Source organism: Aquarana catesbeiana, linkage group LG05, assembly GCF_042186555.1.
Source record: "Aquarana catesbeiana isolate 2022-GZ linkage group LG05, ASM4218655v1, whole genome shotgun sequence".
NCBI lineage: Eukaryota > Metazoa > Chordata > Amphibia > Anura > Ranidae > Aquarana > Aquarana catesbeiana.
This window is the reverse complement of record NC_133328.1, coordinates 16,167,115-16,233,503: the sequence shown is the minus strand read 5'-3', so window position 1 is coordinate 16,233,503 and position 66,389 is coordinate 16,167,115. Positions and strand designations below refer to the sequence as shown.

At 48.2% G+C, this 66,389-nt stretch overlaps 1 protein-coding gene across 1 annotated transcript; it reads right to left on the bottom strand.

The window, feature by feature from the left end:
- Positions 1-8,658: 8,658 nt before the first annotated feature.
- Positions 8,659-34,630, bottom strand: LOC141145754 (HIG1 domain family member 1A, mitochondrial-like). The gene is made up of 5 exons (XM_073632636.1): positions 34,416-34,630; positions 30,176-30,212; positions 13,207-13,315; positions 11,697-11,831; positions 8,659-9,347 (listed from the first exon to the last, which is right to left on the bottom strand). The coding sequence occupies exons 1-5, from the start codon at positions 34,628-34,630 to the stop codon at positions 9,298-9,300; spliced, it is 546 nt and encodes a 181-aa protein (XP_073488737.1). The 3' UTR covers positions 8,659-9,297.
- Positions 34,631-66,389: the final 31,759 nt, after the last annotated feature.

Genomic DNA, 66,389 nt, shown 5'->3' with positions numbered 1-66,389 from the left:
ATGTACTGCGAATTTGTGTGAGGCGCGAATTCTCCTTGCGATTCGGGGTGGACAGGTGTCGAATTTACCGCAATTTTTTTACCGCGATTTTCAGGAGGCAGACAGTGAACAATTCGCAGAGATGTGATGTGAACTGCGTGCTGCGAGTTTACTGCAAGTTCAATTGAAGCCTATGAAGATAAAAATTCGCACTGCACCATAGGATCGCATCGCATCGCACCCGCAGTCAACACACACAGTACCCTTTTTTTTTTTTTTTTTCTCGCACCAAATTTGCAAGGCATAGATGTGAACCAAAGTCATGAAATACTGTGTTTTTTTACATGACTTTGCGAATCTGTGTGCTCCTAAACGCATCAAATCCGCTGTAAATTTGCATCACTGTGAACCCAGGCTTCCTTTGGTCCCACCAAAAGAGGACCCAACTCAGCCTGGAGATATCAATACGCTGATTAACCGCTTGCTGATGTACGTCGGCAGAATGGCACAGGCAGGCAAATGGGCGTACCTGTACGTCCCTTTAAATTTGCTACCTATCGAGCGCCCATCGCACGAGCGTGCCCGCTCGATGTTCGCCGGCGCCCCGCGATTGTGGTGTGGAGAGGCAGAACGGGGAGACGACTATGTAAACAAGGCATTTCCCCGTTCTGCCTTGTGACATAACAGGGATCTATTGCTCCCTGTCATCGGGAACAGCGATGTAGCCCATCCCCCCCCACAGTTAGAATCACTCCCTAGGACACACTTAACCTCTTGATCGCCCCCTAGTGTTTAACCCCTTCACTGCCAGTGTCATTTACATAGTACTCAGTGCGTTTTTATAGCACTGATCGCTGTATAAATGACAAAATTATGTCCCAAAATAGTGTCAAAAGTGTTCGATGTGTCCACCATAATGTCGCAGTCACAATAAAAAAAAAAAAAAAAAAAAAAATCGCAGATCGCCACCATTACTAGTGAAAAAAAAAATTAATAATAAAAATGCCATAAAACTATCCCCTATTTTGTAGACGCTATAACTTTTGCGCAAACCAATCAATATACGATTATTGCGATTTTATTTTTTATTTTTACCAAAAATATGTAGAATACATATCGGCATAAACTGAGAAAGAAATTTTTTTTTTTTATATATTTTTTGGGGGATATTTATTATAGCAAAAAGTAAAAAATATTGCTTTTTTTTCAAAATTTTCGGTCTTTTTTTGTTTATAGCGCAAAAAAAAAAAAAAAAAAAAAAAAAAAAAAAAAAAATCGCAGAGGTGATCAAATACCACCAAAAGAAAGCTCTGTTTGTGGGGAAAAAAAAGGACGTCAATTTTGTTTGGGTGCAACATCGCACGGCCGCGCAATTGGCAGTTAAAGCGACGCAGTGCCGTATCGCAAAAAATGCTTTGGTCAGGTAAAATCTTCTGGTTTTGTCAAGTATGGCAATAATGAGGAGGTTCTTGGTTGACATCTCACAGCTCTTGGAGGGGACCAATCAGAATGGTTGAATCTGTCAGATAATACAGAATTATTCTTCATTGAATACAAATATTCATGTCTGTTTTATTCACAAGTAAAGCTGGCCATACACTAGAGATGGGCCGAACCCCCCCCCGGTTCGGTTCGTTTCGTAGCAGAGTCCCCATTTTGAAGGCTTATATGCAAGTAATTGGCCATAAAAAGGGTATGGGGGGCCGGGTTCTGCCCTGGGGGACATGTATCAATGCAAATAATTTTTTTAAAAAACAATTGTTTTTAAAGGAGCAGTGAATGTAATGATGCTTAAAGTGAAACAATAAAAATGAAAAATCCTGCCTGGCTGCATGAACAGATAAGGGTCTGGTATGGATTTTGGGGGGGACCCCATACTGTTTTTTTTTTTTTTTTTTTTTTTAAATTGGAGTGGGGTTCCCCCTAAAACCCATATCAGACCCGAAGGGCCGGCTTCGGCGGGGGCGAACACCCGCCGAATGCCCTGCAAATTCGTGGTTGTTCGCCGAACAGGTGTACTGGCGATGTTCGGCCGTATTTTTGCTCGGCTCGAAACGTTCGCCCAACTCTACTATACACTAATAGACTTTCAAAGAGCGTTCTTATGAACTCAATTCATATGAAATTTTATAGTCTTGACAAATGTTATTTGCTTTTACCCCCCTTCCTGCAAAGCATACAAATCCTCAAGGAAGTGGGTCTTCGTCTGTAGGGTCACATACATGCGCTGCTGTGTTTGTGCTGGGAGCGCACTGCACACTGGGCACCACACAAAGGGAGACTGAGCTCCTGATCTCCTGCTAATGATTGGGAGCCCAGGTCCCAGTTCCTGATCACCTGATCATTGTGATAGCCTGTGATTGGCTATCATAGTGATCAGTCGCTGTACATGGAAAATGTCTGCTATTGTTATGAATGGGAAGAAAAAAAAACAGTTGGCTAAGTCTCCTTGTTGTGTTCCTCTAACCGTTCTTGAACCATTTTTGTAGTGTGGCAGGGCGCATTATCCTGTGGAAAGAGGCCACTGCCATCGGGGAACACTGTTTCCATGAAGGGGTGTACTTGGTTACCAACAATGTTTAGGTAGGTGGCGCGTGTCAAAGTAACATCCACATGAATTTTTTTTGCGGGCAATGGCTGGTGTTAGCGCTTCAATCATCACGGCACCACGCTTGATATGGTGTCAGGGTGATTGAAGCGCATTCTTTCTATTATTCCATTGTAGTGATAAATGAAATAGTTCAACTCCCCTTAATGCAGAATTAGTGGGAGCCCCGAGTGTGTCACTTGCCACCATCGCCTGCCACCCGATGTGGATTATCACTTGCCACGTTGCCTGCCACCAGCTGTGAAATGTCACTTGCCACGTCACCTGCCAAAAGATGTGGATTGTTACTTGCCACGTTGCCTGTCACCAGATGTGGAATGTCACCTGCCACGTTACCAGTCACCAGATGCAAAATGTCGCTTACCACACCACCTGCCACCAGATGCAGAATCTCACTTGCCACACTGCCTGCCACCACTGCATTGGTGGCAGCACTGGTCCGTTTAGCAGAGGCAGGCTTCTGTGCAGTGGTGAGTTCCGACTGAAGCCAGGAGAGCGGCGATGCGGGGCGGGCAGTGAGAGATGATGTTATCTCTCTGTTCCCCGCCGTACCTCTGACACTGAGGCTGACAGGACACCGGCTGTGAGGGCGGAAGAACAGTGATGCAGGTGGCAGAGAGATGATGTCATCTCTGCTTGCCCGCTCGCTTCTTCCATCCACCTCTCTCATATACCAGCCGCCCGGATCTTTCATACCCGCCCAGGTGTCTCATGCCAGCCGCCACTGCCTGGGGGTTGACGACCCCTGCTATAGAGTGATACAGGAAAATAATGGATTATGGCCACTAGATGGAGCTGGCCATCAAAGAAAGAATCATATTAGATATACTGGGATCAGGGGGTGTACCTACAGGGGTTACAATTGCGACCCAGACCCGTGGCCCCCTGAACACACGGAAAGGAAGGGTGGTGGAATATAGAGGAACCAGTCCCCTCCCTCCCTACAGCTGCTGAATGCCCGCTTCTCCTCCCCTCCCTCCTGCAGGTATCCAGCAGCTGCAGGACGGAGGGGATTGGTTCCTTCATATGCCGCCACCACCCCTGCTATCCAGCTTCTTAATGCTCCCCCCCGTCCCATGTCTTTTCTCCTGGCCTCCCTCATCCCCTGCAGCTCTGCCAGGTTCCCCCCTCCCCTCCACTCCACTGCTGCAGGGGATGTGTCAGGATAGAGAGCAGGGAAGGGGCCAGTAAATGTGTCATTTACCGACCCTTCCTTGTCTAAATGAATAATCAGTATTCTATACTGATCACTGACTGTGTTCATAACTAAAACATAGTAAACAAAGTTTGCTATGCTTCAGTTTGTTTCCTCAATCTCCTTTCTCTATCCCAAGGTGAAACATCAGAGGTCTGTTTAGACCCACAACGGGGCTCTTAAGGACCAGCCTCGTTTTGGATTGCAGGTGTTTACATGTTTAAAAGTTTTTTTGCTAGAAAATTACTTAGAACCCCCAAACATTATATATTGTTTTTTTTCTAACACACTAGAGAATAAAATGGCGGTCATTGCAATACTTAATATGTATTTGCGCAGCGGTCTTATAAGCGCACTTTTTTTTGGAAAAAATTCACTTTTTTGAATAAAAAAATAAGACAACAGTAAAGTTAGCCCAATTTTTTTTATATTGTGAAATATAATGTTACGCCAAGTAAATTTATACGCAACATGTCACGCTTCAAAATTGCACCCGCTCGTGGAATGGCGTCAAACTTTTACCTTTAAAAATCTCCATAGGCGACGTTTAAAAAATTCTACAGGTTGCATGTTTTGCGTTACAGAGGAGGTCTAGGGCTAGAATTATTGTTCTTGCTCTACCGGTCGCGGCGATACCTCACATGTGTGGTTTGACCACCGTTTTCATATGCGGGCGCTACTAACGTATGCGTTCGCTTCTGCGCGCGAGCTCGTCGGGACAGGGCGCTTAAATTTTTTTTTTTTTTTTTTTATTACTTTATTTTATTTATTTTTTCACTGTTTTAAGAAAAAAAAAAAAATTGGATCACTTTTATTCCTATTACAAGGAATGTAAACATCCCTTGTAATAGAAAAAAGCATGACAGGACCTCTTAAATATGAGATGTGGGGTCAAAAAGTCCTCAGATCTCATAGACTAAATAAAAGTCGTTTAAAAAAAAAAATGACACAAAATAAAATGTGCCTTTAAGAGAAGTGGGCGGAGCTGACGTAATGACGTCGCTCCGGCCGTCCTAGGGTATGGAGACGGGTGGGCGCCATCTTAGCCTCACTCGTCTCCATACTGAGGAAGGGAAAGGACCCGATCGCCTCCGCCGCTACCGACGGCTCCGGTAAGCGGCAGAGGGCGCGGGAGAGCGGCGGGAGGGGGGGTGGCACCTCTCCCGCCGCCGATAACGGTGATCTCGCGGCGAACCCGCACAATTATTGTGTACAGAACCACCGGCCCTAAAGATTGATACCTCGGTTGTGGCAGCAGCTGCTGCCGTTACTGGGATATCCATCTTTAAAGTAACGACGTATATATATATATATATATACAGTGGCCAGTCAGTAAGTGGTTAAAAACAAAAAACTGACACCAGTGGAGGAACCACCAGGGTCACAAATGTCGCACCTGCAACCGGGCACTGGCCTACTTGGAGGTCCTTGGTGCAGTATATGAGCCGGGGTCCCTGGGCCTTTTAGTTCCATCACTCCTCCCCCACATCCTGTAGACATTTCATCCCCCAAAAAAGAGAATATATTCAAACCATGAGATCCCTGGTTTCTTTCTACCCCCAAGAATTAAACACGGGATTTCTACAAGTTGGGTCTATTTTCATCCCGGAGTCTCATCTCTCCAGGTGCTATAAATAGTCTTCCTCCAGGCCCACCTGCCCCTCATCTATCCATTTAATGCATGTGCTTCCATTGTGGAGACTCTTATAAATTCAGTAGCGTTAGGACTGCAAGCACACACAGGGTGCCGTGAAGAGGCCTTGCAGCTTATGCATGCGTTTGCAAATGTGTGCTAACTAAACCCCTGTTTTTAACGCAGACTGTTGGACAGGTTCATTTGGTCAGTTGGCAGAATAGTTTGCGAGTTGAGCTATGGAATGTTCTGTTTTTGTCTTTCAGCTATAAATAGTCTGTCTAGAGCAGGGATATGCAATTAGTGGACCTCCAGCTGTTGCAGAACTACAAGTCCCATAAGGTAAATCAAGACTCCAAAAGCCACAAACATGACAAGCAGAGGCATGATGGGACTTGTAGTTCTGCAACAGCTGGAGGTCCGCTAATTGCATATCCCTGGTTTAGAGCAGGGGTCTCAAACTGATGGCCCTCCAGCTGTTGCGAAACTACAAGTCCCATGAGGCGTTGCAAGGCTAATGCCCTGTACACACGGTCGGATTTTCCGATGGAAAATGTCCGATCGGAGCGTGTTGTCGGAAATTCCGACCGTGTGTGGGCTCCATCGGACATTTTCCATCGGATTTTCCGACACACAAAGTTTGAGAGCAGGCTATAAAATTTTCTGACAACAAAATCCGTTGTCGGAATTTCCGATCGTGTGTACACAAATCCGACGGACAAAGTGCCACGCATGCTCAGAATAAATAAAGAGATGAAAGCTATTGGCTACTGCCCCGTTTATAGTCCCGACGTACGTGTTTTATGTCACCGCGTTCAGAACGATCGGATTTTCCGACAACTTTGTGTAATCGTGTGTATGCAAGACAAGTTTGAGCCAACATCCGTCAGAAAAAATCCTAGGATTTTGTTGTCGGAATGTCCGATCATGTGTACAGGGCATAACAGTTACAAGTATGACTCTCTCAGGCAGAGGCTGATGGGCCTTGTAGTTCCACAACAGCTTTAAAGGGCCACCAGTTTGAGACCCCTGGTCTAGAGGGTCCGTTCGTGGACTTACTGCAGCCATATTACTGGTATGTCTGCAAGTGGTTGTAAACCTCAGATATGAAATATGAACAAAGCATTTCCCTTTATTGCGTGTAAAGTGGTAGAACTTATGCAGGAGGATATAGGAGGCCAGTCACTGGAAGGGTTTAGAACCACTTTAAGCTAGAGACACACTTTACCACTGCCTGCATTTTAATAATTGTCCATGCGGCATGGAGCATCCTGGCAGTGTATTGAGGACAGCAGAAAGTGGTACTTCAGCAGTCCCTGCAAAGCAATCTGTGGTGGCTTGGATCTAAGAGGGTGGCTAAGCAGTGGCTTCCCGGCGTTGAGGAGGCGATCCGATGAGGCATGGCCTCATTGGACTTGACAGGGCGAGTTTGGCAACTTTGCATGCCATGCTGAATTTGCCACGGCCGCAAAGAAACACAGCATGTGGACAAGTCCCCTCCAGCTGTATGTTAGATTTTAGGTGGGTGGGCGGCTGGGTAATAAAACTGCAGCTCAATCATCTGTTTTTACCAAAAGTGAAAAAAGTGTCCCAAATAAGCACCTAAGTGTTGTGTAGGGACAGTAATTTGAAGGTTAAGGTAAAGCTTTATAGTTCACCCATGGGGGGGGGTTTGCTGAAAGCAAGTCTTGGGTTCAGTTTAGAGTGGACCTTTTATATGTGAGTATTGTGGATTTCCTTGGAAGGAAGGAATTTGTTGTCATCACCATGTCCAATGTTGGTGGCCGCTTTAATATATATATTCCAGATCATGCAACAAATTTTCCTAATTTCACTCCAGAAACACCAGACTGGCAGTATGATCATTGTCCCTGATGAATTCATTCTTTGTTTCCAGCAAATTGGCCACAAATCTGAGCAATTCAAACCAAGCATGTGATAGAGGATACCATTAGTAAAACCAGCATTCCATAGCAAATCGGCAGAGATAAAACTGCTGAAGTTACGTGCAAATCTCCACTTTTTCTATAAACATTTAAGCTAGGCCCTGCCTCATCTGCCTCCCTGTTGGTCCTTTAAGCTTGAAAGCCTTTAAAAAGTGGCCAGGCTATTGACATTCAAATGTTTAAATCTTCCTGACGAGTTGTGAATAAATTCTAACACAAGTTCTCACCGACCTCTGAAGCTGCAGGCACTGTGGAGTAATTTGCCCTCAAAGTTTGCAATAAGAGCAGTAAAGTCCTCAAGTCAGATCTCTGCATTCGTTGGGGGATAACGGGAGGGAAGCGAATGGCGCCCCGCCGTCGGGAGGTCAGCGGGGGAAGCGAATGGCGCCCCGCCGTCGGGAGGTCAGCGGGGGAAGCGAATGGCGCCCCGCCGTCGGGAGGTCAGCGGGGGAAGCGAATGGCGCCCCGCCGTCGGGAGGTCAGCGGGGGAAGCGAATGGCGCCCCGCCGTCGAGAGGTCAGCAGAGAGGGAATGGTGCCCCACCGTCGAGAGGTCAGCAGAGAGGGAATGGTGCCCCACCGTCGAGAGGTCAGCAGAGAGGGAATGGTGCCCCACCGTCGAGAGGTCAGCAGAGAGGGAATGGTGCCCCACCGTCGGGAGGTCAGCAGAGAGGGAATGGTGCCCCACCGTCGGGAGGTCAGCAGAGAGGGAATGGTGCCCCACCGTCGGGAGGTCAGCAGAGAGGGAATGGTGCCCCACCGTCGGGAGGTCAGCAGAGAGGGAATGGTGCCCCACCGTCGGGAGGTCAGCAGAGAGGGAATGGTGCCCCACCGTCGGGAGGTCAGCAGAGAGGGAATGGTGCCCCACCGTCGGGAGGTCAGCAGAGAGGGAATGGTGCCCCACCGTCGGGAGGTCAGCAGAGAGGGAATGGTGCCCCACCGTCGGGAGGTCAGCAGAGAGGGAATGGTGCCCCACCGTTGGGAGGTCAGCAGAGAGGGAATGGTGCCCCACCGTTGGGAGGTCAGCAGAGAGGGAATGGTGCCCCACCGTTGGGAGGTCAGCAGAGAGGGAATGGTGCCCCACCGTTGGGAGGTCAGCAGAGAGGGAATGGTGCCCCACCGTTGGGAGGTCAGCAGAGAGGGAATGGAGCCCCACCGTTGGGAGGTCAGCAGAGAGGGAATGGAGCCCGAAGGGCCGCAGTTTGGAGGAGATCACCGTTCTAAATAGATGAACATGTGTTGCAGTAAGGCCCTCATTTTGTACAGAGCTGATCAATTATATCAGAGACAGCAGTGGGTGAGACTGAGATGTCCGATTTATTGTCAACAAAAAACAGAAACACACAGAAGTGGAATGTAACAAAACAAATCCAATCGCCCTACAGAGCAGACGTCTGTAATGGTTTTTCTGTTTCACCGAATTCCGAGGGTTCCACGGGGTTAGGCGGAGAACACATTGTGCCTAGTGAGGTGGCATCAACTTTGGAAGAAACTTCCAGACCACCATTTTTTTTTTTTTATTTATAGAACAGGAAAATAAAAAAGGGCAAATTTAAATTAAAAAAATAGAATCTCTCGATGGGTTATCGTCAGATGCAGCAGCCCAAGGGCTAGAGAAAAAAAGCCCCATAACAGCACCGGTAACGTTTAAACTGCCCCTATTCAGGTTTTTAAGTTATAAAATAAGAAATAAATAGATTCTAAACATGCTCATTTACAGAAGTTGATTTAAGTGTCTTTTTTTTTTTAAAAAAAAGAAACAAAAAAAAAAAAAAAAAAAATGTTGAATCCCTAAACTGCTGGATTTGTCTGCAATGTATTTATTTGCAGGGTCATCCCTGCAGAGAATGTGCTGTATGCATGCAACTAAATAGAATGCCACCCCAATGTGAGGTCCATATCGTCACTCTGTGCCGAGGGAATTGCTCGGTGCTCGTCTACTCCTTGGGCTTGGCCAGATACTCCTTGTACATGGAGTACAGAACACCTGCAGAGGGACAATGATAAGACAATTATTCTGCTAAATTCATACTAAAAAACACAAACTTTACAGCAATTTAGGAGTACAAAAAACATTAACATCATCCCTCATCTTAGAGGAGCTAACAATCTAATTGCTCTACCATGACCACTGTGCACACATTACACTATATGGCCAAAGGATTGCGGACAGCCGACTATCATGCCTGTATGAGTTTGTTGGGATGTCCCATCCCAAAACCACAGCCATTAACCACTTGCCTACCGGGCACTTTCACCCCCTTCCTGCCCAGGCCGATTCATTTAACACTTTGCATGACAATTGCTCAGTCATGCAACACTGGACCCATATTTCATTTTTATCATTTTTTTTTTGAGACAAAGAGCTTTCTTTTGTTGGTATTTAATCACCACTGGGGTTTTTTCTTTTTTGCTTAACCACTTACCGACCCGTTGAACACCAATATACATCGGCACAATGGCAGAATTGAGCAAATGGGCGTACCTGTATGCCCCCTTCAATTGTTCTGCCTTGTGTCATGACAGAGATCACTGCTCCCTGTCATCAGGAGCAGTAGCCCATCCATCCACACCCCCCACACCCCCCCCCCCCCCCCCAGTTAGAATCACTCCCTAGGACACACTTAACCCCTTAATCGCCCCCTAGTGCTTAGCCCCTTCCCTGCCAGTGTCACTTACACAGTAATCAGTGCATTTTTAAAGCACTGATCGCTGTATAAATGACAATGGTCCCAAAATAGTGTCGCAGCCACAAAAAAAAAAAAAATAATCGCAGATTGCCACCATTATTAATAATAAAATGCCTAAAACTATCTCCTATTTTGTAGACGTTATAACTTTTTCGCAAACCAATCAATATACGCTTATTGCGATTTTTTTACCAAAAACATAAAGAATACAGATTGGCCTAAACTGAAGGAAAAAAAAATATTTTTTTTAATATATTTTTGGGGGATATTGATTATAGCAAAAAGTAAAAACTTACTTTCTTTTTCAAAATTGTCGCTTTTTTTTTTGTTTATAGCGCAAAAAATAAAAACCACAGAGATGATCAAATACCACCAAAAGAAAGCTCTATTTGTGGGAAAAAAAAAAAAAAAAGGGACGTCAATTTTGTTTAGATACAACGTCGCATGACCGCGCAATTGCAAGTTAAAAGCGACGCAGTGCCGAATCGCAAAAAGTGTACTGGTCAGAAAGGGGATAAAATCTTCCGGGGCTGAAGTGGTTAACTTAAAAAAAAAAAAAAAAAAAACAAACACTTTTCTTCTATTCGATAATAAAATTTTGCAAACAAGTACTTTTTCTTCATGGATGTGCACTGATAATCAATGCCCTGATTTCTGGTGAAAATACGTGCTGTCACAGGAATGCAGGTTATTGGCTTCCTTACAGTGACAGCATTGAGGAAAAGAAATGCCCATAACCGGCATTTGTTTATATGGGATCAGCTGTGATTGGACACAGCTGATCACACATGGTAAAGGGCCACTGTGATTGGCTCTTCACCTATAAAAGATATCCAATTTAAAAAAAAAAAAAAAAAAAAAATAATGGAATTTCTTCATCAGTTTAGGCCAATATGTATTCTGCTACATGTTTTTGTTGGGGAAAAAAAAAAAAAATCCCAATAAGCGTATATTGATTGGTTTTGCGCAAAAGTTATAGCGTCTACAAACTATAGGATATATTTATGAACTTTTCAGTTATTTTACTAGCAATGGCAGCGATCAGAGATTTTTAGCAGGACTGCGACATTGCGACAGGCAAATCTAACACTAAGGGACACCAATACAGTGCTAAAAAAATGCACTGTGACTGTACTGACACTGGCAGGGAAGGGGTTAACGTGTTCCCTGGGTGTGCTTTCTAATTGTGTGGGGGATGGTTGCACTCTAGGAAGACAGACCCGTGTTCCTGCTTAGGCCCCTTTCACACTTGAGACTTGACTTGGGACTGCAAAGTCACATGACAAGTCGTACCCCATTATTTCCAATGAGCGCTGTTCATATCTGTGAGTCTTCAAGTTGCAGCGACTTCAAAACAGCCCCTGCACTACTTTGGTCCGACTTTGATGCGACTTGAGGCCCAGAGACCTCAAGATTACACAGGCATCGCGTCGAAGTCGTGGCAAAAATTGCAGTAAAAATTGTGCAACATTCAAGTCTCAAAAGAAGCCTTAGCAGAAACACAGGACCTCCATCTTCCTTACTAATTTTAGATGAATTAAAATTTGTCTGTTTCAGCGGGGATCAATGCGAGTTGCCCTCTCTGTTCGTCAGAAGCCGATCACTCGAGCGTTCTAAAAAAGGTCTGATAAATCCACATTACTCACCACAAGTCATTGCACCGACAATGAACCCCTGAGCTCCTACACGCATGTGTATAAGGTGGACGGACATTTTGGTGTCCCCTCTGTGTCTCAGCTTATAGAGTCCATAGGCCACGACAGCAGCAAATCCAGCAATACCTAAGAGAAAAAAAAAAAAAAAAAAAGGGGGATACAAAAAAGCATTTGTTATACTATAACTGTTGATGTATCCAAAGAAGACGCACAGCGACTGCCAACGTCACCACAAAATAAATCAGAGCAGCACAAGCCCAAGTGCCCTCTGCATTCCGATCCACCCCCTATGGGACGTTTCTAGGCGCTTCCTGTGCCAGCGACAGCGGAAAGTAAAGAAGTTTGCCAACAATACCCCGAGACAAGCGCCAACATTTCCCTACTGAACTAGCAGAAGTGCTTTTATAGAGTCCTGTTCACCATTAAATAGATTTTATCAAGTCTTTCCCTGGAGACTCAACATAAAAACGGAGGAAATGGGCCAACAAAATACAAATAACAAAAACAACAAGACTGAGGTCCTTTAACTATCCCTTAGAAAAACGTTACTATTGCTGACCGCTTCTTAAATGCCATCTGCCTGGCTGAACCACAGGATACTTTGAGTCGTTGAATGAAAATATTAACCACTTCAGCTCAGAAAGCTTTTACCCCCTTCCTGACCAGGCCATTTTTTGCAATACGGCACTGCGTTGCTTTAACTGACAATTGCGTTGACAATGCAACGTCGTACCCAAATAAAATGGATGTCCCCCCACAAAAAAAAAAAAAAAAAAAAATTCAGGACATATTCTTTACAAAATTTACTAACATATGAAAGTCCAATTTTGTCTGGCATAGCGGGTGCTGCCGGGTAGAGGGGAGAGGACACACGTCCGCTCTCTTCCCTTTCTTGTTGCTGACCCGGAAGTGACATGTATGACATCACTTCCGGGTCCCCATTGACAGTTTCCCCAGCCAGTTAGAAAGCACCCCCTAGGGACACACTTAACCCCTTGATCGCCCCTGATGTTACCTCTTCCCCACCAGTGTCATTACTACAGTAATAGTGCATATTTTTTTTAGTACTGATCACTGTATTGGTGTCACTGTGTCCCCCCCCCCCCAAAAAATAAAAAGTGTCCTCCGCAATGTTGCAGTCCCAAGAAAACAAAAAAGCTGATCGCCGCCATTAGAGGTGGGGGGGAGACAGATGAGCGGAAGTTCCACTTTTGGGATAGAGATAGAGAGATAGAGAGATAGAGAGATAGAGAGAGACACACACACCTAGAGTCAAAGCAAAATTTGTCAAGCCCTGCACCAAGTAGTTGTGATGATTTGTAGTTTCACTAATACATGTCAAAGTTGCAAAACCGTGTTCAAGCGTTAACTCATTTGATTTACCTTTGTCACCTGAGGGCTACTTTTTAGGCGTTGTGTGCCAAGCATTTAGGGGAGCATCAGACCCAAGCAATGACAGGCTAACAAAATGTAATTTTTAAACCCGTTTAGAGTCACTCACCGATTGGTACAAATGGAGACTCCTTGGATTTTCTTATCAACTTGGACGTCTGAGTATCGCTCAGCTCGTAGGTCGGCAGGACATCTCCGGTGCTTTGAGGCCATATTGTCTCGCAAAAGGAACAGAAAAAACATTGTAAGAAAGATTTTAGGAATGAGAAAATCGTCATCTGAAATGATTAGCTGGCTGTATAGAGCGGGAGAAGGGACCAATAAACAAACACAAATAATACACACTTGAAGATGTAAACCTGAACTGGACAACATTTCGTTTTCTAAAGCAGTGCGTGTCAAAAATCAACTGAAATCCTTGTTTTCACCCCCTTTTTCATCCATTGATGCATCTCACGTTCTGCTGATCTCCTGCAGCCGCTTCCCATTTACAGCAGTCCAGCGATGAGCTTCTGGATGGTGACAACAGAGGACCCTGCCTGTGTTATATGGCGCACAGCATTAACCACTTCAGCTCCAGAAGATTAACACCCCCCCCCCCCCCCCCTTCATGATCAGGCCTTTTTTCACGATACGGCACTGTGTTACTCTGCCAATTGCGTGGTCGTGCGACTCTGTACCCAAAATAGCGATTCTCAGAATCGTGCAGCTCTAGTAAGAACCCCGAGCTCTGCCGATCCCCCGCTCAGGTAGGGGTAAACCCCGAGCTCTGCCGATCCCCCGCTCAGTGGTAGTACCCCGAGCTCTGCCGATCCCACCGCTCAGTAGTAACCCCGAGCTCTGCGATCCCCCCGCTCAGTAGTAACCCCGAGCTCTGCCGATCCCCCGCTCAGTAGTAACCCCGAGCTCTGCCGATCCCCCGCTCAGTAGTAACCCCGAGCTCTGCCGATCCCCCGCTCAGTGGTAACCCCGAGCTCTGCCGATCCCCCGCTCAGTGGTAACCCCGAGCTCTGCCGATCCCCGCTCAGTAGTAACCCGAGCTCTGCCGATCCCCCGCTCAGTAGTAACCACGAGCTCTGCCGATCCCCTCCGCTCAGTAGTAACCCCGAGCTCTGCCGATCCCCCGCTCAGTAGTAACCCCGAGCTCTGCCGATCCCCCGCTCAGTAGTAACCCCGAGCTCTGCCGATCCCCGCTCAGTAGTAACCCCGAGCTCTGCGATCCCCCGCTCAGTAGTAACCCCGAGCTCTGCCGATCCCCCGCTCAGTAGTAACCCCGAGCTCTGCCGATCCCCCGCTCAGTGGTAACCCCGAGCTCTGCCGATCCCTCCGCTCAGTAGTAACCCCGAGCTCTGCCGATCCCCCGCTCAGTAGTAACCCCGAGCTCTGCCGATTCCCCCCGCTCAGTAGTAACCCCGAGCTCTGCCGATCCCCCGCTCAGTAGTAACCCCGAGCTCTGCCGATCCCCCCGCCTCAGTAGTAACCCCGAGCTCTGCCGATCCCCCGCTCAGTAGTAACCCCGAGCTCTGCCGATCCCCCGCTCAGTAGTAACCCGAGCTCTGCCGATCCCCGCTCAGTAGTAACCCCGAGCTCTGCCGATCCCCCGCTCAGTAGTAACCCCGAGCTCTGCCGATCCCCCGCTCAGTAGTAACCCCGAGCTCTGCCGATCCCTCCGCTCAGTAGTAACCCCGAGCTCTGCCGATCCCCCGCTCAGTAGTAACCCCGAGCTCTGCCGATCCCCTAGCTCTGCTGATTCTCTAGCTTGCTAATCCTCCTCTCTCTCCAGTCTCTGCTCACCTCCCACTATATTGCTGCTGCACACCGCCTGTGACATTACTAGTTTCACCTTCTTCGGTCCCCCGGCTCTACTGAACCTCCCCCCTTTCAATCCTCTCTCGCCGGACTCCGCTCACCTTCCTGCTGCTCCACACTAGATGTGATGTCTGCACCAGACACTCCAGAATATATACACACACATGAACCCGAAGTGATTGCTCACGATGTCCTTCTGGATTCGCTTATTGGTTTCCCAGTGCATCCTGCGATATCTCATTACCTGCAATACCTCCAAAACAAAGTGAAGCTAAAGCTGAATAAAAGCCCCTCAAAAGCTTCAGATGCTGTTAGTGAGCATTGTCAAGACTTCCATGGGAGGCACTTAGAAGCACCAAGTGACATTGGGTATAATTTTTGAAGAGAAGTAAACACAACGTGTGAACAGGACGGCAAGGTCACCATTTTATTTAGTAAGAGGAACTTTGATTGGCATTCAGAGGGCTTATAAAAGCAGCGAGTCGAGGTCACATGTTGAAGTGTAACCGAGCCCTAAAAGTATACTGCCGTGGAGAACAATGCAACTACCACCATTGTGACCCACGTTGCAGTCTGGAGCTGGACCTGCCTTGGCCTTCTGGCATCCTCAGGTTTGGACATTTATCTCTTATGGGCCGGTATCACGTTATAGATTGTGGAATAGGCTTGTTATTAGCAGAAGTCTATAGGAGGACACCAAAGACCTTTCACTAAATCTGTGGCAGCCAAACAACACACTGGGGGGAGATTTACTAAAACTGCTGCATGCAGAATATGGTACAGCTGTGCACAGTAACCAATCAGCTTCCAGGTTTTATTATTAAAGCTTAATTGAACAAGCTGAAGTTAGAAACCATGCACAGCTGCACCAGATTCTGTGTGCTCCGGTTTTAGTAAATCCCCCCCCCCCCCCCCCAATATTCCTGTCCAAGGTTCTAATGTTGGAGCACCATATTATTTACACAGACCGATAAGTGGCCATCTGCATAACCCGTGTTCTACAAATACAGGTTGGACCGGAATTCTACAACCAGAAAATGTAAGATAATGATGACTGTACTGTCAGCTAGTGATTTATGGCAAGGGCATAAAATATAGGAGACTTCCTTATCGGAATCCACCATCACCATACATAATTATACAGGATTTATATGGCGCCAACAGTGCGCAGCGCTTTACAACATGAAGGCTGACAATACAACTCAATACAGGAAGAATTAGAGGGCCCTGCTCTTCAGAGCTTACAATCTAGGCCAGGGATATGCAATTAGTGGACCTCCAGCTGTTGCAGAACTACAAATCCCATGAGGCATAGCAAGACTCTGACAGTCACAAGTATGTCACCCAGAGACAGAGGCACGATGGGACTTGTAGTTTTGCAACACCTGGAGGGCCACTAATTGCATATCCCTGCTCTAGGACTTCAGTATGTGTGTATAATAGAGAGAAAGGAACAGTTTAGTCCAGGATCGGTCCTCCCGCCGACACCAATCAAGGGGGGGAGCAGGCTGCACTACAGACAAAATGAAACACACGGGGGTGCCGGACTAATGCCCTGTACACACGATCGGAAATTGATCGGTCATTCCGACAACAAAATCCATCGGATTTTTTTCTGACGGATGTTGGCTCAAACTTGTCTTGCATACACACGGCCGCACAAAGTTGTCAGTAAATCCGATCGTTCTGAACGCGGTGACGTAAGACACGTACGTCGGGACTATAAACGGGGCAGTAGCCAATAGCTTTCGTCTCTTTATTTATTCTGAGCATGCGTGGCACTTTGTGCACCGGATTTGTGTACACACGATCGGAATTTAAACGATCGGATTTTGTTGTGGGAAAATTTGATATCCTGCTCTCAAACTTTGTGTGTCGGAAATTCCAACGGAAAAAGTCCGATGGAGCTCACACACGATCGGAATTTCCGAAAAAAAAAACACAATCCGATCGCACTTTTTCCAGCGGAAAATCCTACCGTGTGTACAGGGCATAAGTGTGGCAGGTAAAATGAATAAACCGTATTTATCGACGTATAACACACACCTTCAACTTAAGAGGGAAGTTTCAGGAAATTTTTTTTTTTTTTTTTTTTTAAATAAACCATTTTGAAGTAAAATAATGGTCAGTGCCCATCAATGCAGCCTGATGTGTGCTCATCTGCAGCCTGATCCGCGCCCATCTCCCATCAATGCAGTTGCCCAATTAATGCCCATCTGCAGCCTCATCACCATCTCTCATCAATGCAGTGCAGGAAATCACCGAGCCGTCACCTCCTGTTTACAGGGCTCTCTCAGTCGGCAGTCACATACACAGCCCCGCCTCCGCCATCAGCATTGGACCAGCTCCTGTGATAGACAGAACACTGGTCCGGTGGCGGAGGCGGGGCTGTGTGGGTGACGCGAGAGCCGAGTGAACAGGAGATGAGGGCTCGGTGAATTCCGGCGGTGCTCGTCCCCCTCCGAGGTACACTATCGGTGTATAACACGCACCAGTGACTTGCCCCCTATTTTCAGGGGAAAAAAAAAAAAAAGTGTGCGTTATACCCTGATAAATACGGTATTTATTCAAAAAGTCAATTGACAATTTACATGGAGGGACAAACAAGCAGACATGTCAAAATCTCTATAGTTACTGTGGCACAATCTTCAGAGATCATCCATCGAGGTCCCGAGATGTAGCCCTGAGCCTGGTGTGTCCTAGGACACTACAGAGCTTCTGTCATTCCTGCTTGTTTGTTTTTAATACAAGTTGCCAATTGGGTTTAAATAAATCCATTAGTTTAGCTGCTACACTTAGTCTGGCGCCCCCCCCGTGTGTGTTTCCTTTTTGTTTCCTACAGAGATTGCTTCACTCTATGGGGAGCTGTCAGTAATGATGCTACACAGACCATTTTATGTATTTGTTATATATGGACTTTTACCCAAAGACTTAAAGCAGAGTTCCACCCAAAAGCACTTCTCACCCTCTTACATGCATGCTTCAATGCAGTTTTGTCGTAACTGTTCTCTACTTGTGTATTGGTGAGGAAGTAGTAGTTGTGCACACTGACACATACAGTATGTAAAGTCATCTCCCATACTGGTTGGCCTCTGTGCAGATTACAGGACAAGTAACCTGTCTCCTGAAAGTAGACTAGCCTTTTTCAAGGCACCCTGGGGTGCCTTGAGATTTCTTCAGGGGTTCCTTGGCAAAATGCCTAAAAAAAAAAAAAAAAAATTAAAAAAAAAAATTGTATAAAAGCACGTGGGTGGCTCAAGCCTGCCTTTTAGTTACACAAAGCCACAGAGTGTTTTTTTTTTTTGTGTGCACTATTTCAACCTTTCAGCCACCGGCGTCCTAACAACCAGTGATGTCATCAATGTTGATAAGAAGGGTGTTGATTGCCAGCACAGCATCCATTGTTTGATCCTTCCCCCTGCTCCTCTCCATCAACACCGGGGTCTCATTAGCTGAGTGATGGAGAGAAACATTGGAATACTAGTCGGTAGAGCTGCACGATTCTGGCTAAAATGAGAATCACAATTTTTTTTTTGCTTAGAAGATAGATCACGATTCTAGCAGCGTAACATCACCTTTCACATTAAAACAAAACAAAAATTGGGCTAACTTTACTGTTTGTTTTTTTTATTCGTTGAAGTTTATTTATTCCCAAAAAACTGCGTTTGAAAGACCGTTGGGCAAATACAGTGTGACATAAAATATTGCAGCAAATGACATTTTATTCCCTAGGATCTCTGCCAAAAAAAATATATATATATATATATATTTTTTTTTTTTTTTTTGGGGGGGTTCCAAGTAATTTTCTACCAAAAAAGATTGATTTTTACCTTTTTAAAGTGGATGTAAACCCACTCTCATCCTTTCTAAACTACTGCCATAGGGGTTATCTAAGGATATACATGCCTCCTGCATGTATCTTTACCTGTCAAATGTCTCCCCTCTGTCTGTTATTAGACCCGAAAAACTGCAGATTCTGTGGGCGGGTCTGTTGTGTGGAGCTCGGTGGGCGGAGTCGTGATGTCAGTAGACTCCCCGCCCACCTCTACACTCCCCTTGTCAATATGCATTTTCTCCTGTGTATTTCTAACACTGAACTTCTGCTATGATCTCTAACATCCAGTGAAAAGACAGGAAAGTAATCACATGACTTCAGCATGCCCAATCATGGTGAGGTGTGGAACAGCCAATCCTTGCAGAGCTGCTGAAGAAAGGAGTGGGGGAGGGAATTAAAAAATGAATGCATGTCTTCGGCTGGTGCACGAGATATGTAAATCGCCTGTCACTCACAGCAAGGGGGAGGATTTGACAAAGTTTTTCTTTGTTTGTCAAGTTTTATCTCACTGACCAATAAAAGAGGATTGCTCAGAGCTGGATTAACTCTTTGTGGCAAGACTGGGCTCAAATGATAGGAAATCTTATACTCTACATTATGACATCAAAAAAAAAAAAAAAATTTCGGGTTTACATCCACTTTAAGAAACAAGTGTCAGAAAAAGATTTAGACTTTAAGTGGTTAAACTTCTAAATTTCCTGCATTTACAGGTTGTTTAAAAACTTGGCAGACTGCCTGGATTTTTTTCTTTACACACAAAAGTTTCCCTTTGATCTACCCTGTTTCCCCGAAAATAAGACCTAGCGTGATTGTTGGTGATGGCTGCAATATAAGCCCTACCCCCCAAATAAGCCCTACCCTATTTCCCCGAAAATAAGCCCTACAAGGACTTTAACTAGGGCTTATTTGGGGGGCAGGGCTTATATTGCAGCCATCACCGACAATCACGCTAGGTCTTATTTTCGGGGGGGAAACCGGGTAAGAAGGAAGAGTTAGTTACAGTGATTCATTTTAAAAACTTGGCAGCCTGCCTGGATGCTTTCTTTTGACAGCTGAGTAAGCAGATAAGTCTCTCCACTTGTTATATGAATAGATGTAGCGTCACATATGGCGACCCATCACATTTGGCTACCCGCTGGAGTCCGCATGCGCGACGCCGCCATATGCGTTCCAACACTGTGGCGATCTGCGCTTGCGCAGAATTTTTTGGCCACACCCTTGAGTCCAGGTTCAAGCCCCACCATCCAAGTGGACGTAGAGTTAGATTATAATTATGCCCGAAGCGTGGCGGGCGGCCCTGTGGCAAAATGGTCTTACAACAGTGTTGGAACGCATATGGCGGCATCACGCATGCGCACTCCAGCGAGTAGCAAAATGTGATGGGTAGCCGAATGTGACGTGACATTGGCAAACTCTACAAAAGAGATCGTGAGGGGGGGGGGGGGGGGGGGGTGTTGAATCGAGATCCCGATTTTTTTTTTTTAACGATTAATTGTGCAGCTCTACTAGTCGGTATCGGTGTGCAAAAGTGTATTTGCTTTGGAAGAATTAATCACCTCTAATGTTGGGTGTTCTACGTGTGTCGATGCTGCTGCATTATGTAAAAAACTATTAGAATAGTGTTTTTATATATTTTAAAATAGGGTGCTTTGAGAGTGTCCATAATTTTAAAGGGTGCCTTGACACTGTCATTTGTAACCCAGTGACCCTAAGCAAATGATTTGTCTATCTAAATGTAGCTGCATTCATAGACGTGGTCTTCATAGGGTATCATGGTGCAGGCCAAGGTTCTCTAGCTGCCAACTTGTAGTTTTTGCACCCAACTTCTCGGTTACTCAGCACAGTGTCACTTCTCTGGAGTGCACAAGTTAAATGAATGGCACTGGATAGGCAGACAAAGCCAAAAGCCTAAAAGCAAAGTTAAAGCAGAGTTGCAGTCATTTTTAAGTTTATCTCAAAACTTTTAATAAACGCTCGCCTGTCCCACGATCCAGCAATGCGGCTGCCCAAAGCCTCGCTCCTCTCCCTCGCCTTTCCCCGACATCACAAGTGAGGACCCCCCTCTGACAAGTTGCAGCTTCACAGCTGGGTGCGCCCTGCACATGTGCGAGTTGTGCTGCGCCTCCTCCATGGCCAGGCAATCTTCTGGGACCGTGATTTGTCCCAGAAGATTGCAGGGAAGGGAAGAGCAGAACTTCCCGGCGGGGGGGGCGCAAAAAAAAAAAATAAAAAAGGGAAGGTGACAGGATAAAGATCCAATGCAGGAGATACCAGCCGACTGGATCACTTCCTGTAATACAAATAATGTCAGTTCCAGCTACATACATGGGGGCCTCACAATCCCTCCTGACTCCTCGCCTTTTATTGCAGATCGAAAAAACGCAGAACAAAAGTTCAACTAACCCCCAAAGCAGATTGCTGGGATGTTCAGCAGCATGAGAATTCCCATGCTGGTCCAGAATGTTAGTTTTTTTTTTGTTTTTTTAATACTACCTCTCTTCAAGGATCTGTCCATTCCCACCGTCTTAGTCTCCTGTATACATTCCTTCTTGTACAGCCTTTGACATTTTCCATGGCTCTAGGTTTATTTTGGGATATGGTCTGCAAGTCCAATTTGTCACATGATATATATATATATATAATCTGCACTCCAGTCCTTGACATGTATGATAAATAGCAAAATGCACCCGACTTCCAAGAAAAACCACAAACATTTTTTTTTTTTGCTATGGGCACAAAACAGTACTTATTTGATAAAGAAATGTACAGGTTAGTAAATCATGACGGTGCGGTCAGTTAGCGAATCTCTCATTTTAAAAAGTAGCTATTCCATCACACAACTCTTCCAGGTGATGATGAATTGGGGCTGAAACAGGTCACCCCAAGAGTTACATAGTGACCACAGGCCTCCTGATGAAGGAGGAGCATGGGCAACCAAGCCTATCAATCAGGTCAGAGCGAAGAAGCACAGCCCCCCCCCCACCCCTCAGGAAGAAGAAACGCGGTCTCCCCAAACCTGCCGATCAGGGAGAAGAAACGCGCGCGGTCACCCCAAACCTGCCGATCAGGGAGAAGAAACGCGGTCTCCCCAAACCTGCCGATCAGGGAGAAGAAACGCGGTCTCCCCAAACCTGCCGATCAGGGAGAAGAAACGCGGTCTCCCCAAACCTGCCGATCAGGGAGAAGAAACGCGGTCACCCCAAACCTGCCGATCGGGGAGAAGAAACGCGGTCACCCCAAACCTGCCGATCAGGGAGAAGAAACGTGGTCACCCCAAACCTGCCGAACAGGGAGAAGAAACGCGGTCACCCCAAGCCTGCATTGAGAGCCACCTCTGAACGAAGACTTAAAAAGGAAAAATCGAAGCCAAAAATATAAAGCAACGGCTGAAACCTTTTTCTCCCAGATTTATGCCCCGTACACACGGTCGGATTTTCCAATGGAAAATGTGTGATAGGACCTTGTTGTCGGAAATTCCGACCGTGTGTAGGCTCCATCACACATTTTCCATCGGAATTTCCGACACACAAAGTTTGAGAGCTTGCCATAAAATTTTCCGACAACAAAATCCGTTGTCGGAAATTGCGATCGTGTGTACACAAATCCGACGCACAAAGTGCCACGCATGCTCAGAGTAAATAAAGAGAGGAAAGCTATTGGCTACTGCCCCGTTTATAGTCTCGACATACGTGTTTTACGTCACCGCGTTCAGAGCGATCGGATTTTCCAACAACTTTGTGTGACCGTGTGTATGCAAGACAAGTTTGAGCCAACATCTGTCGGAATGTCCGATCAATGTCCGACCGTGTGTACAGGGCATTAGAGAGTGGAAGGATTAGATCCTTTATCTAGAAAATTGAAATCCAGAATTGTAATTGATTACACAAATCTCCATGCGTGTCAGACATCCGATTGTGAATGTAACCCAGAATGATACGATCGTTTCTGAAATCATATTTTCAGTGTTCCATCAGTTGGTATTTTAATTGATGAATAGCTTGCGTTTGATTGGTTGTACCCAGACTGATCACAAAGATGCATGTATGACCGAAGAGGGGATTTTTTCTTACTTTATATATTGTGTCTCTAGAACAGGAAGTGAAGATAATCCAAACCCCTCACCCAATGTATTACTAGAGGGGGGGACCGGGATGTGACAATTTAAGAACAGAGAGAGAGACAGTACATGAAAGCTCAGCACATGCAGGGCAGTTCTGCACATAATAGGGCAGAAAGGACCAGAATGAAGGGGACGAAGAACAAGCACTGACTGAAGTTCTAATTGACGTTCCAATGATTTATCACATAGGAATCCAGAGCCACCATCTGGTAACCACACTCCTTGTCAGAGCAGCACTACAAGTACCAGGAGAGCAGTACACGGCCTATACAGAGCTACAAGTCCCAGCAGTCCTAGTGTCAAGATAATAGCACACAGCCCATAGGAAACTACAACTTCCAGCAGTCCCAGTGTCTAAATGGCAACACGCAGCTAAAAAGGAACTACATGTCCCAGGGGAAACAAGACAGGGAAGGAACTACAAGCCCCAGCAGCTCTCAATTTTCAGATAGAGCGCAGCCGCTCTGAATCATCAGTCCCGGCATTTCTAGCTGCTTCCTTGAAGCGGAGCAAACACCGCAGCTGCTGACTTTCAAAATAAGGACACTTACTTGTCCGGGGCGCCCGCAATATCGGCACCCGAAGCCGATCTGTCCCTCGGGTGCTGCCGCCGCCATCTTCGGTAAGGGAGTCAGGAAGTGAAGCCTTGCAGCTTCACTTCCTGGTTCCCTACTGCGCATGCGCGACTCGTGCTGCGTGTTCCCACTGGTCCCTGCTGTCTTCTGGGACCTGTGTGTCTCCCAAAAGACAGCGTGGGGGACGGAGAAGGCGCTGGAAGTGGCCTAGATACCCATGGGCGGCTCGGGTATCTATGCCCGGAAGTGGGAGCAAAATACCAATATTAGACAGGTATCTGCTCCTCCCTCCCCCCTGAAAGGTGCCAAATGTGACACCGGAGGGGGGGGATCCGAAAAGTGGAAGTTCCATTTTTGGGTGGAGCTCATCTTTAAGGCCACTTTCACACTGAGACGCTTTAAAGGCGTTTTAGCACCAAAAATAGGGCCTGTAAAGCCTCTCCGGTCACTCCAGAGTGCTTTCACGCTGGAGCGGTGCACTTGCCAGACGTTAAAAAAAAAAAAAAAAAAAAGTCCTGCCAAAAAAGTCCAGCCTCTTTTGGGCGCATCAGGGGTGGTGTATACACCGCTCCTCCACCGCCCCCTGCCCACTGAAATCAATAGGCAGCGCTGCCGAAATGCCTGCAAAGCGCAGCAGCGCTACACAGTTAAAAGCGGCCCCGCTAGTGGCCAAAAAAGCGCCAGGTACCACCAATGCCCTCACCGCCTCAGTGTGAAAGTCTCCAAAATTTTCTTCCAGCCATGAGCCCTCTGAACCGATCACTGCAGCAAACCAAGTGCTGGGACGCTTTTCTCTGTTATATTTGGGGGGGAATTACACAAAATCTGGAGCAGCTCTACATAGACAACCAATAAGTTTCCAGGTTTTATTGCCAAAGCTTTACTGAACAAACTGCACAGCTACACCAGATTCTGAGCGCCACAGTTTTTTTTTTTTTTTTTTTTTTAAATCCCCCCCCCCATTGTATATGGAGTTCAACCAGAGATGGCAATTAGGCCTTAAAAATGTATCAGTTGGGTTGCAATTTTACCTCTGTCCGCCCTCCTAATCATTGCCTCTCAAAACATGGCGTGGACAGAGATGTACACACAGCAGCGTTAAAGTTGCCTTGTGTAAAAGAAGAGAAAAAAAAAATAATTGAAAAAAGAAGTCGGCAGAGTTTGGCAGGTGTTGCAATCTCCTCCATTCACTTCTATAGGAAGACTTTAGAGATACAAAGTATCAAAATGTCATCACTTCCCCTGTTAATATTGTAACAATAAAAAGATCTGACAGGAACTGAACTGTAATGTGGAGCATGAAGGCAATAGGCTGCTTTTAAAATTGTAATGCCGGCCTTCAAAAAAAAAAAAAAAAAAAAATCTTTATTGAATCAAATTTCAATTTTACAATCTTAATACAGACTTATGTCAGTGGGGGGGGGTTCAAACATTCCCTACTCCATCCAAAAAAATAAAGAGTTTTGTCCGGAGACACACTTTAAACTGCAGCAAGATTGTGACATAATGAACTCCATTACACCGCCGGCCCCTTCCCCCCTCCCCCCGTCCGGGAATCCGAGTCCTGGACGGTCTGACGACACACAGCCAGGTGACTGGATAAGTTCTGCCAATATTACATAACTGAGGAAACAACCGCGCATTCCAAGAAACGTGTCATCCACCAATAGGGGCTGCAACAACCAGAACCCCCCCCCCCCCAATCTGGTATTTTTTAAAGCGGTATTAAACCCAAAATCTTATATTGCAACTTCCCAATCATTAGATTTGGTGGCTGCATTTGTTTTCCTTTATAGGCTTTTCACCTGGTGATCTGGCCAGTAACACACCTCCTGTATTATACAGAAACCACTCTGGATGGAGGAGCACAGGGGGCATAGCAGACAGCAGCATTGTCAGTCTGGGGGGAGGGGAGCGTTAGATGTAGTAGCAGATTTAAATACACTGACAAATTGAAGCCAAACTCCCGCTCAACACTTTATAAAATCAGTTACAGCAAACAATTGTATTCCTTTCGGGGTAAAGATTTTACATAAATAAATAAATGCTGATGATTTCATTCTCCCCTTCCGGTGGTAAAAGGTTTGTATCATCCAGTGGTGGCTCATGCAGGGCACTGCCCCCCCCCCCCAATCCCTGCACTCGACCCCTAACCCACATGTGGGGCGCCAGGATTTCTATGGGGTGTTTTTTGTTTGTTTTGTTTTTTAAGCACGCAATTAGAGCCGGAGGCTCCAATTGGCTTCAAAAAGGGTGGCCCACCCAGTATGTGACATTAGCAAAATAATATTGGCTAATGTCTTCCCATTTCTCCTCCCCAGGCAATCAGAGCGGGTCCCGAGTCCCAATTGGCTGGGAGGAGAAGCCGCAAACCTGGATGGGGCAAGTGCGGGGCTGGCGGGTGATGGACACAAAGCAGCAATCGATCCATCGAGCGCCGGGGGTGGTTGGCTGACTGAGAGGGGAGGGGCTGACTGGGTGGGGGGGGGGGGCCACTGGCCACCCTCCATGAAAATTGAGCACCGGTCACCACTGGTCCCATCCCTCTGTTACATCTCCAAGGGAGTCTGTTCTGTGGAAAAACAACAGAAAACGAATGCAGTCTTCACATCGGATGATCGGTAATCTGTAATGTATGGCAGGTTTGGGTTGGGGAGGAGCAGCGATGTGATGATTGTACTCAGTATCCGGACTCCATTCATATTACACTCCCTCTCATTTTTCAGGATTCCCCCCTCTGAGGCTCTGGCAGACTGTGTCGGTGAGTACAACCCCCCCCCCCCCCCCTCCACTGATTGTAACCAGGATGCACCATGACCTCCCCAGAGCTGCATTAAGTTTGTTGCCCATAGCAACCAATCAACTTCCACCTCATCTCCAACCTGCACAGGTGGTGGGGGGAGGTGTTGGGTTGTTTGGGGCAACAAGGAATTTTGTGACACAATTTTTCAAAGTTAGATCTATAAAGTGAGGCAGAGGGGACGGGGGGCAGAGGGGACGGGGGGCAGAGGAGACGGGGGGCAGAGGAGACGGGGGGCAGAGGAGACGGGGGGCAGAGGAGACGGGGGGCAGAGGAGACGGGGGGCAGAGGAGACGGGGGGCAGAGGAGACGGGGGGCAGAGGAGACGGGGGGCAGAGGAGACGGGGGGCAGAGGAGACGGGGGGCAGAGGAGACGGGGGGCAGAGGAGACGGGGGGCAGAGGAGACGGGGGGCAGAGGAGACGGGGGGCAGAGGAGACGGGGGGCAGAGGAGACGGGGGGCAGAGGAGACGGGGGGCAGAGGAGACGGGGGGCAGAGAGAGACGGGGGGCAGAGAGGACGGGGGGCAGAGAGGAGACGGGGGGCAGAGAGGAGACGGGGGGCAGAGAGGAGACGGGGGGCAGAGAGGACGGGGGGCAGAGAGGACGGGGGGCAGAGAGGACGGGGGGCAGAGGAGACGGGGGGCAGAGGAGACGGGGGGCAGAGGAGACGGGGGGCAGAGGAGACGGGGGGCAGAGGAGACGGGGGGCAGAGGAGACGGGGGGCAGAGGAGACGGGGGGCAGAGGGGACGGGGGGCAGAGAGGACGGGGGGCAGAGAGGACGGGGGGCAGAGAGGACGGGGGGCAGAGAGGACGGGGGGCAGAGAGGACGGGGGGCAGAGAGGACGGGGGGCAGAGAGGACGGGGGGCAGAGAGGACGGGGGGCAGAGAGGACGGGGGGCAGAGAGGACGGGGGGCAGAGAGGACGGGGGCAGAGAGGACGGGGGCAGAGGAGACGGGGGGCAGAGGAGACGGGGGGCAGAGGAGACGGGGGGCAGAGGAGACGGGGGGCAGAGGAGACAGGGGGGCAGAGAGGACAGGGGGCAGAGAGGACAGGGGGCAGAGAGGACAGGGGGCAGAGAGGACAGGGGGCAGAGAGGACAGGGGGCAGAGAGGACAGGGGGCAGAGAGGACAGGGGGCAGAGAGGACAGGGGGCAGAGGGGGCAGAGGGGACGGGGGGCAGAGGGGGCAGAGGGGGCAGAGGAGACGGGGGGCAGAGGGGGCAGAGGGGGCAGAGGAGACGGGGGGCAGAGGAGACGGGGGGCAGAGAGGACAGGGGGCAGAGAGGACAGGGGGCAGAGAGGACAGGGGGCAGAGAGGACAGGGGGCAGAGAGGACAGGGGGCAGAGAGGACAGGGGGCAGAGAGGACAGGGGGCAGAGAGGACAGGGGGCAGAGAGGACAGGGGGCAGAGGGGACAGGGGGCAGAGGGGACAGGGGGCAGAGGGGACAGGGGGCAGAGGGGACAGGGGGCAGAGGGGACAGGGGGCAGAGGGGACAGGGGGCAGAGGGGACAGGGGGCAGAGGGGACAGGGGGCAGAGGAGACAGGGGGCAGAGGAGATGAGTAGAGGGGACAGGGCACGGAGCAGAGGGGGCAGAAGGGATAGGGCAGAGGAGACGGGGCACGGAGCAGAGGGGGCACGGAGCAGAGGGGGCACGGAGCAGAGGGGGCACGGAGCAGAGGGGGCGGGGCAGAGGAGACGGGGCACGGAGCAGAAGGGATAGGGCAGAGGAGTCAGGGGGCAGAGGAGACAGGGGGCAGAGGAGACAGGGGGCAGAGGAGACAGGGGGCAGAGGAGATGAGTAGAGGGGACAGGGCACGGAGCAGAGGGGGCAGAAGGGATAGGGCAGAGGAGACGGGGCAGAGGACACGGGGCACGGAGCAGAGGGGGCAGAAGGGACGGGGCAGAGGAGACGGGGCAGAGGAGACGAGGCAAGGGAGACGGGGCAGAGGAGACGGGGCACGGAGCAGAAGGGATAGGGCAGAGGAGACAGGGGGCAGAGGAGACAGGGGGCAGAGGAGATGAGTAGAGGGGACAGGGCAAGGAGCAGAGGGGGCAGAAGGGATAGGGCAGAGGAGACGGGGCAGAGGAGACGGGGCAGAGGAGACGGGGCAGAGGAGACGGGGCAGAGGAGACGGGGCAGAGGAGACGGGGCAGAGGAGACGGGGCACGGAGCAGAGGGGGCAGAAGGGATAGGGCAGAGGAGACGGGGCAGAGGAGACGGGCAGAGGAGATGAGTAGAGGAGACGAGGAGACGGGGCAGAAGGGATAGGGCAGAGGAGACGAGTAGTGGAGACGGGGCAGAGGAGACGAGTAGAGGAGACGGGGCAGAGGAGACGGGGGGCAGAGGAGACGGGGGGCAGAGGAGACGAGGAGACGGGGCAGAAGGGATAGGGCAGAGGAGACGAGTAGAGGAGACGGGGCAGAGGAGACGAGGAGACGAGGAGACGGGGCAGAGGAGACGGGGCAGAGGAGACGAGTAGAGGAGACGGGGCAGAGGAGACAGGGGGCAGAGGAGACGAGGAGACGGGGCAGAGGAGACGAGTAGAGGAGACGGGGCAGAGGAGACGGGGCAGAGGAGACGGGGCAGAGGAGACGGGGCAGAGGAGACGGGGCAGAGGAGACGGGGCAGAGGAGACGAGTAGAGGAGACGGGGCAGAGGAGACGAGTAGAGGAGACGGGGCAGAGGAGACGAGTAGAGGAGACAGGGCACGGAGCAGAGGGGGCAGAAGGGATAGGGCAGAGGAGACGGGGCAGAGGAGACGAGGCAAGGGAGACGGGGCAGAGGAGACGGGGCACGGAGCAGAAGGGATAGGGCAGAGGAGTCAGGGGGCAGAGGAGACAGGGGGCAGAGGAGACAGGGGGCAGAGGAGATGAGTAGAGGGGACAGGGCAAGGAGCAGAGGGGGCAGAAGGGATAGGGCAGAGGAGACGGGGCAGAGGAGACGGGGCAGAGGAGACGGGGCAGAGGAGACGGGGCAGAGGAGACGGGGCAGAGGAGACGGGGCACGGAGCAGAGGGGGCAGAAGGGATAGGGCAGAGGAGACGGGGCAGAGGAGACGGGCAGAGGAGATGAGTAGAGGAGACGAGGAGACGGGGCAGAAGGGATAGGGCAGAGGAGACGAGTAGAGGAGACGGGGCAGAGGAGACGGGGGGCAGAGGAGACGGGGGGCAGAGGAGACGAGGAGACGGGGCAGAAGGGATAGGGCAGAGGAGACGAGTAGAGGAGACGGGGCAGAGGAGACGAGTAGAGGAGACGGGGCAGAGGAGACAGGGGGCAGAGGAGACGAGGAGATGGGGCAGAGGAGACGAGTAGAGGAGACGGGGCAGAGGAGACGGGGCAGAGGAGACGAGTAGAGGAGACGAGTAGAGGAGACGAGTAGAGGAGACAGGGCACGGAGCAGAGGGGGCAGAAGGGATAGGGCAGAGGGGACATAGGAGATTGGGCACAATGGGGACACGGGTGAGAGGGGTGGGAGGGGGGTGAGGGGGGTGAGAGGCACCAGAATTGGGGCAAAGGAGGTGGGTGACATGAGGCACTAATGTGGAAGGTAAAGAGAGAGGTATGAGGCACTAATGTAAAGTCCGGGAATATGGGGGGTTGGGAGGACCATGAGGTATAACCTAAGAGGTGGGAGGCACCTCAGTCAGGGGGAGGCACGAGGTACCAGAGTTGGGCCTAAAGGAGGAGGCACTGAAGTCCTGGAGGAGGTATGAGGTGGGTGATAGAGGGGTGGGAGGTATGAGGTGGGTGATAGAGGGGTGAGAGGTATGAGGTGGGTGATAGAGGGGTGGGAGGTATGAGGTGGGTGATAGAGGGGTGGGAGGTATGAGGTGGGTGATAGAGGGGTGGGAGGTATGAGGTGGGTGATGGAGGGGTGAGGGGTATGAGGTGGGTGATAGAGGGGTGGGAGGTATGAGGTGGATCGGCCGCTCACCTGTGTACAGTGCGGGGATTCTCCTCTCTGTGGCTCTCAGTCCGCCGGAATGATAAAAAGTAATTCAGCCGGCATGTGACGTCACGGGGGCGGAGCTCACACGTCGGCGGAGTCCATAATGACCTTCCTATGACACCAGCAGGTCGGGAGCGCGCACAGTGCCCGGAGCTCCGTGTCCGCACAGGTGGGAACAGAGGAAAGGATCCCCAGGGGCACGGTCATTCACACCTGAGGCACTACAGGTTCTATTACCCTGGAACTACATTTCCCATGATGCACTGGACCATGATGTAACGAGTATACCGGCTTCTTCCTGATTGGAGGAGAGGTGGGAAGGGGCGGAGCCATGAGACCTGATGAAAAGGGGCGGAGCCGTAAGACCGTCATGGGGGAAAGTACGAGAAGCTGTCACTGTGCCCATATATGGAATGTACGTGACTGGGAGGACGGTGACGTCACCGGAGGGTTACTTGGAAACCGAGCCTCGTGATTGAGCGGATTGGACACACCTCCATGTGGTCTGCGCTATTGTCGTGGCCCCGCCCCCCTAAATGCTGACTATTGTCCAATGAGCGTTCCTGGACAGACATCAGGCGGGGGGAGGGGCAATGTACCGACTTATCACACTTCTTCTCTGTGTTATGGAATATCCCTCCAAATCTGCCCCCACTGACACACCAAAACCTCCTATATACCCCACTGACCCCCCCACATACCTCTATATACCCCCACATTCCTCTATATACCCCACTGACACCCCACATTCCTCTATATACCCCACTGACACCCCACATTCCTCTATATACCCCACTGACCCCCCACATTCCTCTATATACCTCACTGACAACCCACATTCCTCTATATACCCCACTGACACCCCACATTCCTCTATATACCCCACTGACAACCCACATTCCTCTATATACCCCACTGACCCCCCACATTCCTCTATATACCCCACTGACCCCCCACATTCCTCTATATACCCCACTGACAACCCACATTCCTCTATATACCCCACTGACACCCCACATTCCTCTATATACCCCACTGACACCCCACATTCCTCTATATACCCCACTGACACCCCACATTCCTCTATATACCCCACTGACCCCCCACATTCCTCTATATACCCCACTGACAACCCACATTCCTCTATATACCCCACTGACCCCCCACATTCCTCTATATACCCCACTGATCCCCCACATTCCTCTATATACCCCACTGACACCCCACATTCCTCTATATACCCCACTGACAACCCACATTCCTCTATATACCTCACTGACAACCCACATTCCTCTATATACCTCACTGACAACCCACATTCCTCTATATACCCCACTGACAACCCACATTCCTCTATATACCCCACTGACCCCCCACATTCCTCTATATACCCCACTGATCCCCCACATTCCTCTATATACCCCAATGACACCCCACATTCCTCTATATACCCCAATGACACCCCACATTCCTCTATATACCCCAATGACACCCCACATACCTCCTATATACCCCACAGACAACCCACATTCCTCTATATACCCCACTGACACCCCACATTCCTCTATATACCCCACTGACACCCCACATTCCTCTATATACCTCACTGACACCCCGCATACCTCTATATACCCCCACTGACCCCCACATTCCTCTATATACCCCACTGACACCCCACATACCTCCTATATACCCCACTGACAACCCACATTCCTCTATATACCCCACTGACCCCCCACATTCCTCTATATACCCCACTGACACCCCACATTCCTCTATATACCCCACTGACACCCCACATTCCTCTATATACCCCACTGACAACCCACATTCCTCTATATACCCCACTGACACCCCACATTCCTCTATATACCCCACTGACACCCCACATTCCTCTATATACCTCACTGATCCCCCACATTCCTCTATATACCCCAATGACACCCCACATTCCTCTATATACCCCAATGACACCCCACATACCTCCTATATACCCCCACTGACACCCCACATACCTCCTATATACCCCACAGACAACCCACATTCCTCTATATACCCCACTGACACCCCGCATACCTCTATATACCCCCACTGACCCTCACATTCCTCTATATACCCCACTGACACCCCACATACCTCCTATATACCCCACTGACACCCCACATACCTCCTATATACCCCACTGACAACCCACATTCCTCTATATACCCCACTGACAACCCACATTCCTCTATATACCCCACTGACACCCCACATACCTCCTATATACCCCACTGACAACCCACATTCCTCTATATACCCCACTGACAACCCACATTCCTCTATATACCCCACTGACCCCCCACATTCCTCTATATACCCCACTGACACCCCACATCCCTCTATATACCCCACTGACACCCCACATTCCTCTATATACCCCACTGACACCCCACATTCCTCTATATACCCCACTGACACCCCACATTCCTCTATATACCCCACATTCCTCTATATACCCCACTGACCTTCACATCCCTCTATATACCCCAATGACACCCCACATTCCTCTATATACCCCCACTGACCTTCACATCCCTCTATATACCCCCACTGACCTTCACATCCCTCTATATACCCCACTGACACCCCACATTCCTCTATATACCCCACTGACCTTCACATCCCTCTATATACCCCACTGACACCCCACATTCCTCTATATACCCCCACTGACCTTCACATTCCTCTATATACCCCACTGACCTTCACATTCCTCTATATACCCCACATCCCTCTATATACCCCACTGACACCCCACATTCCTCTATATACCTCACTGACACCCCACATTCCTCTATATACCTCACTGACACCCCACATTCCTCTATATACCCCACTGACCCCCCACATCCCTCTGTATAACCCCACTGACACCCCACATTCCTCTATATACCCCATTGACTCCCCACATTCCTCTATATGCCCCCACATTCCTCTATATACCCCACTGACCCCCACATCCCTCTATATACCCCACTGACACCCCACATTCCTCTATATACCCCACTGACCCCCACATCCCTCTATATACCCCCACATTCCTCTATATACCCCACTGACCCCCACATCCCTCTATATACCCCACTGACACCCCACATTCCTCTATATACCCCACTGACATGCCACATTCCTCTATATACCCCACTGACACCCCACATTCCTCTATATACCCCACTGACACCCCACATTCCTCTATATACCCCACTGACACCCCACATTCCTCTATATACCCCACTGACACCCCACATACCTCCATATACCCCCACTGACCCCCCACATTCCTCCATATACCCCACTGACACCCCACATTGCTATAATCACTGACCACTGCAGACCAAGAGCTGCGGTTTTGGAGTTGCTCTGACCCAGTTGTTTAGCCATTACAATTTGTTCCTTGTCAAAGTCCCTCAACTCCTCACACTTGCCCATTTTTTCTACTTCCAACACATCAACTTCAGGGACATCATGTTCACTTGCTGCCTGAATGGACATACATTCTCACAGACACCCTCCAAAATCTTGTGGAAATCCTCCCCAGGAGATTGGATGACGTTAGGCCACCATATTGATGTCCATATCCAAGAAGCTCATATAGTTACAATGGTCAGGTATCCACAAACCTTTGGCCACATCCAGTCACTGTCCAAATCTACTCCTTCCTAACAAATGACACCACCAAGCTACCAATTCATTCCCTTGTTATTTCTTGCTTTGACTACTGCAACTCCCTCGTTGTTGGCCCACACCTACACAGGCTATCCCTCCTTCAATCCACCATGAATGCTGCTGGACTCATCCACCCGCCAGTCCCTTTACCGGCTTCCAGATGCCCAACAAATAAATATGCACAACACCCCGAACATCACTATCATCTCAAAATATCACCCAAACCATCCTTTTCACTCCTCCCAAGACCTACTGCTCTCCAACTCCCTCATTTCCTCCTCCCATGCTCCCCTCCAGAAATCCAGAGCCTCTCCCTTCCTCTGGATCTCCCTATCCCAACTTATTCGTCCACATTTAGGCGATTCCTGAAAACTCTTCAGGAAAGCCTATCCCACCTCCACTCAACAACTGTATCATCTCCATCAACTCCTTCCCCAGTTATTACCTTCTACCTTCTCCATCAACTTCCCCCCCACAATTATTACCTTCTCAATCAACTGCTCCCCTCAGTTATTACCTTCTACCATCTCCTTCAACTCTTTTTCCAGCGCTATTACCTTCTACCATCTCCATCAATTCCTCCCCCCAGTTATTACCTTCTACCTTCTCCATCAACTCCTCCCTCACAATCATTACCTTCTCCACCAACTCCTCCCTCACAATCATTACCTTCTCCACCAACTCCTCCCTCACAATCATTACCTTCTCCACCAACTCCTCCCCCACAGTCATTAGCTTTTGTGCCACTTGCACCACCCTTTTAACCCTTTCGCTGCCAGAGCTGTTTTTGCGGAGCACTGTTCAATCCATCGTCCGAAAATGAAAAGGGTATGGCGCAACTGTAAACCTACCAAGACATGGCTGTCCACCTAAACTGACAGGCCGGGCAAGGAGAGCATTCACCAGAGAAGCAGTCAAGAGGCCCATGGTAACTCTGGAGGAGCTGCAGAGATCCACAGCTCAGGTGGGAGAATCTGTCCACAGGACAACTATTAGTCGTGCTCTCCACAAATCTGGTCGTTATCGAAGAGTGGCAAGAAGAAAGACATTGGTGAAAGAAAACCATAATGCCCTGTACACACGACCGGTTTTGCCATCGGAATAAACTCTAAAGGTTTTTCCGACGGAGTTCCGACGGTATTCCGCTCAAGCTGTCTTGCATACACACGGTCACACCAAATTCCGACCGTCCAGAACGCGGTGACGTACAACACGTACGACGGGACTAGAAAACGGAAGTTCAATAGCCAGTAGCCAATAGCTTCCGTCTCGTACTTGCTTCAGAGCATGCGTCGTTTTTTGGTGCGTCGGAACAGCATACAGATGAGCGTTTTTTCCGATAGTAATTTGTTCTCTATCTAAGTCCGTCAGAATTTTCAATGGAAAAAGTCAGATGGGGCATACACACGGTCGGAATATCCGATGAAAAGCTCCCATCGGACTCTTTAACCGCGTACACACGAGTGGAATGTCCGACAGAAAAAGTCCAACAGAAGCTTTTCGTCGTCTATTCCGATCGTGTGTGGGCCTCATCTGACTTTTTTTTTAGAAAATTCTGACGGACCTAAAAATGGAACATGTTCTAAATATTTCCGACAAAACCAATTCCTATTGGGAAAACCGATCGTCTGTATGCTGTTCCGACGGACCAAAAACGACGCATGCTCTGAAGCAAGTACGAGACGGAAGCTATTGGCTACTGGCTATTAAACTCCCTTTTTCTCGTCCCATCCTAAGTGTTGTACGTCACCGCGTTCTGGACGGTTGGACTTTGGATTGACCGTGTGTAGGCAAGACCGCTTGAATGGAATTCCATCGGAGAAACCTTCGCAATTTATTCCGACGGCAAAACCGGTCGTGTGTACGCGGCATTACTGTCGGAAATTCCGCTCGTGTGTACGCGGCATAAGAAGTCCCGTTTGTGAGAAGCCATGTGGGGGACACAGCAAACATGTGGAAGAAGGTGCTCTGGTCAGATGAGACCAAAATTTGAACTTTTTTGCCCTAAAAGTAAAAAAACTATGGGGGTGATTTACGAAAAGCCGTGCACCATCAGTAGAGGCACACGGCGAGGCGCAACCCACATTTCCATATTTATGAAATGGTGTGCCGGTAACAGAGCGCAAATCCCCCATTTACTATAGCGATCTTGGCGTATGGGAGAATGCTGTCTGTGCGCCACTATGGGCATGGTGCACGGCATCTCCAAATCAATATTGACAGAAGATGTAGGTGCCAATATTATGGGGGTGATGTGAGGAAGTTTAGTAACAACTGCCCAAAATAGGATGAGAAAGTAACTTTTTCAGAGAAAGCCTGCTGTGCCCGCAAGTACGTTTAGAACTGCGTGAGATCAATGTAAGCGCTGCGCATGCGCAAGTGGATGCTGCGCTCATTCAAATGCATTTGTTCACTGCGCGGCCAAAATCTTACTAAATGTTAAGCAACGTACATGCAATGAACGGGAGCACCACTAAACTTGACACTTTTTTTTTTTTTTGTTTTGTTACGCTGTTTCACCTTTATGTATTTTTTTTAAGGAGATTTGTGGCTAGTAAGTTGTAACGTGACAAAATGTGGAAAATTTCAAGGGGTGTGAATACTTTTTCAAGGCACTGTAGTGGACAAAAGGTTGCCTATGTGATGGGTTGCCATTACCGGGGGTGTTCATGACATTGGGAGTTTGATCACTCGGAGGAAGCTCATACAAACACGGGAGGACAGACGTTCTTTATACAGATTTAGAGTCAATAGAAATGGAAAGTTGCTAACAATTCATCCACAGAGCGGTTGCATGCTTGGCAGCTAAAAATAGCTGGTCCGGGGACAGAATGTGGTTTAGTCTGAACTCACAGAGGGCCTTTTTAAAAGGTCAATAACTGGAAGCTAAATGAGGTTTCCTACCAAACGAAATACGTGTTTGAGAAGCCTTTAGTGGAAGCTGCCAATGTCCAACTCACAGGCTGTATGCAGTCATTCGCTTCCAGTGATACTGAACAGGTCCTGAGCAGACTAACCCGATTTGTAATGAGGAAAGGATTATCTGTGGCTCTGTTCACCTTTATTCTCGGTAGAAGGAAGTTCTTGCTGAGTCATGATCAGGGCTTTTTTTCTCAGAGAATAGGTGCAGGAACTCCCTCCTTCCGAGTCACCTCTTGTGTCCGCCTCCGTGCACCATTCCTTGGTTCCACCCCCCTACCCACCCCCAAGCACCATTCTTTGGTTCAACTCCCTACCCTCCTCCGAGCACCATTCCTTGGTTCCACTCCCTACCCACCTCCGAGCACCCTTCCTTGGTTCCATCCCCTACCCACCTCTGAGCACCGTTCCTTGGTTCCACCCCCTACCCATCTCTGAGCACCATTCCTTGGTTCCACTCCCTACCCACTTCTGAGCACAATTCCTTGGTTCCACCCCCTACCCACCTCCGAGCACCATTCCTTGGTTCCACTCCCTACCCACCTCCGAGCACCATTCCTTGGTTCCATCCCCTACCCACCTCTGAGCACTGTTCCTTGGTTCCACCCCCTACCCATCTCCGAGCACCATTCCTTGGTTCCACTCCCTACCCACCTCTGAGCACCATTCCTTGGTTCCAACCCCTACCCACCTCCGAGCACCATTCCTTGGTTCCACTCCCTACCCACCTCCGAGCACCATTCCTTGGTTCCACTCCCTACCCACCTCCGAGCACCATTCCTTGGTTCCATCCCCTATCCACCTCTGAGCACTGTTCCTTGGTTCCACCCCCTACCCATCTCCAAGCACCATTCCTTGGTTCCACTCCCTACCCACCTCTGAGCACCATTCCTTGGTTCCACTCCCTATCTACCTCTGAGCACCATTCCTTGGTTCCACTCCCTATCTACCTCTGAGCACCATTCCTTGGTTCCACTCCCTACCCACCTCCGAGCACCATTCCTTGGTTCCATCCCATACCCACCTCTGAGCACCGTTCCTTGGTTCCACCCCCTACCCATCTCCGAGCACCATTCCTTGGTTCCACTCCCTACCCACCTCTGAGCACCATTCCTTGGTTCCACCCCCTACCCACCTCAGAGCACCATTCCTTGGTTCCACCCCCCTACCCACCTCCGAGCACCGTTCCTTGGTTCCAACCCCTACCCATCTCCGAGCACCATTCCTTGGTTCCACTCCCTACCCACCTCTGAGCACCATTCCTTGGTTCCACTCCCTATCTACCTCTGAGCACCATTCCTTGGTTCCACTCCCTATCTACCTCTGAGCACCATTCCTTGGTTCCACTCCCTATCTACCTCTGAGCACCATTCCTTGGTTCCACTCCCTACCCACCTCCGAGCACCATTCCTTGGTTCCATCCCATACCCACCTCTGAGCACCGTTCCTTGGTTCCACCCCCTACCCATCTCCGAGCACCATTCCTTGGTTCCACTCCCTACCCACCTCTGAGCACCATTCCTTGGTTCCACCCCTTACCCACCTCCGAGCACCATTCCTTGGTTCCACCCCCCTACCCACCTCCGAGCACCGTTCCTTGGTTCCAACCCCTACCTATCTCCGAGCACCATTCCTTGGTTCCACTCCCTACCCACCTCTGAGCACCATTCCTTGGTTCCACCCCCTACCCACCTCCGAGCACCATTCCTTGGTTCCACCCCCCCTACCCACCTCTGAGCACCGTTCCTTGGTTCCACCCCCTACCCACCCCTGAGCACCGTTCTTTGGTTCCACCCCCTACCCACCTCCGAGCACCATTTCTTGGTTCCACTCCCTACCCACCAAAATTTGTTAATGATAGGAAATAAAATAGACTCTGAACAGCTAGCAACATAGACCTCTCCCTCAACAGTAGATGTCTTCCAGAAACAATTGTCTCCCAGTAGCATAAGAGCCCCCCCAGCAACAATAGATCCCCCACCAGCAACAACTGACCTCCCCAGCAACAATAGACTCTCCCCCTGTAAAATAGATCCCCTCCAGCAACAATAGATCGCACAGCATCAATAGACCCTCCAGTAAACCCCAGCACCCCTTGCCATTAAATACATTCAGAGCTGGAGGTGCCAGAACTGCATTCCCCCGCGTTCCTACTGAAAAAAAGCCCTGGTCATGATAGATAGAACATGGAAAAGTTGTAGAACCAGGCTAGCCACAGATAGGAGATGACACTAAAGCTGGCCATAGACGGTTCCAATCTTGGCCGGTTCAGCAGGAAAACTGTGTATGGGGAGGCTGAATGTACCAAGTTGATTGATCGATCAACTTGGGTACAACCAGCCTGACAGATTTCACTTCTGATTATCACTAAAGGCTGCTGTAGCCAGTAGAACGAAACTATATTACCAAAAGTATTGGAACACCGGCCTTTACACACACACATGACCTTTAATGACATCCCAGTCTTAGTCCGTAGGGTTCAATATTGAGTTGGCCCAACCTTTGCAGCTATAACAGCTTTAACTCTTCTGGGAAGGCTGTCCACAAGGTTTAGGAGTGTGTCTATGGGGATGTTTGACCATTCTTCCAGAAGAGCATTTGTGAGGTCAGGCACTGATGTTGGACGAGAAGGCCTGGCTCGCAATCTCCACTCTAATTCATCCCAAAGGCGTTCTATCAGGTTTAGGTGCAGGCCAGCAAGTTCCTCCACCCCAAACTCGCTCATCCATGTCTTTATGGACCTTGCTTTGTGCACTGGTCCAAATCATTTGGTGGAGGGGGGATTATGGTGGGGGGGTTGTTTTTCAGGGGTTGGGTTTGGCCTCTTAGTTTCAGTGAAGGGAACTCTTAAGGTGTCAGCATACCAAGACATTTGGGGCAATTTCATGTTCCCAACTTTGTGGGAACAGTTTGGGGATGGTTCCTTCCTGTTCCAACATGACTGCACACCAGTGCACAAAGCAAGGTCCATAAAGACATGGATGAGTGAGTTTGGGGTGGAGGAACTTGACTGGCCTGCACAGAGTCCTGACCTCAACCTGATAGAACACCTTTGGGATGAATACAGTGAAGCATGGTGGTGGCAGCATCATGCTGTGGGGATGTTTTTCAGCGGCAGGAACTGGGAGACTAGTCAGGATCGAGGGAAAGATGAACGCAGCAATGTACAGAGACATCCTCGATGTTCCAGAACGCTCTGGACCTCAGACTGGGGTGAAGGTTCATCTTCCAACATAAACCAAGAAGTAGCAGCGCTAAACCTACTAAAATTATACAGTACAAACCAATATAATTAAACAGTGTGTAATAAGTGAAAGAGTGATTAATGGTTAAATTAAAAGTCCATCTTCATGAATAAACAGTGCTCAAACAATTTAACCGGACTTTGAATGTAATTCGAATGGTTAATTTCATCCTCCACCGCACCACCAGTGCTGAACACACAAAATGCTCGCTTACCAGACGGCAAGCCGTAGGAGCTTGCGACCTATACCCGGCCAGGGCCTTTATCCAATGAAGGGCCAAACGAATGGATACCAGGAAGAACCCTCAAGCTGGTCAGCATACAAGGCAGGGACCGCCAAACTCGTCAATCCCAGATCATAAGTATAGGCAGATATTGATGGTATTCAGATGTATCCCAAAACAGAAGAGGGTCACCATAGCGTAATATCTGGTCACTGATTGGAGAGGAGCTCTGGTAATCACTGATTGGAGAGGAATGGATCTCCAATCAGTGATTACCAGTGATTACCAAAATGTGGAAAAAGTCTTCACTGTGAATACTTTCCGGATGCACTGTATATTGTGTTTTTTTTTTTTTTTTTTTATTTGTTAAAGTGTATTTTTTCCCCAAAAAAATTGTGTTTGAAAAACTGCTGCGCAAATACGGTGTGACATAAAACTTTGCAACAATCGCCATTTTATTCCCTAGGGTCTCTGCTAAAAAAATGTAGAATGGGGGTTACGAGTAATTTTCTAGCAAACAATACTGATTTAAACTTGTAAACAAAAAGTATCAGAAAAGGTCTGGTCGGCAAATGGTTAAAGCCCATAGAAGACCTGAAGGGTTTGGTAAAGAATTTGGGGGAGGAAACCTTTATGACTTCTGTGTTGGGCCCCTATAATGACCTAAAAGAGCCTGGTATGAATTATGGGGGAACCCCTACATTTTTTTATTTTTTTTTTTTGTGTGGGGGGCCCCCAGTTACCATCTGTACCAGTGATGGCGAACCTTGGTACCCCAGATGTTTTGGAACTACATTTCCCATGATGCTCATGCACTCTGCAGTGTAGTTGAGCATCATGGGAAATGTAGTTCCAAAACATCTTAGGTGCCAAGGTTCGCCATCACTGCTCTATACTGTACCAGACCCTCATCTAGCATAAGGGTCTGGTGCAGATGAAGGGCTGCGATCTATCATTTTGCCAACAATTTACATGCCTGTACCAGGACCCCAGGGGGGCCAGTGCGATAAGACGGCCCTGGGGCCTTGTAAATTTAACGGGGCCATAATAAACCTTGATTACTATGTTATAAACATTTATGGCATATAGGAGGATTATGACATCACTGGAAATGTGTCCACACATGAAATGCACCTTATAAAATAAAGATATGCTTTGTTTGAACTGCTGACGCCAGGCCTCATTGCTGTTGTTGCTGGTATATGAGGAGGTCAGGCGTTGTGACCTGAACTCCAGTGCCGTCTGACTGGTTTATCAGAATTTTTTATAAGCTGTGTAAAGAAATAAAACACAACGACTGTGAATGAAGGGCAAAGGGAAATATAGGAAAGACAATACTTTACAATACTTGGATTTGATAAAACACAGGAGGACCAACACCAGCAGATGACACGGCTCCCCAAATCATCACAGACTGTGGAAACTTCACACTGGACCTCGTGGTCTCAGAGTCTGGAGGAAGAGTGGAGAGGCACGGAATCCAAGTTGCATGAGGTCCAGTGTGAAGCTTCCACAGTCAGTGATGATTTGGGGAGTCGTGTCATCTGCTGGTGTTGGTCCTCCTGTGTTTTATCAAGTCCAAAGTCAGCGCAGCCCTCTACCAGGAAATTCTAAAGCACTTCATGCTTCCCTCTGCTGACCAGCTTTATGGAGATGCTGATTTCATTTTCCAGCAGGACTTGGCACCTGACCACACTGCCAAAAATACCAATACCTGGTTTAATGATCATGGGATCACTGTGCTTGATTGGCCAGAAAACTCTCCTGACCTAAATCCCATAGAGAATCTGTGGGGTATTGTCAAGAGGAAGATGAGAGACACCAGACCCAACATTGCAGATGAGCTGAAGGCCGCTATTAAAGCAACCTGGGCTTCCATAACACCTCAGCAGTGCCACCGACTGATCACCTCCATGCCACGCCGCATTGATGGACTAATTCATGCAAAAGGAGCCCCGACCAAGTATTGAGTGCATACTATACTGTACATGGACAGACTTTTCAGTAAGCCAACATTTCTGTGTTAAAAATCCTTTTTTTCATTGGTCTTATCTAATATTCAAATTTTCTGAGATACAGAATGTTGGGTTTTCACAAGCTGGAAGCCATAATCATCAAAATTAAAAGAAAAAAACGTTTGAATTATATCACTCTGTGTGTAACGCATCTATATATAATATATGTGTAGTAGTGTGGACTACAAACATAAAGCAACGTACCTTCTAGCATTTCTGGGTATTGCCTGTCCCTCTAGTGCTCAATGTATCCAGTGACATCATATTTGTGTGCCCAAAAAAAGGGATTGTGGGACGAATAGTTCCCCCCTTCAGATAATTGCTTTGCATGATTGTGGGCCAGGACTACATATCCCAGAGTTCTTTGCTGTCATCTGAAGATTGCTGGGAGTAGCTATAAAAGCATCCAAAGCACGCGCGGACGCTCTCTTCCTCCTGGGCCTGACACAAGACGGACCTCTCTGTGCAACAGGTCCACCCTGCAGAGTCGTACTTCCAACTCGTGGCCTGAGGGGCCTAGCTCTGTTGTTCGCTGTCGGACATTCTTTCCAGCAACACTCCGGTCGCCTGCCAGTTGGTGTGTGTGGCAGATTCACGTCGGGAGATCAAGACAGCTGATCCGCTGCACGAGTGTCACTACACGAGTTCCTGTTTGGAGGACATCATAACGGTCCAGTCGTTGGTGAGAGGGTAAATTGCTTGACCCTTATCCATTCTTTACCACCATCATTATGAGACACTTTGCACAGACATCTTTAATCCAAGAACACTTTACTGCATTACTTGAACACTGTGCTCAGACACCTTTAGCTTTCTTTATTGCGAGGAATCCACCAATTTCACTATACCCAAACAGATTACAGTTACCGAGCTCCAACTAGCCAGTGAAGAACATCAGATCTGCAACGAGGACTTTATTGCCATACTTATAGAAAGGCCCCTATATTACTCCTCCCTAGACCCGCTCTCCCTTCCTAGGATAGTGTGTAGGCTGGCCAGGTTCCATCTTCTATAGTGTGACAGTATAAGCAGTTAACAGAATAATCCACTAGGGGGTGACATTATATCTAAAGGAAGTGTACATATATGTATATAGTATTGCCGTTGTTAATCTCTTGTCAGAAATCATGAAATCAGACCGAGACAGAAGTACAGTTAAATCACACTTGTTTAATAATAAAAAGTACAAAGAACAAATGTAGTCAAAACATAGCCAAAGTTCAGTAACCGGAATGGATAGTCAGCCAAGCCAGAAGTCAGGGATCAAAGTAGTGGAACAGCAAGCAGGATCTGGAGCCAGAAGGGATGTCAGCAAAGCCAGTCTTTAAACAGGAACGCAGGAGATAGCTTCTTGTGATGTGACCAAGGCAAAGGCAGAGCTCCTCTGGACTGGACGGCTTAAGTAGGCAGGACTGAGGAGCAGGATCATCAACAGCTGAGTAACTGTGGAGAGAGATAGGAGCTGGCAATTAGCAAACAGCTGAGCGGCCAGCTCAGAGAAGGAAGGGCTGAGCTCAGCTCTGACAACTCTGTCTTGTGCCTTTGGGAGGAATTCTTCTGCTGAGTTAGCGCTGTTGTTTAACTGCTTCCCGACCGCCGGCCGTCAATTGACGGCCAGGCGGCGCAGCTCTCGTTGCGGGCGGACGTCATATGGCGTCCTCGCTTTCCTAGGCCACCAGGGGGCGCGTGCGCGCCGGCGATCGCGCGCGCCCGCCGTGTCACTAGGCACCCGGTGCGCGTGCCCGGCGGCCGCGATGTCCGCCGGGCACCCGCGATTACCGGTAACACAGCAGGACCATGGATCTGTGTGTGTAAACACACAGATTCACGGTCCTGTCAGAGGACAGGAGACCGATGATGTGTTCCCAGTACAGCGGAACACCGATCGGTCTCCTCCCCTAGTGAGTCCCCGCCCCCTACAGTTAGAATCACTCCCTAGCAACACATTTAACCCCTCGATCACCACCTAGTGTTAACCCCTTCACTGCCTGTCACATTTATACAGTAATCAATGCATTTTTATAGCACGGATCGCTGTATAAATGTGAATGGTCCCAAATATGTGTCAAAAGTGTCCGATGTGTCCGCCGCAATATCGCAGTCACAATAAAAATCGCAGATCGCCGCCATTACCAGTAAAAAAATTTAAAAAAAATAAAAATGTTATAAAACTATCCCCTATTTTGTAGACGCTATAACTTTTGCGCAAACCAATCTATATATGCTTATTGCGATTTTTTTTTTTACCAAAAATATGTACAAGAATACATATCGGCCTAAACTGAGAAAAAATTTGTTTTAAAGAAAAAAAAATTGGATATTTATTATCGCAAAAGGTCAAAATTATTGTGTTTTTTTTAAACTTGTCACTCTTCTTTTGTTTATAGCGCAAAAAATAAAAAACGCAGAGGTGATCAAATACCACTAAAAGAAAGCTCTATTTGTGGGGAAAAAACAATAACAATATCATTTGGGTACAGTGTTGTATGACCGCGCAATTGTCATTCAAAGTGCGACAGTGCTGAAAGCTGAAAAATGGCTTGGGCAGGAAGGGGGCGAAAATGCCCAGTATTGAGGTGGTTAAAGCTCAGCAGATTTATTACTTCTTCTTTGTAACAACTTCTCCTTTTCCTTGGTCTAAGTAAAATATCTCTAGAACCTAATTACACTGAGTTGTTTGATTATTGCCACACAGTGCTGCAAGGATGTCTGAACCCAGAGTGTCAGGTGGGTTGGAAGGTTCACTTGGTCATGGCCGTGCAGATGAGCAGGTAATTCTGAGCAGTCCTCTAGGGGGCCGTGCTACATATGAGTTTCACTTTTTGAATTGAATTACTGAAATAAATTAACTTTTTTGATGATATTCAAATTTTATGAGATGCACCTGTATGACATCCAAACGAAAAAGACTTCATGACATAAATATTTGCAACACCTACCATTTTATTCTCTAGGGCCCATGCTTAAAAAAAATATATAAAAAATATCGTTTGGGGGTTCTAAGTCATTTTTCTAAAAACGCAGATTTTTACATATACTGTACGTGAGATGTGTCAGAATAAAAAAAAAAAAAAAACGTGGGGGTGAAAATCCGCTTTAACATTCGATGTAGGATTGAATGGAAACTACATTTGCTGTTCTAGAACAATTTTCCATTCTTCAAAATTTTTCGGAAACGCATGTCGACCTCATTGACGATTAATAAAATTGAATGAATGTTCCCAAAAATGAAAAATATTCGCACTAATTTCCACCCACATAGGGCCAGCTTATTCGTGGAGGGGAGGCCAGGAGTAGATGCTGCGGTCATTGTCCCGGGTCATGTGACCACCAGGAATAGCAGCACATTATTGGCTCTGGAGTACGTGCTGTTTTACAGAGACGCCGCAGTGCTGCCCGTTCATGGATGACTCTGCATCTTCCTCTCTCACATTCCTTACATTTAGCTGCAGGCTGTGACACTGGGCTGTCTCTATATTTTGGACTCGTTCAGACTTGTGTCCTGGGGACCGCAAAAGCAGGGGGTGGAGCTGGGGTTTTAGTGCCCCCCCAACCGCCACCAACCTAAACAAGGGCACACAGCCACTCAGGGGCTATACACATTCTGTGGCTGTGACGCTTTTTTTCAAGGCTGCAGCAAAAATGAAACAGCAAGCCGCTTTTGGCGAGCTGTGCCGCCTGCTGAACGCGACCCCTTCATGTTAAGGGGGCCACAGCGCAACTGCGTGCAGTGCAGGCTGGTTGTGGTGTGGCGGGTCGGCATTTTAAGGTTTAAAGCGGCAGCGAGAAGGCAACATGTCACCTCCTCAGCAGCTGTCAAACAACTCTAAAAGGTCATCCACTGCAGACTGCTTTTTAGAGGGAGAGCAGTATAGCTTAACAGCTTGCCGACCACTTAGCTGATCCTCCCTGGAGATTTGCCCAGCAGTGTTCTCCTGCTGTCCGCTCTTTGCTCCCATGCAGTGGCGGCTGGTGGAAAAACATTTTGGGGGGCGGCAAACAGTATGCCACCCCCCCCTGGGGTTGGTCTGCTGCGCTTACCCCATCACCGGCAGTTTCCCCCTGCTCAGCGATGGTGGCTTCCCATTCTCCTGCTCTCCATCACCGGCGCCTTCCCGTTCTCCTGATCTCCATCACCGGCAGCTTCCCGTTCTCCTGCTCTCCATCACCGGCAGCTTCCCGTTCTCCTGCTCTCCATCACCGGCGGCTTCCCGTTCTCCTACTCTCCATCACTGGCGGCTTCCTGTTCTCCTGCTCTCCATCACCGGCGGATTCCCATTCTCCTGCTCTCCATCACCGGTGGCTTCCCGTTCTCCTGCTCTCCATCAACGGAGGCTTCCCGTTCTCCTGCTCTCCATCACTGGCAGCTTCCTGTTCTCCTGCTCTCCATCACCGGCGGCTTCCTGTTCTCCTGCTCTCCAACACTGGCGGATTCCCATTCTCCTGATCTCCATCACCGGCGGCTTCCCATTCTCCTGATCTCCATCACCAGCGGCTTCCCATTCTCCTGCTCTCCATCATTGGTGGCTTCCCGTTCTCCTGATCTCCATCATTGGTGGCTTCCCATTCTCCTGATCTCTATCACAGGCAGCTTCCCGTTCTCCTGCTCTCCATCACTGGCGGCTTCCTGTTCTCCTGCTCTCCAACACTGGCGGATTCCCATTCTCCTGATCTCCATCGCCGGCGGCTTCCCATTCTCCTGATATCCATCACCAGCGGCTTCCCATTCTCCTGCTCTCCATCATTGGCGGCTTCCCGTTCTCCTGATCTCCATCATTGGCGGCTTCCCATTCTCCTGATCTCTATCAGCGGCGGCTTCCCGTTCTCCTGATCTCTATCACCGGCGGCTTCCCGTTCTCCTGATCTCCATCACCGGCGGCTTCCCATTCTCCTGATCTCCATCACCGGCGGCTTCCCGTTCTCCTGATCTCTATCACCGGCGGCTTCCCATTCTCCTGATCTCTATCACCGGCGGCTTCCCATTCTCCTGATCTCCATCACCGGCGGCTTCCCGTTCTCCTGCTCTCCATCATTGGCGGCTTCCCGTTCTCCTGCTCTCCATCATTGGCGGCTTCCCGTTCTCCTGATCTCCATCATTGGCGGCTTCCCATTCTCCTGATCTCTATCACCGGCGGCTTCCCGTTCTCCTGCTCTCCATCATTGGCGGCTTCCCATTCTCCTGATCTCCATCACCGGCGGCTTCCCGTTCTCCTGCTCTCCATCATTGGCGGCTTCCCGTTCTCCTGATCTCCATCACTGGCGGCTTCCCGTTCTCCTGATCTCTATCACCGGCGGCTTCCCGTTCTCCTGCTCTCCATCATTGGCGGCTTCCCGTTCTCCTGATCTCCATCACTGGCGGCTTCCCATTCTCCTGCTCTCCATCATTGGCGGCTTCCCATTCTCCTGCTCTCCACGGCGGCTTCCATTTCCTCCCCCCTCCTCGGCAGCCATCGGGAGTCTTCTCTTTTTGGCCCGGATTGAGGATCAGTGTTTCAACAGTGAATATTCATTCGCTGTTGTAACACACCTGGGTGAGCTCCTGCTCTGCGATCCGAGACCACCCTATTTTGAAGCCTATTAGAGCCTCTGGCTCTAATCAGGTGCTTCAAAAAGATCTCCCGCCACTGTAGTTCATGTGCCCGGTGCCTCGAAAGGGGCCGGACGCATGAACAGGAGGTGGCCGTGACAGCCATGGATAGATTCATGTTATGCATGAATCTATCCATTATACATATAGGGGTGGCCGCCATTAATAATAAAATAAATTAAAATTCCATAAATCTATCGCAAAAAATTACCTGGTCATGAAGGGGGGGGGGGTAAATCTTCCGGAGGTCAAGTGGTTAACTTGGCTCTAAAAGCAGAAAGTTTTTTCTTAAGGTTGGGTTGACAATTATGCGAATTGGATGTGGGTTTGCCTGCATCCAATTTGCATGACAGGCAAGTGCGACCGGCTGTCAATGGAGCCGGTTCACACATGTCCGGGGCGGCCGCGGTCCGCATTGGAAAAGGGTTCTGTGCGTCTTTGGCTCAGTTTCAGGTGCGAATTCAGGCAAAAATTTGGACCTGATTCGCTCCTGAATTCGGTGTACAGGGACGCCCTGGATCCCCCGCCGCATCAGTGTGAACCCGGCCTAATGCATTCTAAGCACTAGGGTAAAAAACGATCTGCATGCTGTTCCACAGCAGCAGGAGCCAGTGAGGAGAGAGGAGGAGGTGGGTCTGAGAGGACAGCGAGCAGTGGTGGCAAACACCCCCCCCCCCCCCCCGAGCGGCAAGCAATACCCCCCCCCCGCTCCCTGCTGTTTGATGGTTGGTCAGGCACTTACCCCATTGGCGGCAGCGGTTGGCAAGCGGCAGGCAGCATGGTGCAGTGGCTCCGTGTCCTCTCCTCCATGGCGGCTTCCAGCTCTTCCCCCCCCCCCTCCTAGGCATCCAATAGGATCGCCGGTCCTTTCAGTCAATTGGGTGAGGGTGTCAAAACCGGCTTCCTGATTGGCCGGGAGGAGGTTCAGTGTTACAACAGCGAATATTCATTTGCTGTTGTAACACACCTGGGTGGAATCGGAGCGCACTCTTTGCGATCCGAGTCCACCCTATATTGAAGCCTATTAGAGCCGCTGGCTCTATTCAGTGCTTCAAAACCCCATCCCCCCCCGCTTTGAAATCCATGAATCCGGCATCTTGAAAGGGGTTTGACGCATGGATGGGGGGGGGGGGGCGTGCGCCCTTAATGGACAGGCCACCCCTGACAGGGAGTGCCCCCAAATGGCTTGAGGGAGGAGCCAGGAGCGCTGGCAGGGGACCCCAGAATTGGAGGATCGGGGCTGCTCTATGCAAAGAGAGCATAGGTGAGTCATAGCTGCTATGACTAAGTGCCAAGGGAGCGTGAAACCCGTTAGTGGTGATGCCGTACCCCTCTTTTTGTGTTTTTGGACATGTTTTTTTGGACTTGCTAAAATAAAGGTGATTTTACTGGACGTGCGGCCAACCAGAATTAGTTTTTGCTCCTCCACCCAAAACTCGCTCAACCATGTCTTTATGGACCTTGCTTTGTGCACTGGTACCAAATCATTTGGTGGAGGGGGGGATTATGGCGTGGGGTTGTTTTTCAGGGGTTGGGCTTGGCCCCTTAGTTCCAGTGAAGGGAACTCTTAAGACGTCAGCATACCAAGACATTTTGGACAATTTCATGCCCCCAACTTTGTGGGAACAGTTTGGGGATGGCCCCTTCCTGTTCCAACATGACTGCGCACCAGTACACAAAGCAAGGTCCATAAAGACATGGGTGAGCGAGTTTGGGGTGGAGGATCTTGACTGACCTGCACAAAGTCCTGACCTCAACCCGATAGAACACCTTTGGGATGAATTAGAGCGGAGACTGCAAGCTAGGCCTTCTCATCCACATCAGTGTGTCTGACCTCACAAATATTCACTGCCACTGAATCCTGTGAGCTCCTCCAATCCTCACTGTAATATCTTCCTCAAGTGTCAGCCCCGCTTCTCTGCTGGGTCTCTAGCTTGGCACTCAAGATACTTCTCAAGCGTCACCCCACTGGCCTGCTCGGTCCCTGGCTTGACACGCAAGGCTGCCCTGCAAGCGTCTCCTCCGCGGGTTGGGTCCCTGACTTGATACCCACTGAAGTTTTCCTAATTCTCCAGCATCCCCGGTTGGTGAGAATACTGCTCCGGTACTTGCTTCAGCTACTCACTGTGGTCCCTGGTAATAAGGTGGATGGTACCTTTAGTGGCGACAGCTTCCCCTCTACCTCTGACCACGACAGGTTCTCCGGCCGGCAGAACCGTCACTTTTGGTTGGACTGCAAGCCGCAATCCCAACCCTGCGCTGCTCTCTTGCTTCTGGATAGGCCCTCAGACAGCCTAGTAGCCAGATATCCCCGGGATAGGCCCAAACTCCAGCCTAGCAGCCAGATGGGCAATACAACACACGTCCACCCAGAGAGCCATCCAGGTGATACAGAACACAGATCACCTGACTCCACCCAAATATATAGGTTCTCCCAGCAGTCCAAGGGATTTAAAAAAAAACCCCTGCCCATTGGCTGAGACACCCCAAATACCCATAATCTGACCTTGCAATGCTCTTGTCTTCTCTAGTGCCATCAAGTGCCCGGCCACCTAGTGACAAAAGAGAAAAGTGCAGCAATCACAGACTTAGAGTGAAATCAAATGATCCTCAACAATTAGCCAAGGTAGCTATACCTGGCGGGTACATTTAAAATCAACCCTGCCTAAACACCAGGGTGCTACACATGCAACAAAAAAACGGACAAACGGTCGTCCGAAAATCTGATCGTGTGTACGAAGCTTAAGTGTGGAATGGAGGTCGGGAGCAAATCTGCCTGTCATTATCTCGGTTTATGTGACCTCCAGGGATAGCAGCACATTATCTGCTCTGGAGGACGTGCCGTCTACAAAGACGCTGCAATATTGCCGACTCTTGATGACTCTGCATCTTCCTCGCTCACATTCTGTACACATAGCTAGAGGCTGTGACACTAAAACACATTGTACACCACCCCGCTTTACACCTGGCTGAGGGCAAATGTCAGGATCTCTCTTTGTGTCTGACAGAACATTGTCATACATTGGTAAAATGTGCCAGAACTAAAATACATTCATTGTGTGCGATTGTTTGATACTACGTCAACAACAGGTAAAATTGTTAAGATGCCCCTTATAAATTGTTGAAGGAAAATAAAATCCAAGAACATAAATGTAATATATTGAAGTTTAGCAGTCCTTAGATATGATAGCTGCATTTTTTTTATTTTTTTTTTCAGGCTAAGAATATTTCCTGTTTGGGAAACAGAACAGAAAATACTTGAATGGAGATCAGGGGGGAGTTTGCCTGAGGCTGGATGGAGATCAGGGGACGGTCTGCCTGAGGCTGGATGGAGATCAGGGGACGGTCTGCCTGAGGCTGGATGGAGATCAGGGGACGGTCTGCCTGAGGCTGAATGGAGATCAGGGGACGGTCTTCCTGAGGCTGGATGGAGATCAGGGTGTCTGCCTGAGGCTGGATGGAGATCAGGGTGTCTGACTGAGGCTGGATGGAGATCAGGGGACGGTCTGCCTGAGGCTGGATGGAGATTAGGGGACGGTCTGCCTGAGGCTGGATAGAGATCAGGGTGTCTGCCTGAGGCTGGATGGAGATCAGGGACGATCTGCCTGAGGTTGGATGGAGATTAAGAAATGGTCTGCCTGAGGTTGGGTGGAGATCAGGGGATGGTCTGCCTGAGGTTGAATGAAGATCGGGGGACGGTCTGCCCGAAGTTGGATGGAGATCAGGGGATGGTCTGCCTGAGGCTGGATGGAGATCAGGGGGCGGTCTGCTTGGGGTTGGATGGAGATCAGGGGACGGTCTGCCTGAGGCTGGACAGAGATCAGGGGACGGTCTGCCTGAGCCTGGACAGAGATCAGGGGACAGTCTGCCTAAGGTTGGATGGAGATCAGGGGACGGTCTGCCTGAGGCTGGACAGAGATCAGGGGACAGTCTGCCTGAGGCTGGACAGAGATCAGGGGACGGTCTGCCTGAGGCTGGACAGAGATCAGGGGACAGTCTGCCTGAGGCTGGATGAAGATCAGGGGACGGTCTGCCTGAGGCTGGATGGAGATCAGGGGATGGTCTGCCTGAGGTTGGATGGAGATTAAGAAAAGGTCTGCCCGAGGTTGGGTAGAGATCAGGGGACGGTCTGCCTGAGGCTGGATGGAGATCAGGGGACGGTCTGCCTGAGGTTGGATGGAGATTAAGAAACGGTCTGCCTGAGGTTGGGTGGGGATCAGGAGACGGTCTGCCTGAGGTTGGATGGAGATCAAGGAACGGTCTGCCTGAGGTTGGGTGGAGATCAGGGGATGGTCTGCCTGAGGTTGGATGGAGATCAAGGAACGGTCTGCCTGAGGTTGGATGGAGATCAGGGGATGCTTTGCCCAGGGAAGTCTTGAATGTAGGGCAAAAGGGACAGCTGCCCAGGTCTTATTTATTGTTGTGAGGCCCAAAGCAGTGGCCCCTTAAGCTTGTGCTGCACGCCAGGGTTTTTTGCAGACAAAGTTTAGCCACCTCCGGCAATGCTCACTTGTAAATACAGAAGTGCTGCATCTGTATTGCACTGCTCTCCCGCCGCTGATACCCCTCCCTCCTATACACATCAGTCTCTATAGGAGAGCAGAGGAGGGAGGGGGAAGAGAATCTACACAGGCAGAAGCTCCTCCTCGCCAGCAGCCTGCACGGACACACTGTGAGTACTCCTCTGCAGCCCCTCTCTGTATAGAAGAGAGCTCTGTAGTGGAAAGTGTCAGATGGGGGTGAGCTCTGAACTGGAATCTGTGGGGAAGGGAGCTTTGTACTTAGAGGGTTGGAGGGGGGGGGGGGGGGGGGAGATGTACACAGGCACCCCTCAACCCTGCATTCCATACATTGCACACCCCTTAACTCTGCACTCCAATCAGTTAGCAGCAATGATGTGCAGTAACTTCTAACAACAAATCAGCAAGCAGAAATTATGTGCTGTAACCTCTAGCAACCAGTCAGTGAGCAGTAATGATACGCTGTAACCTCTAGCAATCAATCGCTGCCTGATCTGCTGCAGTAAACTGATTTGAGTCAGTTGCACAGAAGTTGATATAAAGTCGCATCACTTGAAAATCAGCACAAGTCACCTTTATGGGAATATGGATACTTGATACTGAGAGATTTTTTGTTATATATATTTTTATAAATGGACTCAATATTATTATTGTTACAAAGTTGGTTTAGTTTTTTTTTCACTTGATTTGGATGTTCACATGTGTTTGCAAACAGACAGTATATTTACTTACTTTGCTATATACAGTCAGGTCCATAAATATTGGGACATCGACACAATTCTAATCTTTTTGGCTCTATACACCATCACAATGGATTTGAAATGAAACGAACAAGATGTGCTTTAACTGCAGACTTTCAGCTTTAATTTGAGGGTATTTACATCCAAATCAGGTGAACGGTGTGGGAATTACAACAGTTTGTATATGTGTGTATTCAAGTGTGCTATTTGCATTTGGAATCTGTTGCTGTCAACTCTCAATATGAGATCCAAAGAGCTGTCACTATCAGTGAAGCCATCATTAGGCTGAAAAAACAAAACAAACCCATCATAGAGATAGCAAAAATATTAGGTGAGGCCAAATCACTGTTTGGAACATCCTTAAAAAGAAAGAACGCACCAGTGTGCTCAGCAACACCAAAAGACCCGGAAGACCACGGAAAACAACTGTGGTGGATGACCGAAGAATTCTTTCCCTGGTGAAGAAAACACCCTTCACAACAGTTGGCCAGATGAAGAACACTCTCCAGGAGGTAGGTGTATGTGTGTCAAAGTCAACAATGAAGAGAAGACTTCAGCAGAGTGAATACAGAGGGTTCACCACAAGATGTAAACCATTGGTGAGCCTCAAAAACAGGAAGGCCAGATTAGAGTTTGCCAAACAACATCTAAAAAAGCCTTCACAGTTCTGGAACAACATCCTATGGACAGATGAGACCAAGATCAACTTGTACCAGAGTGATGGGAAGAGAAGAGTATGGAGAAGGAAAGGAACTGCTCATGATCCAAAGCATACCACCTCATCAGTGAAGCGTGGTGGTGGTAGTGTCATGGTGTGGGCATGTATGGCTGCCAATGGTACTGGTTCTCTTGTATTTATTGATGATGTGACTGCTGACAAAAGCAGGAGGATGAATTCTGAAGTGTTTCGGGGAATATTATCTGCTTATATTCAGCAAAATGCTTCAGAACTCATTGGACGGCGCTTCACAGTGCAGATGGACAATGACCCGAAGCATACTGCGAAAGCAACCAAAGAGTTTTTTAAGGGAAAGAAGTGGAATGTTATGCAATGGCCAAGTCAATCACCTGACCTGAATCCGATTGAGCATGCATTTCACTTGCTGAAGACAAAACTGAAGGGAAAATGCCCCAAGAACAAGCAGGAACTGAAGACAGTTGCAGTAGAGGCCTGGCAGAGCATCACCAGGGATGAAACCCAGTGTCTGGTGATGTCTATGCATTCCAGACTTCAGGCTGTAATTAACTGCAAAGGATTTGCAACCAAGTATTAAAAAGTGAAAGTTTGATGGATGATTGTTAATCTGTTCCCTTAAAAAGTGGGAGGCACATATACAAACTGTTGTAATTTCTACACCATTCACCTGATTTGTATGTTAATATCCTCAAATTAAAGCTGAAATTCTGCAGTTAAAGCACATCTTGTTTGTTTCATTTCAAATCCATTGTGGTGGTGTATAGAGCCAAAAAGATTAGAATTGTGTCGATGTCCCAATATTTATGGACCTGACTGTAGTTTTTCTTGATATACCAATATCTCCTGGTAATTAGCAAGTGTCACATTGTAGTAATATGCATATCTGTTGCGGATAGATTTTTTTTTTTTTTATTATCATACACTTGCTTTGGAAGTAGGATTTAATACTCAGTCACATTTTTTTGGATTTATAGATTTATTTTTGCTGTCCCAAACAGACAACACATTTATGTATATTGTTATATATTAGTTTTTTTCAAACCATCACCGTTGGTTAACACACATGATATTTAAACACTCCTTATAAGCAGCGCCACTTGTGGAGTCTTTGTTCAGGGAGGCTGCAGCTTTATTCATATCTAAGTGCTGAATTTTTACTTTAACGTGATTTTGAGTCTAGCTGCTATTTATTGTATGTCTCAGAGTGGGGGCTGGGGGGGGGGGGGGGGGGCAAAAAATGTTTGCCTAGGGTCAAATCAATATTAAAGACAGCCCTGGGTTTGCCTAAAGTTGGATGGAGATCAGGGGACGGTCTCCCTGAGGCTGGATGGAGATCAGGGGACGGTCTCCCTGAGGCTGGATGGAGATCAGGGGACGGTCTCCCTGAGGCTGGATGGAGATCAGGGGACGGTCTCCCTGAGGCTGGATGGAGATCAGGGGACGGTCTCCCTGAGGCTGGATGGAGATCAGGGGACGGTCTCCCTGAGGCTGGATGGAGATCAGGGGACGGTCTCCCTGAGGCTGGATGGAGATCAGGGGACGGTCTCCCTGAGGCTGGATGGAGATCAGGGGACGGTCTCCCTGAGGCTGGATGGAGATCAGATAGGCATAAATCTAGGGGGGTTCTGGGGTGAATCTGTGCCCTCCCCCCCCCCACCCTGACATTATAGTTACATGCCCCCGCACTGTGGGTCCCTGATCCATAGGCCAGTGAGATGTGGACAATTGATGTAAGATGTCACTCAGATGGGGACAATTGATGCAAGGGGAACTCTGATGGGAACAGTTCATATAAGAGTGCACTCTGAGGGAGACAATTGATATAAAGGGGCACTGTTTTAGTACATTTGATGTAAGGGGGCACCGTTGGAAACAGTTAATGTAAGGGGGACCTTGAAGTAAAGGGGACTCCTGATATAAGGGGCGCAGATTCATCCTCGTCCAAAACATACTAGTGTTCCCTGTCCACCCCCACCCAAAGGCCAGAACTGGTAGCGATTCTAAGAATAAATGAATTGTCATCCTATATGGAACACGGTGAGGGTATGCATGGAAATCTTGCATAAGTAATAGCAAACCTCCATAGCGGGGTTCGTAGTTTGTACCCAGCACAGCGCTCCTGTGCTGTTTTTACAAAATATTCTGTTTTATGGTAGAATTTCAAGTTTTCAAATAAAGAAAATTAATCTTCCAGTGTTCCATATGTGCCAACATTGCAAAAAAAATATGTGGGACACTTTTTTGGCTGTAGGCGGAGCCGTTCAATAATTAGGGGGCGTGATATTTGTTTGTAGGCATGGCTAAGCAAAAACACAAGTGCGGCGCGCGAAGCGCGGTGGAAAAATGGGTGCGGCTTACGTAAATAGTGGGCGTGGCTTAAATGGGCGTAGCTCAAGAGGGTGTGGTTAGAGTCTGAGATGAATGAGGGATGGAGAGGGAAAGGGGGAGAGGCAAAGGGGGAGAGGAAGAGGAGGAGAGGGAAAGGGGGAGGGGGAGAGGGAAAGGGGGAGAGGGGAAGGACGGGACAGCAGCCGCAGATCCTACACAATAGTAATATGTGTATTCTAGAAAGTTTAACAATCAGCAGATAAAGATACTCCAAACACCTGGTGTTAACGCTTCAATCATCCCGGCACCATGGTTGTTATGGTGTCAGGATGATTGAAGCGCATTATTTCTAATGCGTTTCACTAGCCACATCGCCTGCCACCAGCAGAGTCTGTCCTTGCATCAGGTGCCCCCAGCAGAGTCAGTATAGACCCCCTCAGTGCAGACCCCCCTCCATCAATGCAGACCCCCTCCATCAGTGCAGACCCCCTCCATCAGTGCAGACCCCCTACATCAGTGCAGACCCCCTCCATCAGTGCAGACCCCCCCTCTATTAGTGCAGCCCCCCCTATTAGTGCAGACCCCCTCAGTGCAGCCCCCTCTCTATTAGTGCAGACTCCCCTCAATGAGTGCAGCCCCCCCTCTATTAGTGCAGACCCCCCTTCAGTGCAGCCCCCCTCTATAAGTGCAGCCCCCCTCTATTAGTGCAGCCCCCCTCAGTGCAGCCCCCCTCAGTGCAGCCCCCCCTCTATTAGTGCAGCCCCCCTCAGTGCAGCCCCCCCTCTATTAGTGCAGACCCCCCTCAATTAGTGCAGACCCCCTCAGTGCAGCCCCCCCTCAATTAGTGCAGCCCCCCCTCAGTGCAGACCCTCCCCTCGTCCAGGAGCGGCCGGTGTTCTGCCGAGAAAGTTCCCCTCGGCAAGTAAGGACCCCCTGTACTGCGCAGGCGCAGCGCTTGCGCAGTACGAGCCGGCGGAAATAGCCGAGCTGGGGAACTTTTCGGCAAGACACGGCGGCGCCGTGTCTTCAGTGGAGAGGGGAGGGGCCTTGCAGCTAAAGAAGCCGATTCATTGGCTGCACGGATTGAGCCCCCTTCCTCTCTCTACTGACTGAACACTAGGGGGAAGATCGAGCAGCGGCGCCGGCGGCCATTTTGCTGGAGCCAGCTGCTCCAAAAATAAAAAAGAACAACATTCCCGATTTTCCTTATGGAAAATCCAGATTCGGGACAGCCTCCAATCGGGACGAGGGTCCCAAAATCGGGATTGTCCCGGGAAAATCGGGACTGTTGGCAACTATGGTGTTCTGATATGGAATGTGAACAATACAACCTACATCACAAAAATAAGCAGCCGGATTCCTTTCCACAATTAGAAAGGTATTATCCAGTAACTCTGGAAATTCTGGATGTACAGTAACAAGAAAGAGAGCTGAAGATAGAGACACAAAGTACTGGGGAGGAAAGGAAGTAAAGACTGGGGGGGATGGGATTGCAGAAATGGGAGGGGTGTATAGGTCCTGCTTTGGGGACTAATAATATATAGGGAATAAAAAGTCTTGACCTGATTATATAAACCAATCAACTTTATGTCCACTGACAGGTGAAGTGAATAACATTGATGTGTCTTCTACCTTAAACAGCTTGTTCACACCACACATGTTTCTTACATACAGGGCCTTAAAAAAGTATTTATACCCCTTGAAATTTTCCACATTTTGTTACAACCAAAAACGTAAATGTATTTTACTGGGATTTTATGTGATAGACCAACACAAAGTGGCACAAAATTGTGAAGTGGAAGGAAAATGATAAATGGTTTTCGATTTTTTTCACAAATAAATATGTGAAAAGTGTGGGGGGTACATTTGTATGGCGCCCCCCCGGAGTCAATACTTTGTAGAATCGCCTTTCTCTGCAATTACAGCTGCAAGTCTTTTTGGGGATGTCTCTACCAGCTTTGCACATCTAGAGAGGGACATTTTTGCCCATTCTTCTTTGCAGAATATCTCAAGCTCTGTCAGATTGGATGGAGAGCGTCTGTGAACAGCAATTTTCAAGTCTTGCCACAGATTCTCAATGTGATTTAGGTCTGGACTGTGACTGGGCCATTCTAACATATTAATATGCTTTGATCCAAACCATTCCATTGTAGCTCTGGCTGTATGTTTGGGGTCGTTGTCCTGCTGGAAGGTGAACCTCCGCCTCAGTCTCAAGTCTTTTGCAGACTCTAATGCCGCATACACACGGTCGACTTTTCGGCTACAAAATTCCGACAGCCTGTCCAACAGACTTTCGACCGGCTTTTGGCGGACTTTTGGCGGACTTGCGGCAGACTTTCTAACGAATGGACTTGCCTACATACGATCACACAAAAGTCAGACGGATTCGTACGTGATGATGTACACCGGACTAATATAAGGAAGTTGATAGCCAGTAGCCAATAGCTGCCCTAGCGTGGGTTTTTGTCCGTCGGACTAGCATACAGACGAGCGGATTTCTGGGTCCGGCGTAGTTACGACGTAAAGATTTGAAGCATGTTTCAAATCTAAAGTCCGTCAGATTTGCGGCTGGAAAAGTCCGCTGAAAGTCCGGGGAAGCCCACACATGATTGGATTGTCAGCCGTATTTTGTCCGTCGGCGTCCGTCGGACTTTTGTAGACGAAAAGTCCACTCGTGTGTACGCGGCATAACAGGTTTTCTTCTAAGATTGTCCTGTATTTGGCTCCATCCATCTTCCCATCAACTCTGACCAGCTTCCCTGTCCCTGCTGAAGAAAATCATCCCCACAACATGATGCTGCCACCACCATGTTTCACAGTGGGGATGGTGTGTTCAGGGTGATGTGCAGTGTTAGTTTTCCACCACACATAGCGTTTGCTTTTAGGCCAAAAAGTTAAATTTTGGTCTCATCTGACCAGATCACCTTCTTCCACATGTTTGCTGTGTCCCCCACATGGCTTCTCACAAACTGCAAACAGGACTTCTTATGACTTTCTTTCACCAATGTCTTTCTTCTTGTCACTCTTCCATAAAGGTCAGATTTGTGGAGAACACGACTAATAGTTGTCCTGTGGACAGATTCTCCCACCTGAGCTGTGGATCTCTGCAGCTCCTCCAGAGTTACCATGGACCTCTTGGCTCTTCTCTGATGAATGCTCTCCTTGCCCGGCCGGTCAGTTTAGGTGGACCGCCATGTCTTGGTAGGTTTGTAGTTGTGCCATACTCTTTCCATTTTCAGATGATGGATTGAACAGAGCTCCGTGAGATGTTCAAAGCTTGGGATATTTTTTATAACCTAACCCTGCTTTATACTTCTCCACAACTTTATCCCTGACCTGTCTAGTGTGTTCCTTGGCCTTCATGATGCTGTTTGTTCACTAAGGTTCTCTAACAAACCTCTGAGAGCTTCACAGAACAGCTGTATTTATACTGAGATTAAATTACACACAGGTAAACTCTATTTACCAATTAGGTGACTTCTGAAGGCAATTGGTTCCATTAGATTTTAGTTAGGGGTATCAGAGTAAAGGGGGCTGAATACAAATACATGCCACACTTTGCTTTCTGCTGTAATTATGTGATCGCTGATTAAAGTTTTGGACCCATTTTTGGAGATCCTGGTGTGCTGGTGACATTACTTTCTCTGAATATAAATGCACGCCACATGTAACATGACCAAATGTGGAAAATTTCAAGGGGAGTGAATCCTTTTTCAAGGCACTGTATGCATTAATATACAGTATCTCGCAAAAGTGAGTACACCCCTCGCATTTGGGCTTTTCAATGGTGTTTATAAAATGGTTGCAGGTCCTATATAGACACCCCGAAGCTGCAGTGAAAATGGGGGGGAGGGTAGTCAACTTCTTTTTCGTTATTTAGGGGAACTCGGCAGGGCTGCCCTCTGTCTCTGACCCTCCTCGCTATTGCTATGGAGCCTGTGGCGGAGGCTCTTTGCATTTCTCCCAATATAAATAGATTGCGGATTGGTTGGTTGGAGGAGAGGGTAGCCTTGTATGCAGATGATCTATTATTATTTTTGAATGATGCTGGACCCTCTCTCCAAAGGGCCCTACAGATATTAGATTCCTTTTCAACGATTACTGGGCTGAAGGTAAATTGGACTAAGTCCTTGCTGTTCCCAATAGACGTTGAGGCCCGTAGCACGGCTTTGAATGATACTCCATTGCAGTGGGTAGAGAATTTCAAGTACCGTATTTATCGGCGTATAACACGCGCCGGCGTATAACCCGCACCCCAAGTTTAGGAGGGAATTGCAGCCTTGTCCCCCATTGCAGCCTTGTCCCCATTGCAGCCTTGTCCCCATTGCAGCCTTGTCCCCCATTGCAGCCTTGTCCCCCATTGCAGCCTTGTCCCCCATTGCAGCCTTGTCCCCATTGCAGCCTTGTCCCCCATTGCAGCCTTGTCCCCCATTGCAGCCTTGTCCCCCATTGCAGCCTTGTCCCCATTGCAGCCTTGTCCCCCATTGCAGCCTTGTCCCCATTGCAGCCTTGTCCCCCATTGCAGCCTTGTCCCCATTGCAGCCTTGTCCCCCATTGCAGCCTTGTCCCCCATTGCAGCCTTGTCCCCCAGTGCAGCCTTGTCCCCCAGTGCAGCCTTGTTAGTGTCCATCTGTAGTCTTGTACCCGATTGCAGCCTTGTCAGTGTCCCTCTGTAGCCTGTGTCGTTTGCATCTTTGAAAATGGCGCCGCGGTTCTCGGCCGATTTCGGCCATTCTCGGCGGCTTTCGGCTATTCTCGGCGGCCCTCGGACGCTCTCAGACGCACTCGGCTTTCGGCGTCTCCCACGGGACTGCGAGAGGCGCCAAGAATGGCCGAAAGCGGCCGAAAGCCGTCGACAATGGCCGGGAGCCGCCGAGAATTGCCGAAAGCAGCCGAGAGCCGCCAAGAATGGCCGAAAGGGCCCGAGAGCCGCCGAGAATGGCCGAAAGCGCCCGAGAATGGCGGCGCCATTTTAAAAGCCGCCGAGAAAAGCCAAAAGCCGCTGAGAGCGGGCGAAAAGCTCACAATCAGCGGGGGATCGTCGTATAACACGTACCCACAATTTTCCCCTGATTTTCAGGGGAAAAAAGTGCGTGTTATACGCCGATAAATACGGTACTTAGGAGTTATAATTTCCCGTCAAGCTTCTGAATTTATTTCCTTGAATCTGGACCCCGATCTCAGGAGATATTGGGTCAAAGTTGAAAGTGCAGAAGTCTCTACCATTATCTTTACTAGGACGAATCAATCTTTTAAAAAATAAAAATTATACCAAAATTTATATATCTTTTTAGACACTCTCCTCAGTGGCTCTCAGTCTCCTTTTTCACTCGATTAAACCAACTTTTTTAATCCTTCTTATGGGGATCAAAGAACCCCAGGTATAAATTAACCACTCTGATGCGCCCCTGTGACTAGGGTGGTTTAGATTTCCCAGATTTATATAAACATTTTTTGTCTACTCAGCTGGTTACAGCCGCATAGTGGCTGAGTCCGGATTTATCGAATTCCTCTACTCAGTTGGAAGCAGTGGTGGTAGGTTCTATAGAAGCTCTTAAGGTATTAGTATTTAGAGGCCGTAGGGCACTTTACCAGTTGACCGCCTCAATGCTCACCACTATTCAAGCTTGGGAGACCGGCCTTAGATGCGAGCATTACCCTAAAGAGGCGATTTCCCCTAATGCCCCCTTATGGCTTAATCCTACTCTTCCCCAATTTTGTAAATTACCTGAGCCTATTGCATGAACTAAGTATAATATCAACTTACTTTCTCAGGTGGATACTGATCAAAAATTGTCGACTTTGGCTACACTTAACTCAACTTTTAATTTACCTAGCTCCCATTTATTTAGATATTTCCAGCTTTCCCATACTTTTCACGCCTAGTTTCCACAAGATAGTTTAAAGAATACACAGTCAGCTCTAGAATCAGTACTTAGGTCTGAATGTTTGGAGAGGTCCACCTCGAGGGTGTATTCTCATCCTACTTTAATTTCCCTCCTTCCATTAGAGGGTCTTAGAGCTAGGTGGATGCGAGACACACCGGATCTGGGCATTGAAGATTGGAGGAGTGTGTGGGATTTCCCTCTGCGATCCCTGGTATCCTTGAGAGATCGTATGATCCAATGTAACCAATTCCCGCCCAAGGTACGTAATAGAACGTCCTTGACTTTGTGCGGGTATATCTGAATGATGCTAACTACAGGCATCATTCAGATATCGTCTTTTTTAACTGGCGATTCCCTACACCATAAGAATAATCATATCGGCTGATCCGCCGCTTGATCGTTCTTACAGGCGGCAAGAAGGGACCCCCCCCCCCTCCTGCCATGATCCAGTGCTTCTACCGACTCACTGCTTCCATCGGTGAGTTGGAGAACGGATCCGCCGGCCCTGGATGTTTACCATAGGAATTTCCGGTGGACCAGATGGTCGCTGGAGTCTCTGTGATCGTTCGGAGGACGGGCGCGATGTTATGACGTCACGCCCGGCCTCTGCATTCAAACAAATGGCGCTGCCTCGGATGTGAAGCCGTGATCGTTTATTTTATTTTTTTTATTTCAGGCTTCCCAGCCTAGAGGTGAGATGTGGGGTGTTATTGACCCCACATCTCACTGTAAGGAGGACCGATCGTGCCATATTCCTATTACAAGGGATGTTTACATTCCTTGTAATAGGAATAAAAGTGATCAAAATTTTTTTTTCTTTTTAAAAAGTATCAAACTAAAAAAGAGAAAAGTAAAATTAACAATAAAAAAAAAAAAAAAAAAAGTAAAGCGCCCCTGTCCTCGTGTGCTCGCACACAGAAGGGAACTCATACGTAAGTCCCGCCCACATATGAAAGCGGTGTTCAAACCACACATGTGAGGTATCGCCGTGAACGTTAGAGCGAGAGAAATAATTCTAGCCTTAGGCCTCCTCTGTAACTCAAAACATATAACCAGTAAAAAATTTTAAAGCGTCGCCTTTGAGGATTTTTAAGTACCGAAGTTTGGCGTCATTCCACGAGCGTGTGCAATTTTGAAGCATGACATGTTAGGTATCTATTTACTCGCCATAACTTCATCTTTCACATTATGCAAAAAAATTGGGCTAACTTTATTTAATTATTTTTTTTAAAGCATGAAACAATTTTTTTTCCAAAAAAAAAACGTGTTAAAAAAAAACCGTGCGAGATAAAAAGTTTCAACGACCGCCATTGTATTCTCTAGAGTCTTTGCTAAAAAAACATAGATAATGTTTGGGGGTTCTATGTAATTTTCTAGCAAAAAAATGATGAATTTTACATGTAGGAGAGAAATGTCAGAATTGTCCGGGATGGCAAGTGGTTGGTACATAGAGCTTATATCACGCCACACAGACTTCAGAAGATAAATCCTTTGTGCTCTTCGGAGTGTTGGCGGTGTGGAGCGGCTCGGGGGGATTTCCACACACATTTTCTGGACTTGCCCATACGTACCGTAGTTATTTTTTGGGTGGAAGTGGTGGACTTGTTGAATTCTATTACTTCTGCTCCTTTGCCGGTCTCAATGTCTGTATGTTTACTGGGTCTGGTGGAGGTTTTTCCTTCCTACAGCATCTGAGCGAGTGTTTGCTAATACTACATTATTTTATGCGGGAAATGCTATTGCTTTACATTGGAAGAAACCCTCTTCTTCTACGCTTTTATACTGGAAACAATTGGTAAATATTAATCTCCCACTGTATAGAGATACCTACATCAACAGGGGATTTCCTAGTAAGTATGAAAAGGTATGGGTAAAGTGGTTGGATAAGCCGTATACGGTATCTAATGCCCATGGGGGGTTATTGATTTCTATAATATAGATGTCTTTATATACAGGATGCTCGGGGGCCACTGTGGATAGTAGGGACTAAAAGTTTACTTTTGCTATACTAGATGTGGATAGATATCAAATTTGACAAATGATATGTCTTAGATCACAGCTCTGTTAAAATATCATTTTGTTAATTATCTTATTCTTTTGGGTTTTATTTTTTGTTCTTTTCTTTTTTTTTTCTTAATTGATGGATGTAATGCAGTGTGATTGGATCTTGAACCTGTATTTATATTTTGGCACAATGTGTATGATGTGCTGTTTTGTTCGTTTTTGTTGTTAGTTTATTAAGGAAATAAATAAAAAGATTTATAAAATAAAAAAAATATATTTTTTTTTTGTATAATTCACCTTTAATCACTTGTTTACTGGGCACCTGCTGTTTAGGATGTATCCCCTTCAGTTCTCCCACATAGAGGAGTTGAGCTCCCATGGTTGAGACAAAGGATCTTTCATCCTATTACTAGTGTAGGACCCACTAATTCGGGGTACTTTGTCGCAGTCAGTGGGCTTAGCACTATATGACCATATAGTGTAGGCATGTGCAATTCGTTTCGTTCCGAATTCGTTTTTTAACGAATTTCGACAAATTCGTTAATTCGGGAATATCCGAATTAACGAAAACCCGTTTAACGAATTTTTTCCGAATATTCGTAAATTCAATAAAATTGGACATTCGTAAATTCGGGCATTCGTACATTCGTACATTCGCAATTTACATTCGTACATTCGTGCATTCGTACATTAGTAAATTAGTGAATTCGGAAATTTGTAAATTCGAAAATTCAGAAATCTGAAATAATAGTTAACTAATAATAACTTAACTATTAGTAATTACTAGTAACTTTTAATTTATAGGTATTGTAATTTCCTTTTAAATTTGGCTGTTAGTGAACGTAACACATACAAATTTATCCAAAGTTATGAATAATCCGAAAAAACGGAATGGAACGTAATGAATTAATAATAAAAAATAACAATAATAATAATAACGTTTTATTATTATTATTGATTATTAATTTGTTCCGTTCCATTTGTTTAGATGCAGCATTCGTTTTGGATAATTCGTAACTTTGGATAAATTTGTATTTGTTACGTTCACTGACAGTCAAGTTTGAAAGGAAATTACAATACCTATAATTTAATAGTTAGTTACTATTTCAGATTTTTGAATTTTCGGGTTTTTGGATTTTCGAACTTCGAATTTACAAATTTCTGAATTTTCTAATTTACAAATGTACGATTTTACGAATCTACGAATGTACGAATGTAAAAATGTACGAGTGAACGAATGTTCGAGTTACAAATGTACGAATGAACGCATTTACGAATTTACGAATGAACGAATTTACGAATCGCGATCATAACGAATGACCCGAAAAATGAAAAAAATAATAAACGAATGAAACAAAAACGAAAATGAACGATTTTTTTGGGCTGTGCACATGTCTAATATAGTGTGACCAACCCCCCCCCGTATTTTTCTGAATATGTTCAGGTGTTTTTAACTAGCCCTGCAGGAAATGTCATTCTTGTATGTGTGCGCTGTAATCTGTATTGTCCTATGCCTACATACGTTTGCTAGTAGGCGTCCCTCATTCCCATCTGAAAAAGTTGGGAGGTATGTAATGCGTAATGTGTGCTGCTTTTACTTACTGATCGCGCTGTTTTTTCTCCCTGAAAAGGGAGAAGAAACAGGGATGAGAAACAGCCAGATCGCTGTTCTTTGTACACAGATTTCTGTGTGTCTGTAAATCCAGGACGCTGTGTGTGATTGGACACAGCTGATCAGCTGATTTCAGCCAAAATCGTTGGCTGAAATCAGCTGCTAAACTTGTGCTGTGCCCAGAGACAACACGGGTCAGCGGGGTGTGGAAAAACACCAGGAGGCCAATCACATACATGTATTGGATCGTGCCTGTACCTGCCAACCACTCACAGTATATTTACTCTATTTCTTCTATAGCACCAACAGTTGTGCAGCAATGTACAAAAAAAAAAAAAATGCCAACAGTACAGTTACAATACAATTTAATACAAAAGAAATCAGAGGGCCCTGCTTGTTAGAGCTTACAATCTAGACCTTTAACTTGCTGTTCATTCTAAATCAGGGACAGTCCCTCGAAATCAGGGACAGTCCCTCGAAATCGGGGACATTTGGGAGCTATGGATCATCTGACACTTCCGGGTCTGGGGCGTGCGCCCCCCGGGAACCCGCTGCCGCTGTGATTCTACACAGCGGGAGTCCAGCAGCGTTTACCGCGGACTCAATATCTAATCAATACCAGGACACAGACAGAATGACAATCTCCCTGTGTAAACAAAGCAGATTGCCTTTCAGTCAGAAGGGAAGGCGTGGATCCTGTGTCTCTGCTAAGC

Excerpts from the sequence above, each read along its gene's own strand:
- LOC141145754 (XM_073632636.1), bottom strand. The coding sequence starts at position 34,630 with ATGACTGTGGGGGAGGAGTTGGTGGAGAAGGTAATGATTGTGAGGGAG. Across the intron at positions 30,213-34,415 it reads GTTGAAGGAGATGGTAGAAG|AGAGCCACAGAGAGGAGAAT; the intron begins GTAATAACTGAG and ends TCCGGCGGACTG. Across the intron at positions 11,832-13,206 it reads GTCTCCATTTGTACCAATCG|GTATTGCTGGATTTGCTGCT; the intron begins GTGAGTGACTCT and ends TTTTTCTCTTAG.